General features: G+C 37.8%; 1 protein-coding gene across 3 annotated transcripts; it reads left to right on the top strand.

The window, feature by feature from the left end:
* Positions 1-4,189: 4,189 nt before the first annotated feature.
* PPM1B (protein phosphatase, Mg2+/Mn2+ dependent 1B) lies at positions 4,190-56,349 on the top strand. Of its 3 annotated transcripts, none has more exons than XM_062514109.1 (7): positions 4,190-4,227; positions 21,507-21,651; positions 34,478-35,341; positions 37,182-37,299; positions 43,349-43,460; positions 46,620-46,677; positions 54,365-56,349. In XM_062514109.1, the coding sequence occupies exons 3-7, from the start codon at positions 34,496-34,498 to the stop codon at positions 54,392-54,394; spliced, it is 1,164 nt and encodes a 387-aa protein (XP_062370093.1). In that variant the 5' UTR covers positions 4,190-4,227; positions 21,507-21,651; positions 34,478-34,495; the 3' UTR covers positions 54,395-56,349. The 3 variants fall into 3 exon arrangements, with proteins under 3 accessions (XP_062370093.1, XP_062370092.1, XP_062370094.1); XM_062514108.1 differs by lacking the exon at positions 54,365-56,349 and adding an exon at positions 52,490-53,359; XM_062514110.1 differs by lacking the exon at positions 54,365-56,349 and adding an exon at positions 52,437-52,625.
* The last annotated feature ends 5,651 nt before the right edge of the window (positions 56,350-62,000 follow it).

Genomic DNA, 62,000 nt, shown 5'->3' with positions numbered 1-62,000 from the left:
GCCTTGCATCATCAGTCCAGTAGGGCTGCTTGAAGCTGCCATATAGGTCTACTGCTGTAGCTTAGGAAGTGGGAAATGGCTGCTCTTTTCTAGTCAGCACTGGAAGATAATTAGCTAGCCACTGGTTTTTACAAGCATGGTGTTTTTCAAGTGAATGGAAAGCCTTGGTGAAAGAAGCTGAGCTTGAGGACTCCATGTTTGGACTGTGAGGAGTGATTACTGTAACAGGCCATGCATATCTTTGTGTCCGTAGTTGGCTTTTTTTCCCCTAGTATTGATTCTTCCTGCCTACTGCCTTAATGAAATAGCTCTCTTTTGTTTGGGGTTTGTTTTTTTTAGTTCTTGTCACTTGTCCACTGATCTCTGAATTCAGTGCTGCACTTCCAGTGAAAAATAAGCATTCTTCAGATCTTGGGCCTTTTAGCAACTGAAGTGATTCAATCTGAGTATTATTCTCAGTACATGTGAGGAAAGCAGTGGTGATTTCTTTGGAAAACTGTTGAAATCAAAACTTTTGCTGTTTTGGTTCCTTTCCTATGTATTACATTTTAATTCTGTTCTTCAGTTTATGCTTGATGGTCTTCATGATCTGGCTTACAGCTGTACAGGGTATGAATTGTGACTTCTTTATCACTGTCAGCAGTGTGAATGCAGCATAAATGTTTTATGCATCTTAGAGGAGTTGGGTTTAACCCCAACCTCCAGCATATCAGCTGTGCATAAAATGTTCAGGGAATTTAAAGTCAAAATCTGGACCAGTAATTGCAGCTTCTTAATAAAAAATAAAATAATACTCCTAATAAAAAAAAATAAAAAGCCACCCTAATAGAATGACCTCTGACTAGAGAAGTTCAGAAAAGAGAAATTGAAAGATGATCCCTGATATAAGAATAAGGAGTTTCCAGAAATATTATCAGTACTGCTTTTAACTTAACAGACAACTTTGACTGTTTGGATGTCTTTCAGCCTTAGACAGATGTCTAGTATGGGAAACTTTGTTCAAACTGCTTAAAATTTGCTTAAGCCTTGTACAAATTTGTATTTGTATCATATGATAAAGTCAGATAAATATTTGGAAGAATTTAAGTGTCACTCCAGAAGAAAACTGGTCTGAAAATCTTCATGAGATGGTACAAAATTAGTGAGCTGAGGCAGCTCATCTCTAATTTCTTTAAATGAGATGTTCAGCTCATCTTGGTTTCTTGAGACATTACTGCATGTTGAAACATAAGGGTTGCCAGTGTAGGTTAAGTTAGTCTTCTGGCTCTTGGAAAACCCTTTGCTGGGAGGGAAAGCACAAAGATGTTTTAATGTAGAGAATGATGACAGAAGTGTCTCAGCAGACAGCAGCCCTTCTTGTAATTTTGAAGGAAATTACTCAGGCCCAGGTATTTTTGTTCTGCTATGAAAAATGTTATCTACAACTCTTTTTTTTTTCCCTGTGCACCATTAATTTCTCATTAACATTACTTCAGTGTGTCATTTTATGATGTCGCTACATTGCTATCTCCTGGTGTGGGTTCTCTTCATCTTTGATGGGAAATAACTTTACTAGTTGTTTGAAAGAAAATTCAGTTAATACAACTAGGTGCTTTATTCTGTTTTCACAAGAGTTGACATGAAACAGATCAGTAAAACATCGCTTAAGGATAGTTTAGACTGGGCTGCTGAGGAGTTTAAGATGGCTCTTTAGTGAGTATGGTAATGACACGTCAATAACCACAAACTTCCAGTTAAATCACAAAGAAAGGTGTCATTCGTTCTTTGCTGTTTTCATGGGATTAGCGTGTTAACAGAAAGTGTCATCTTCAATAATCCTACTTCTGTGTCTGCACCCCAGTATAGGAACTTGACCTTTGCTGAATGTAGAGCAAACACGGCTCTGCATTGTTAGCATATGAATTAATTGTTTTTATCAAGGAGGTAATGAAGTAAGATGATAAGGATTTGTTGACCAGAGGAGGTAGCACGTTATTGTAAGTTTTTTGTGCAGCACTGCTTTGGTGTGTTCTCACCAGCTTGTTGGTCCTGCTAAAGGCAGGCATATGTTTGAAACTCATTATCTTCTATTTACAGTTTTATAGAAAAAGAAAAATTGGTAACAGGAGAGAAATCTCAGTGATGGAACTATTTGTAAGGAGCTGATGTTTTGATTCAAGTGAAACAATGAATATTGTTGGTCAGCTTATTCAAAAAGAAAAAAACCTTGTGTTCTGGGTGGCTTTGTTGGTTAAGCTGATGTGCAAGTCATAAAAAGCATAAAAAGTGCTTGCTGCTCTTCCTTTCCTATCACCACCTCCAGTGGAACCTTTGATTGAACTGTGTTTTCAATGCTATTTGAGAAGTTTTATAAAATAGTAATTGTAGGTGATGCCTGAAGTATGTAGATCTTGGGTGGATTAGTTTTTTTCTTTATTCAGAAAGTTTTTCTAGCTTTTGAAACTCCGAACCCGTAAAGGGGTGGAAACAAAAGTGGATGAGTGGTGATCCACTGCTTGCCATCATTATTCCAGAAAAAGGAGCACCCTGTGCAGGCCTCCTTTCTAGGGCTTTTGAGGTGCATGTTGGCATCTTAAGTCTGTGGGTTTACTTCCTGCTGCTTGAGGCTCTCATAAATGAATGGACAGTATCTGCCACATTGATTATGTTTATGCTAGCAGTCACTTGAAGATGGTTGTAGAGTGAAGCTGTAAGTTTGGTAGACTTGGTGTCCCCAGTGTGTGTACTTCATGGGGTTTATTTTAGACTAATTGTGGTCTGGTTCTGCAGGCTGAGTGTGTTCCAAGTTTTCCCAGAGTTTTAATGTAGGTTACTCTTGGAGATGTTCAGAAACTTATGAGATGTGAACCAAAATACAGGAAGTGGGTGACAGATTTACTTGAGAAGTGTTCTCCTGACTCAAACTGAAGTGCCAATACATCTGTACCCACTGGGTCTCCAAAAGGCATATGAGAGCACCCCAGAGGATGCTGAGCTGTGTAGGGGGAGTGGGTTCTACCCTCTGCTGCTTCCTAAGTTTCTCCAGGCCTGCAGAAATTGCTCTCTGACTAAGGATTGCTTGTTCATCTTGACTGGTAACTGACTATCTGTTCCCAAATTCTTGTCCCTAGTTTTGAAATTTTGTGTGAAAATGACTGGTGGTAAAACTACAATAAATTCTGGAAAGTAGTTATTTCATAGTTTTACTTCAGCTAATCAAGAATGAAACTAGCTGTGTGAGCAGCAAGTTACGAAGCCTGACTTCCTGTGGCTGTGTGTCCTGTGGTTGGGTTTTTCTGGGTGTAGGGTATTGTGAGTTCTGTAAGTATGCTCATGTGTTTGGGGCACTATCTGTCCTGTATGGGATGATTGTTTTCCTACCACAGCTGAGCTTCTGCTGCACTTGTATTCGGGGGGGCTAGTTTGGACGTTTCTCCTTGATGTGACTGTTTATCTTCACAAAACTTATATGACCTGATTATTTGTGAAATATTTACCCTTGTGTAAACTTTTGAGCTGTGTTTCAGTGAAACTGTGGGGACACAGACAACATGCATTGTAGCTTGGCTTGCTGAGGTTTTATTTTATTTTCCACCAATGTTACTCTTTTTTTACTGTTTATGCGTGTGGTTGGATGTCTTTTTTAAAAAAAAAAAAAATTACCAGTGGTTAGAATTTCTTCCAAAAGAGTTAAAAGTATATTCCCCTCTGCATTTCTGGGAATGTATCTAGAAGTACTAAATTGTGTTCTTTATGGCAGCTTCTTAAGGGATGCTGAAAGTCTCTTCTGTATAAGATAAATACAATTCTTGAGAGTATTCAACATGCTTCTTAAACCACATCCAAATAAATATCGACAGGTGTAATATTGCCTTTGTATATTGCAGCTGTATATATGGTACCGCTTATTGTAGTTTTGGATCATGGTTCTAGAAGAGAAGTGAATGAGGGCTTTCACATTGCATAAATATCTGGGAGTACAGCTAGACTGGATTTAGAGGGTGGTGGATTAGCAATTGGAGGGGGCAGGGACTTGTGTTTGTGATTGCCCTTGTGACCTTGAAAAACTGCTGAAACTGTCATGTGCTTTGAAACTTTTCAGATGAGAAGTACTGCACTGAAACTATGTGGTACTGCGGGCTGTTTTGAGAGTTCTGTCTTCAGTGTATAAAGCTGAAGAAATTGTTCCTTTTGCTTCTGTTTGAAGTGGGTCTATACTCAAAGCGCTGCCTTCAGAGATCTGTAAAGGTATGAAAGGAGAATATAGTGCAGCTGTTACTCAGGGTTCTTTCTGTGTCCTTTCTTCTCCTGCTCTCTTTACCTAGTAGAGTAATAAAATATGTCTGTACTATTTGTTCTGGTTCCTGACAGGAAAATCTTATCCTGGTCAAAAGGTACTCTGCATACTAGCTTGTGCTCAAGACCTCTCTTCAGATATGGTGCTAGCTGCAGGTGCTGGTTTCTGGTGTCTGACATGAAGCTTGGTTCTCTGTGGAACATTTGATAAAAATTGTTTATAGCTGGCTTTTCACTAAGAGGGTACTTTTTTTTTGAGTGTTCATGTTCAAAGGAAACATCAAGTTACTTTTTTTATCTCAGCTGTTGTAAAACTTGAATCCAGATGTAGCAGAGGTAGTCCATTGACTCCCCCAGGTAATGTTCAATCCCTCATCCTGGAAAGTAAAGCAGCTCCATCTAGCTCAAGAGAGCCCCAGTGCACAGTACAGGCTGTTAAGACTCATAGATGCCTCACCTTGGGTGTTGTCAGTAAGAACTGAAGTGACGCCTCTAAAGAGGTTATTAACAATGTCTAATTACAGGTGGGATTTACCCTCAATGAATGTTATTCAGTAATTGTAGGACTAATGCCTATACATATATCAAATGGGCTCCTCAGATGGGATGTTTATCCATTTGCAACTTGTCATGTTTTCTGTGCCTTTATCACTTTTCCAGGAGACATATTACAGCAAGAGCTTTTTTGTTTCACTTTTCTCCGAGATAATGTCTTTCCTGCTCTTTTCTTTGCTGATTGCTTATGCTGGTAGATGAATTTATTGGACGCATCCGAAGTCTAGGTTGTGTCTGATTATGTTACTCTGAGGAGTAGTTATCTAAACAAGTAGAAGGTTGTGCACAAGACTTCAAATAATAGAGGTTTTATACATAAACAAGATGAAAACAATGCTGTGAAAACAATAGGTAGAGCTGGGAGGAAGAGAGGAGTGTGACACCTGTTCTGTAAATCCTTTGTAAGTGCTCTGCAATTCAAGCTGCTGTTCAAAAGATAACCTCCAGTTCATAAGCATTCAGTAGTTTAAAAAAATGCATTAATAATAGGAATTGTTTGCTTTGTGTGCGGTTTTCCTGCTTAGCCCTCTTTTAGATTCTGTGCATCTCTAGCAGTGTAAAGAAACTGGAAGAAGTTCAATGTGTCTGTCTCTTACAAGTAATTTGTGGGATCAGGGAAAAGACAAGCATACCACTTTTGTGGATGATTACATTGGAAAGAGATGTTGCACAGTGTTTGCTAGAGTCAAATAGCTGTGCAGTCTCCTCTGCAGACAGGCCTTTAGAGCTCATCTGTTTTTCCATAAGTGGTAAAAGTGATAGTTTAACGTTTTCCTGTGTTTTAAAATTGAAACAATAATTAGGCTTGTGTGTGATGTGGAAGGATAGTTAGGACTCTGCTATAGTGCCAGTGGTGTTTTGTGTCTTACTTTTATATCATAGCAAACAATAAACTTATTTTACTTTTGTTTGGCCTTTAATTTGTCTTATGCTGAACCATGTCTGTATTATTATGTCTTCTTACAGTATTTGAATGTGAAAATAATGTAGTTTAAGAGCTGCTGAAGATTGATAGCTGGTTTGTAACATTAAATCAAATTGGATGACATCTCAATTTCTCAACTAGAACATACCAAACACAAGTAATTCCAGGCCAGAGAACTTCTCTAAAATGCTTAGTGAAGTCAGTTATAAAGAACTTTAACTCAAGTTAAAGAAAACAGCTTATTTTGTGATTTTGACTATTGTTACAGTATTATTTTTATTTAAAGGAAAAGAAAGAATGCTGTCAACTTTGCATATCTGACTTTTGGAGGGAAGAAGATAAGGTTACAAACAGTTGGAACACTTTCTCATGATCTTTTAACATGAAGTGAAAGTGCTTCTGTACTTCTGGAGTCAGAGGGGAAGAAATACAATTCCAGTATAGTTCAGGATTCTTGAAATTAGCTTGTGTGTTGCTGTTGCCAGTGGCGGGAAACAGAATTTAACATTTTAAGAAAAATGACACTGTGGAAGGTACTCTGCAATTGTACTTCATTAATTCATATTTGAAAAAAAACCCTTGAAAAATACCATATATTCACAGATGTATTTAACAACCACACTGGTTTCAATCCGAAGTTTCATGTATTTCTTAATCTGTAGAGAGGAAATGTAGGGCTCAGTTACTGCCGGAACTAATATTTTGTTTTACCATTCTGTTTTGTTCAGGCTTAGCAATTTCAGATGTGTTTTATATAAGTAAAAACTTGGGGGTAGCAATGTCATAACTGAAGTAAGTGATTTTTTGAAAAGGTGTCTTAAGGTTTGCCCAGACATGAAACCTGATTATGTTGTCAAGTTTCACAAAGAGCAGGAAAATAATGTGGAAAGCTTGTTAATAGGTCTCTCCCTGTTGTCCCTTCCTCCAAAGGTCTTGTTTGTTTGTTTATTGAAGCACTGATTAAAACAAGCTCTTGCATACAAAGCACATGTGACAGCTTTGATCTGTCATGAGTTGTCAGATTTGTGCTTAAAGCCTTTTTCTAAAGTCAAGTAATGGTCCTAAAACACTACTGGGAACTCCATCATCCTTTTCTCTATTTATTTTCTTTTTAGTGGTCGGCATCTTAAGCTACCACTAGTACAATAAGGGTGAGCCAGGTCTACCTATGAGCAACCTTTCTTCTGCACACTTGATTTAGTCCCAATTTCAGAAGTTGTTTTTTTTCCAGTTCTCTCCTTTGCCTGAGTCAAAGTCTGATGTTGTTACTGCAAGAGAGAAACTGAAATAAGTCAGGAGAGAACATGAAGAGTAGTGTTCTTAGTAAGGAAGAAAACTATAATGCTTTCTGAAGAATTTACTGCATCAATTCACTGATAACTTCAGCTAATCCAGAGAATACTTGAGTAGGTAGAGCACAGTATTCATTGAGGAGTATTCCTTCTTGTCCTCATCATGGTGATCTGTTTTTTGTTCATTTGTCTGTACATAATTTTAAAGATTTTTATCAGCACATAGACTGCACTGCCTTTTATTACCAAATTCTGCTGCCTGCCATTACCTCTGCTTGCCTTTCAGAGGGATGCTGACATGAGTAAAAGCCAGTAAGTAAAAATTGACCGCTTGGGGTCAATTGGAGAGGAGCTTCTTGCTGTTAGTCTTCTTTCTCTGTCCTTATTTTTGTTTGTTTGCTTTCTTTGGGCTCATTTTCTCCTGTTGAATCCACTCTTGAGAAGGACTGGGGGGAATGAGAGAAGATTTAGTCTATAGCGCTTTTTCCTGAACTGTGCAAGTTGTTGGATTTTTTTGCCCTGAATTGTGTAAAAAGACCTGCAGATAGTGGAGGAACTTAGTGCTTTATGGATTTAATGTGTCATGGAATTGGTAGACTTGCATCACAGCTGCTGAAGAAGCAAAGATTATTTTAAGGTCTTTGGATGACTGAAAAGATGTACTTTGAACTGCTTTGTTCAGAGAAGGAAAGTAAGAGTGAGCTGATGTGACCCCAGATTAATTTTTACATTAAGAGGGGAAAACAGCAATAAAGCTAATTAGGTCCAACTGCGAAAGGGAGGGGCCTTCAAAATTCTGTAGACAGGAGAGTTCATGTAGCAAGCATGTAATTCAGTTGAAGCTTTGCTTCTTCTGAGTTGGTTTCTAGTCATTAACTCTTACACTACCGTGGTGAGACTGCTGGGCACTAAGTACATCAGCTCTTTTGTCAGCCAGGCACTGCTGTTACAGTTTTGTAGCTGTTTAAAAATAATGGGTATAGCATCTTCTTGTAAGCTGAGTTACTTACTGTACTTAATGCAGCTTTGGTTTTGTCTCTCGCTATGAGTTTGTTTTTTCCCTCTACCTAAACAGATTTTTGCTGCATGCTGCCCGGTTAGTATCTGGTATTCCTCTCCTTAAAGGTTAAAGGTCCTTAAAATACTTCAGTTTTTCACCACTTTTCAGTGTTGATAAAGTGCAGGAAAGAGTTTTTGCCAGGCATCTGCACACACTCAGGCATTTACTTCTGGAACCCCCACTCATAATCCTGACTTGCATTAAGGAAGAGGGTCTTGTATAGTTACCTAAGCATGTTAGTGCTGTTGTATTTCTGCAGTTTTTTTGCTTCTGACCATGTGCAGAGCCCTCTTCCTTCTCATATTGATACCCGGCTGTCTCTCATCTTGTGGTAAGACTTGGGTAATACGCATATGTTGGGTACATATTGCTGTGATTAATTCTCTTTAGTTTAGCTTCTTGAATCAGCTTGCTGTATGAGGATGTGAGAGCAAGTACTGATGCCAAAGCTCGGGTAGAAACTACCTGTGACATGAGGTGAGCTTACAGCAGTTACCAGTTCAGCTTAGCCTCACTTATTGTAAGACTGCACGCTGAGGTGTTTCAGAGAAGTTCTTGTGTAGTTACTAACAAGTACTGTCGGTTCTTGACACTGGTGGTTTGGATACCTGATGATCTATCTTGTGAAATGAAGTTCTGTGTTTACATGGAATGTTACTGCTGGTGAAAACCACAGAGAAGTCACATAACTGTGACCATCTTAGCAGTGTCACCAGTCATGTTGCAGTCCTAAAGTAAAGAGTCTGGAATTAAATGTTGACATGAAAACATATATTATAACTAAATTAAAAAGGTCCATCCCCTCTTTTGGATTTTCCCCAAATGCATAGCCTGCTACAGATGTTTATATGACTCCCTTCATAGTAGTCATTCCAATTTAATTAAATACCAGCACTCGCTGACAAGAATATCTGTAAGTACATGAGAATGCAACAGAAACCAAAACTTTGCATAGCAAAGGTCATGGTAAGGAGTTTGTCAGAAAGTTTCTGAGCAAGTCAAGCTGTTTTTCTGTGCTTTTCTTCACATTTGCAGATTTCCTTAGAGGTAGGAGGACTGCCTCAGCTCATCCACTGTGGTGTTTGTCATTGCTTAATGTGCAGTTAGTATATCTTCCCCACTGTCTGTTTCAAGCCTAAGTTTTGATGATCTGCAGAGGGACTGAACTATTTTGGGTGAAACTTGAGTAATGTCATCACTAGTAAAGAATAGAGTTTGCAGTTGTTTGTCAGGCACTGGCTGATTCTGTGTCCAGGAGTTTCTGTATTCAGATCTGTGTTCAGATTTGGAGGTCTCTTGCAGTAAGGTTGGGGAGAAATTCAAGCTATCTGAAAGGATGGAAACAAACTGAATTTTAGCAATTCTGTACAGTATTCATAGTGAAACATGTTCGAGTTTTCTTGGTCATTTTATGTTCTTTTCTCCTTCTTTCTCTTCTCTTTCTCAGCAGTCCCTTTCTGTAATAAATTTTAGATACTGTTACAAAGACCAAGTTTTCCCTTTTATAACCTCTGCTGTTTACTGTCTTGTAGCCTGATACTTTGAAAACTAGCCAAAATCTGAATTGTTAGGTGTCTGTGTTTTACATGTTGAGACCTGTTTTTTTTTTTTGGTTGGTTTATTAATGCAGAGTTCTTGTATTTAGGCTTCAAATTAGGCAAATCGTTGAAGCTTAGAGATGGTTCCTGTTCACTGTTTCAGACATCCTTGCTATGTTATATAATAAAGAAGGCTTTCCATATCACTTAATAAAAACATTACATACTGCTTTATTTGGATAGCACTATCAATAAGTAGTTTCTATAAATCTGTAGAAAAACATTTTTGAAAAAGGTGACTATTTCAGTCTGCCTGGCTTGACTGGGGTCAGTTGTACTTGACTGACCCGACTGCCTTGTGTCAAATGATGAGGTCTTCAGCTGAGGACAGAGCAGTGATTTTTTTTTTTTTTAATTTTTTTTTTTTTTTTTTTTTTTTTACTTGAGCAAGACGTTTTGATGTCCTTCAGCATATGGCTATTTTCAGTCTCAATGGGAGAATGACTAGACAAATGAAAACTGGTTGAGGAGTCATTTTAAAGGGTGGCTGGTCAATGGTTCATATTCTGGACAGCAGTTTTAACTAGAGTTCCTCAAGGGTCTGCTGTCTACTAAATAAAATAGTTTTAACATAATCACTTATTCTTGTTGACTGTTTTCAGTATTAAGTACTAGTTACTTAGAGTCTGCCGATTGAGTAGGCTTGGAATAAGCAAGGTACATTCACTGAATAAGCATTTAATCTAAGAAAGGAAAAAATACTCTCTTTCAGTATCAAAAATGAAGTTTTAGAACATTATAATTGTCCATATGTTTTGTCTCTCATTTACCTTTGATATTCTGAACCTTGATGTAAAACAAAGCGATCTGTAAAACATTTGAAGTTACTGGGGAGGGAGGGGTAAGCAGTTTTTCTGAGATTAGTTTCTCAGTTTTTCTGAGTTTAGTTTCTTTTCACGAACCTGGACAAAGAGGGAAGCAAACTATCATCTGAGCTGCTACATGTAGACGATCTCCAGAACAGACAATGCTTGAGGCAGATTCTTGCTGCAGAAACAGTATTCTGGTCTGTGAAGGTGTGGTGGGTTTAACTGTGGTAGCCCTTCTCATGGGTTTGGGGCAAATGCAGCTTTGTTTCTCTCTTGTAAGACAGAGAGCTTAGATGTGTTTCTGCAGCGGCAGGTTAACAGACTTCTTTGTCATGGTTTCTGTGACTTAAAATAAGTTAAAATCTCAGCTTTTAGTCTTTCTTCTCCTTTGCATCCAGGATGTGAATATGTTACAGTGGACAATTGCATTTGTATGCCAGACTTCTCCATTATCTCTGCACTTAAACACCCGTACATACACATTATTGTATTCAGGTTCTCCCTGTCATATGGTTTACATATTCCTGGTTTGGCAGTGGATTTGCTTACATGACATCTGTAAAGGTGGTACATATTGAAAGTGGGAGTTCTTGGTAAATAGTGGCTGTTGAGTGGTTGGTATCTTAGATCACTTCATACTTTGATCTTTAACAAGTGAAAAGCAGTCATTTGATGTTTGGTGGCATTGCTATAGACAAAGAGGAACTTCTTGTCTAGCTTGGCCTCTTCCAGTGGTTCACAGAGTTTTAGTTTCAGTTTAGCTGTTACTATTAAGCATTTGAGTTAGAGATTTTATTGAATATTGTGTTGAACTAGGGGAGAAGTTGGTCAGTTCTTCCATTTTAATACTTTCAGACTCACAGGCTCTTCTGCTTTATTTACTCCAGTATATAAGGAAGAGTCACTAAAGTGAATCTTAATCAGAAAGACCAAGATGTGGAAGAAATTTTATTTTTGTCCTGCCTTTAAGGTAAGACTTTCAAAATTGCCTGTGACCAGATGACACAAAGCATGAATACTGAGACTTGGCAAAATGGTACTGTTTGAGTTCTTGCAGAACTGTTCTATTCCTGCAGAATGCTATCACTATTAACAATGAACTACCTCTGCATATTTCTGTTGAAATGCACTAATGATCGGAGGTATATAAGCTGGCTGTGGCTGTGTTCCTTAACTAAAATAGTCAAGTAGGTTGCTGCTTGTAGCTAGTGTTAATAGCAAGCTTTGGTTAGTATAGTGTTGCTAATTATAAAACTGATGCACTAAGTTGCATGATATGGAATGTCTTACTAAATTGGCAGTGTCTTAGTAACTCTTATTTGGTTACTTTTTGGTCCCTTGCTGAGCTTATTGTAATTCTCTATGCAGAGAGTGAACGCTAGAGTAATATTTCGGTCACTTTCAAAATATCAGGAGATAGTTGGGATTCAGTGGGCAGGTTTTTGCTGCATTTTGGAGGAAATGGTAGATGTATTTCTTTTAATAAAGCCGTAGTTTCATGCACCTGTGCAGTTGTCACCTCTCTGAAAGTTAGAGCACAGTCAAGTAGTAGGAGCCATTAGCATTGTTCAACAGTGATGCCATTGCCTTCAGCTTACATGCACAGTTTAACAAAATGTTAACAGTGTTTGTTGTGTCATTCTTATACCACTCTCAGGGAAAAGTGGAGTAATACATATACATATACATATACATATACATATACATATACATATACATATACATATACATATACATATACATATACATATACATATACATAACTGTGAAGCTGATGAGAGGGCTGGAGTAGCTCTCCTGTGTGGAAGAGTTGAGGTTGTTCAGGCTGGGAAAGAAGGAAGAAAAGCCTCTAGGGAGACCATAGAGCAGCCTTCCAGTACCTAAAGGGTGCCTACAAGAAAACTGGAGTGGGAGTTTTGACAAGGGTGACTTTTTCCAGTAAGAAGTGTCCCTGCTTGTGGCAGGTGGGTTAGAACCAGGTGATCTTTAAGGTCATTTCCAGCCCAAACCACTCTTTGAAGACTGGAGAAGCACATAGCTATCCCTTTACAGACCAGGTATTTGCATAGAAGAGAGAATACAAGGCCATGGTCTCCAGTCATAGAAGGGATGTTGGAGACACTCAGAAGGATGTGGGAGATGTTTTGGGGACTAAGTATCACTTAATATAGGGAGCTGGTTGCCTAGTGCCATCTCTTCAGTTTTGGGGACATGGAAACCTACTGAAACTGGCACTCGTTGTGCTGTGTTCAGCATCTGTTTGGAAGCTCTGATCAGCAATCTTCTATCCACATACCTATTTCTGATGTTTTGTGAGTGGAGGTCTGTTTTTTATGCAGTAGAGTTGACCGAATTATTTGTGTAATCCCCAAGCTAATTGTCTGCTTTTTTTTTAAACTGCTAAATTAATCTGATTCTTTCAGCTGTCATTCTGCAAATGCTCAAATACTTAAGAGTATTCCTTTGTGTGCCTTGATTATTTTATGGATTCCTAGTTTTCATCAATCCAGATAGTTTGTTGCACTAGTATAGAATGCATGCAGGTTAAGCTTTATGGTAGTAAAGTGGTAAGGCTGTTGTATGAGCTTTGAAATATAGAAATAATTTTAAAATGTCTTGACAAGTTGTCTTATAAATGGGATGGCAGAATAGGGTGTTTGTCCCCTTGCTACAATTAATGTGGTTTTCCTAATGTGTCTTTGTGCTAAGACATTTCCATCACTATTCTGTCTAGCAAGGGCATGTCTTACAGCCAGTAGTGTACAGGAGGAGTAGAAACCTTTGGTGGAGCTGGAGATGGTGTCTTAATCTGTATTATCCAGATTTGCCTGCAGCTGATGTCTGAAAATGATGAGTAGTAGAAAGTGAATGTTGAATTATTAACGTGCTAACTTTGCCAGAATCCTTTTGGTCATGTCTATCATTATGGCATTGACTGCCTGTCATGCACTTAAGCACCTTCTCTAATACTGATTTCTTGAAAATTGGTATGGTCTTCTTGTATGCTAGTTTTAACATTCTTACTTACAGAATTGCCCTTTGAATTTTTGCAGGTGTAATTCAACATATATTGTGATACTGATATAGTGGCAAAATTTAAGCAGTTTTTACTCAATAGAGATATCTGAAACTTCAGCATTGAAGTATATATTGCAAATTGAGAGTTTAAACTATTGATTAAAAGTGAGTCCCAGAGACTTACTGTGGACCTGTAGTTGCAATATAAATTGGACAAAGCTTTGAATTTTTAAACTTGCAAGTTGTCAAGTGGCTGCTTCTTGCCAAATACTTCTGTGTAGGTGACAAGTGAAACAGTTCAGATAGCTTCAATGCAGACACCTGAAAAAGATTCCGTGTGTCCAGGCAACAATACTGGAGTCTTCTGCCAGAAAAAAAGGTAATGGAAGTTTGCTTCACTCTGCAGTTCCTAGAGATAGTGATTTTTTTGACTAGGCTTCTTCTTAAAAAGTTTCTCTAGTCTGATGGGAAGTAGAGTATCCTGTAAAAGAGCAGGGAGGAGAGTAGTGTGTTTTCTGAAATAGTCTGGACAAGTCATCTGTGATCTGAAACATGACTTTTAATACCATACTATGAATTGAGTATCATATGACTACAGGTGTATTGATTCTGTTACAGTATTGGGGTACATAATTATGTATCATGTAGGATCAGCTGCTTTTCTTCAGCATTTATTATAACTGCCTTAAAAATGCTTTGAGATAGGCCTAATCTGAAATTAATCAAGTTAAGTTGATTTAGGAAGATGATAAATCTTCATTAGCAATAAGGAAATTACTTTCTAAACGAATGTACCCTCTTAAAAAATTTTAATTGCCTTTACATTTCTGTGTGCTGATTCTGTTAATAGTAATACAGTAAGAAGCCTCTTAACCTGGAAGAGACAAAGGGGCAAATGTTTTAAAACTGTAATTGAGATATAATAATAACTATTTGTTTTAACCACTCCTATTTGGAGCCTTCAGTTCCTGTATTACTTAAATTACTTCTTTTGAAAGATTGTGTGTGTAGGCTGTGAGTTGACATAATAGATGCCTGAATTCTCTCTCTCCAAGCTGCGTACTTTGCAGTAAACATTAAAATGCTTATAGCATTGTAACTCTTAATATTTGGCAGCGTGTACTGCTGGTTTTCTTATGTTACCAATTTAAATGTGCTGGTGATTTTATTGTGGTGTTGAATGACCTTTTTGCGTTTAACTCCTGATGTATATAAATTTAGCAAGTGGTAACATGGCTAAAAAAAGCCACAAATAGATCCAAGTGTCTAAGTAGTGTGGCGGAGAATTTATGCCTTCTGTAACTGTCTGCACATCAACAGTGGCCAAGTTGTTTGTTTTTTTCTTAAACTGCTGTGATGGCTCAGTTTTAGTGCATTTATACTTGAAGACATACCATTAGAAGTTGAAAAGGAGCCTTATTTGAGAGAGAGGAAGTCCTTCCTCTGATCATTGGTATCATATATAAAGAAATAAAGTCCAATTCCTATTATCACTTTTAAATTTTATATGTCTTTATTTCTGGCATTGTCAAACATAGCAGCATTAGCGAATTCTTGCTGTATTTTTTGTAATTGGTCCTAAGTGAAGTACTGTTATTTTGATTCTTTTTGTTTTGTACCCCACTTTCTGGAGTTTAAATTCCTTCTAAAGGTTAGATACACTCGTGGTCACACTTAGGGTTGTGTTATATTTGTAAGGTAGGGGAAAATGTGATTAGTTAGCATGCATATATTATAGTGGTTTAATTCCCCAAAATGTGATAATGTGATGTGCCTTTGAGAATCCTTTCTGGGACATTTGTTCGAAATACAGGATCTGTGCAGAAATACATGTATAAAAAAGGTTTAAGCTTGCTTTTTTGTTTGTTTTTTAAATTATTATTTGTTTTTTTGTTTGTTTGGCATGTGCTTTGTTTGTTTGTTTTTTTTTGTGTGTGTGTCAGGAACAGCAGAAATTTAAGACAGGGTATTGAGGATAAAAAATTCCTAATTGGCTTCAGTCATAATAGCGAGACTTGAGTCAAAAGCTGACCTGTTCTAAATGCAGTGGTAGCCTGTAGGAGCTAGGGTGAAGTTCTCTACCCAGATAAACATTAATTTTTGAGGACTTCGGCTTAAAAATCACTGAATACTGGTCACAGAGGAATTAGTCAAAGTAGCCATCTGCAGATAATCTGTTCTTTCCTCTTCTGAACATTTCATACAAGCCACTCAGAAGGTTATTAATCTTTTGAAAACTATCAGACTTTGACTGTAACCTACAGCTAAAACATCTTAAAATTTTGTAGCTCAATCACCTTTGCTGTCTTAGTAATGAAATTATACAATTATGTCAATTTTCTTAACTCTTTATCCTATGATGAGGTTTGTAACAAGGGAGTTTATCATCTGGAAGTGCAATGAGGTTTGTAACAATGGAGTTTATTATCCAAAAGCATGTACTTGCAACTGAATTAACTGATTTGAGCTATGTTACTTTCTCTGATTTTGCTGACAATTGATTCTGTAGGATTTTTTTATGGTTTTATGCTTAAGATGCCTTCTTTGAACAGCTTAACTAGAAAAGGCTTAGCCTTTTCTAGTGCATAATAAACAGAGAGGTTTTTATTTCCAAGATTTTGTCTGAACTTGAATAATACTATAGTTCACTAATGCCTCTCTCTTCTAGACAAAGGAGTGACAGACTCTGGGTGCTCAGGAATAGTGCTATAGTAGGTAGGGTGGATGAGACTGTCAGGTGAGGTGTGGTTTAGGGATATGCTGTTTTGTCCCACAGGACTTCAGAAAAGGTGTGCGCTCTGATGTTATTAGGTGACAGGTATGGTGGATTCTTTCTCAGAATAATCTCATTGGACCAGTGCTCAGGCTGGTTTTATGGACATTTACAAAATCTAAGCAGTCTACCAATAGTGGTTGTATTTTTTTAGAACATCAGTTTGAAGGCCAGATGTTAGGAAAGACAACAGATGGACAGATGTTTTCAAACTGGTGCATTAGATGTTGCTACCCAGGTATTCTAGCTAGTTATGTGATATTAGATTTGCCTCACGGGGAGACAGCATAAGAATGTGGTCACTTGGTAGGCACTGCAGTAATAGTAAATATGATCTTAGGTTGCCCATGCGTATCACTTCAGCATGTCTGAGCTGGAATTTTGAGTACCCATCAGGGAGATGAATGATTGTAGACTCTGCCCTTTGCATCAAGGAAAAACACAAACCCATACAGAATACAAACATAGCTTTCTCAATCTGTAACTCCTGGATTGCTGTGGAAGGTGTAATGTGTATCTATAACTTGACTGGCACTGCAGCTATTATTATGTAAGGGAAGATAAAATCTGGTTAGAAACTTCTGCAAACTTTTCTCTAGAAAGTTCTAGCAGCCCCAATAAACATGTTTGTTCAGAGTCCTCTGTTTACAGTGCTTTGTTTTTTCAGTTGAGGGTTTTGGTGGGGTGTTTTTGGTTTTTTTTCTTTTTTGAAGAAAACTAAGATATACACAGAGTACATTTTAACTCTTGAAAGTAATTCCTTCTCCTTAGTTCATCTAAAGATCAAATAATTGAGAATGAAAGACTTTTGTACTTGAGTGTTTTTACTGAAGCCTGCTAGATGTCTGTACTCTTCAGCCTCCTCTCTTCCTAAAGCTGGTTGTTTGCAAAGCTGCCCAGCATGTATGATGGAGAGGTGATTCCATATTTCTCTGCTTGAGCTGTGCTGAGCATAACTCTGATCTATTACAGAAGAACACAGAAGTAAGTGCTTGCCAGTGATCTTCCAGTAGGCAAATGCAGCTTGCATTCTGAATTCCAGTAAGGCTGACTTTTGCTCTTCATCTTCTGCTTGTATAATTCAACAAAGTTTGATTTCCTCATCAGCCAGATGAGCAGTCTGTGCTTCAGGCATTCATTTGTGCCAGCGTAGCTGTCTGTATGTCTGCTCAGCCACAGAGCATGGAACAGGAATGGGCTGCTGAGAGCAAATATCATTTAAGCTGCCATTGCTGCCAAGACATCCACACAGCTATAATGTGAGTTTACTGATCTAAAGCTTACCTGCAAGTGAGTCACAGAGAACTTAGGAATTACAAAAGTGCAAATGTATGTTTAAGACAGGTCTGCAGGAAGAAAGTTTAGAATATCTTTTGTAAGATGCATCAAAAAGCAGCTTTCTGGTGCTGTAACTTATGTCCATCATTTTTGAGGTGATATTTAAAAGTATGGACTTAATTATAATGCCTAGACCATGGTATTAGTAGGCTTTTAGGTGAGTGGGAAATACTGGTGTAACAGTGTACTTCTGTTGGAAATTCATAATTTAATAGTTTAAATTACTAATTGGCTGTCGAACTTTTAACTGCAGACCTCGGCTTGCTGTACTCAGCTTTGACTGGAACCCCAAGCAAATTTATTTCAAGCCATTTAGCTTTCCAGGAAGTTCTGTGTTCTACTTTTAAAACACAGTGGAAGGGTATTTCTGTAGATTTTTCAAAACTGTAATATTATATAAAGTGCTTCAGAAAGTATAAAGCACCTAAATTGCTTCATACGGTTCTTAGTTTTGAACTTTAGTTAGTTCTCCTTACTTTAACTGATCAATATGAATGTTTTTGTGCAGCTTCCATGTTTGAAAAGGGGGGGAAAAGAATTCACCAAAAACTCCCACACCTGCAGGCTCATAAATCAGAACTTTGTTCAGTCTTGGTTGATTCACAATAGAATCAAAAATCAAGACTTTTTTCAGTATTGGCTCTGTACAGAATGAAGAACCACTTAGCAAATGTAGAGAGAATTCATTATCTTTTATTACAATGGGTGATCAGCTCTCTCTTTAGGGTGGAAATTGTGCATTGTATCAAGTTAGCAAGCAGAAAATAACTTCTGGATTAGTTTTGGCTTTTTCATATAGGTACAGTAAGGAAGAGCTATTGCATGAACTTGCAGCACTAGTGTATTCCCCTGTGCTCTTTATTTCCCCAAAATTCAGGTATCCCAATGAATGGGCCTTTCAGGAAAGGGATGTTATTTATTACCTTAGGTTTACTGTGTGTTGGAGACATGCCCTTGGGTAGGCTGTAGTTTACTAAACAACCTGTGGCATACACTGCTGCTCTTTTCTTTCTCCCTTCTGTCTCTTCTGCAGAATCTTTGAGTGTGTGTGACCCAGCTTACACTTCTGGGGAGACAATATTGGCAGTGGTGGTATTGTGCTGTCATAGGGTGGATCAGGGCTCTTTCTGTTGATATTCAGTAAGTGAGTTGGTTTGTTTGTTTGCTTGTTTTAAAATCAGCTGTGATTTGGTTATCCATGAAAGGTCAGAGTCCCGGTCTAACTGGTTGTGAGGCAGAATAAACACATTGTTTTTCTGGTGCTTCTCTCGCCAGAGTTTGGAAACTTGCAAAGGACTGGATGTTGTAGTGGTTACATTCTGTAAAATAACATGATAGTGTTGTTCAAATTTCTCTGGACTGCATCTTTTTTTTAATGTGCTTATTTTGGAATATTGCATTTAGTTCTTCAGCAGTGAATTGCTTATGATGGCTTTGTCTGTTTGGTCTTACTTTCTGTAAACATGGTCAAGTTCAAATACTTTATTAGCCCAGGAATATTTAAGTTTTTCTCAATTAAAAACTATCCTGCTGTAGGGTGCTGGTGTCTTAGTAGCAAAAAAATTTCCTGCACTATCTTAGTCCTACTAAAATATTACACCCGTAGTATGAAGACTTAAGTAGCCCAAATTAAACGCTTAATATATCTTGTAATTTTGTTAAGCCTTTAATAGGAAGCATTCAGCTTTATTCTTGTGATGTAATTTATGATGAGCAATCTGGACAAGATTTACATTTGTGTATTGTGAGCATTTTTGGTACTCAAATTGTTAGGAGCTAAATATAATGGTTCATTATCCCAAAGCTGTATCATGAATCTAAATGTCTTTTCATACTGAGAGGAAACAATCCATGCAGCTTATTTGGAGAGGTATGGGTCACTACTGTGCAGATTAAGTTGAAGTAATGTCCCTTTGTTGTGCCATATTCAGGGTTGGACGCTATATCTGAAGGTGCTTTTGGGGTTTGGGACACTGAATACTGTATTCCTCACTTCTGAGAAGTGAGATGGTGTACATAGATTTTGTGTAAATGCAATCATATTCTGAGGTAAAATGCTCTTAGCCCAAAATATCTATTTTTGAATCTGCTCTGCTACAAGCAACTTTCTGGCTAAAAGAAGTCCTGGTCTAAGAAATACTCTCACATCCTCTGTAGAGTCTGGGAGGGCTCAAGCATAATGCCCATCTACCAGGGCTGCTTCTGTGAGTTTGCCACTTTTAAAGGCCACTGACCACAGAAGCACAGAAGCTCCTGACCACTTCGTGGAGCAAGCACCTTGTAACCCTCCTGGCTGGGGAATGTTCTGAAGGTGGGAGACACTGCATGGAGGGACCTATGTCCTGGCCACGTGTTTTGTGTCTGTGCCCTAAAACCCTGTGTGCTAAAGAAGAGCTCTGTTACACAACTTGGTGAATTTGCCCTGGGTGTGTTTCATTTTACTCCCTGAAGTTCCTTGATGTGGAAACAACGTTTTTCTGAAACTTTTTTACCTTCTGGGCAGGGCTTTTGCCTTGTAGTTCAATATAATGATTTAAGATACTTTTTCTGAGTTTATTAATGATTTAGTGCATGCTGCTTAAGGTGTAATTACACAATACTTGGAGCAAATATTAATTGGCAGCAGCTCATGATTCTGCTTTTCTGTTGTTAGCACTTGTTTGATCTGGCATTTCCTAAGCTGGTTTGGAGACCTCAAATGACAGGAAAGAATTGACTTTTTCTGGATTAGTTTGGTTCCTTGAACAATCCATCCTATTGTGGTGCATAAGAAGAGAGAATGCTGGGGCAAACCCAGGGCAGAGCTACGGGCATAGAACTTGCTGAACTCCTGCAATTCTTCAAAAGGTGGTGAAGTAGTCCTTTTGAGCAATTTTGTGCTTATGACACTTTTTAGCAGTTGAAAAGCACCACTTAGTGTTTGGAAGAGGCAAGCCATAATGAAATGTTGTCGTAGCTCCATTCTTCCATCAGTGGGCTTAAAGTCAAGGTCTGCAGTAGGTCTCTCTTATCACTCAGTTCATCCAGAGTGCTGTTACCAGTTTAAAATTTTAACTGTCACAGTAAAACTTCTTTTTCCCTCCTGTCCCAGACAAAGCTGGCTGTTATCCAGAATTTTTCCTATGACAGTTCCTTCTACCAGTGTATTCTTTTGACAGTTTCTGTAAGATGGAGTGGTTTATAAGATGAAATATGTAGTCCCTGATCCATGAAGGATTTCAGGTGTTTGCATCCTGTTCAAAACAATGGGTAGATGCTCCACATACATGGAGCATCCATACATGTTGTTGATCCACATACCTGAATTGTTGGTTATTCACTACTTTTACATTTGAAGGTGAATTTCTTGTTGATTTTTACAGAAACTATTTTTGAAGAAATGTAGTTATTCCCATTTCAGAGGATCTGAAGTACTTTTGTCTTAAACTCTTGTGCATTTTTACATCTAAGGAAGCAGAATAAAGAGCTCACAAATTGCACATGCTGCACATGGTGGGTTTAAGTCTTGTCAAACACTCAAGGAGTGTACTCTGTCATCTGAGGAGGTGAACAAAATTAAGATGGTACAGTGATGCTAGAAGGCATGCAAAAGCTATTCCTTCTGTTATTGAATTTACGGACTTTAATGGCAGTTAATAGGCTGATGACTTTTTAAGTACTTGTCAGTTGGTGGGGGAAATAGAGAAAAATATTAATCTTGAATATAGTGTTTGGAGAGTTTACTGAAAGATCTTTGCACATCCAGGCACAGCTTTAGTTCAAACACTTCTATTTAGGAAAACGTTGTATTCATGAAAAAATTAATGTACAAATCTGTTGTACACCATCTGGAGTAGCTAACTACTTCCTTTGCTTCTTTCTAGGAAATACCGAAATAAAGCAGATGTTGTGTCCTGTACTATTATCTCAAGGTTTTGCAAGTCATTCTGTTACGTGCTTCTTGGCAGCAGGAATGTAAACTAATTCTTTCAGCACTGAACTAGAACCTTGACAAGGTTAAAATTACAGGTAAGAACAAATTCTGCCACTTGGAAGTTTATGGCTATATGTAATTCCTTTTACTTTGACTGTCTTTTTAATTTCCAGTTTGTAATTGACCATGGATTTAATGGAAATTTCTGAACAGATTGGGTGAAATGATGATTTATGTTCTTTAAATGTATTTTAATTTTGCCTACTCTTATTTTTTAATAGGGATGAAATACGATTTCAAGTGCAGGTTCTTTCTGTTACAATATAAAGCCCTGTTAATAAATGGGGGACGGGGAAATGTAATTTTTCACCTCCTGAAATGTCTGCTGACCAGATTTTGGAGCAGTTATGTTCTCACACTGAAGATTGTATGGTGTCAGTAAAAGTCACAAAGTATTTTACCCACTGTGTTTTGAGATCAGTTTACTGTCTGCATGTGCCTTTTTTCCCTACAAGGCTTGTATTTCCTTAAATGCACTAACAACAGCAGTGCTACTTAAATTACCTGTTTTAATCAGTTACAGAAAATCTCTGAATTTACCTTACAAGGTTCCCTGTAGCTTCAGCTTTTGAATCACCTTTTCAAGGGTAAAGGTTGTTGTCTTTTTCCAGGTCAATGAAAATGTTTTGGCTGTTGGTTTTCTGTCATTAACTTTATCTGAGGATGACAGAGATCTCTTATCACTCTGCCACCTTCTTCTGAACTTGTGTATAGGGAACTAAAAGTCAATGTTCTTTGAATCCTTTTTAAAAAAAAGATAAATACAATGCTGTGAGACCATAGTAATGGGAAAAATCCCCACAAACACCTGTCATAGAGATTTCACATTTTGGATTGTATGTTTCTGAAAGGTTTAGTTCTGTTTTCAAACTGGGACTATGTGTTTTAAAGATTGTCTTTGAAATGGGTTTATTGCATGTGTCTTCAGAATTATGATCAAGTCTAGGTTTTTCAGTCTTGATTTCACATTTTGGCGTCTTTGACAGGGAGAGTTGCTTGCCTCTTTTCAGTAGTGGCAGACAGCAGTCTGGACTGTTGGTCTGAAGCTGTCCTATGTGTCTTACTCTGAAGTTCAGTAATGCTTAGGTTGTAAATCAGTGACAGGTTTGTGCCAAGGAGGTGGTGTTGATTTTTCTGCTAAAATGAAAGAAGGGTTCAAATGTGGTTTGTTTTGAGGGTTTTTTTTTTTGTTGTTAGTGTTGTGTTAATTGAATGTTCGCACTTATTTTGCAGTGATATAACATGTTGGAAAAAGGCACAGCCTTTCTCTTATACTGTGCAAGTCATACTTGAGTGGACCTTTAGCACTCATCCAGCCCAACCCTTATGTCTGGCTTCCTCAGATTTTTGTGTGAATCAATAAATTACCCCTCATTTATGTAAATAAAGGTGTATTGGTTTACTGTGGTTTTGCAGACCTGCTGCAGAACACTTATTCTGATGTTTCAGACCTGTTTAGGAATAATTCACAGATGATATGAATAGGTGATTCATTGCTGCCCTATTCTCAGAAAAGATGTCTGAAGCTTTTTGTAAACAGACTTTGCAAAAGGTAAGAAAAGTTGTCTTAAATGCCTAAATTTAGAGCAAGGGAGAACTCACTCCCAGTGACATAGTGTGTCATGCTAATGAGTAAAATTCTTCAGTTTTAATATCAGTGGTGTAGTGGATAAATTCTGGTTCTTCAGAATCGGAGGCGCTGCCTCTGTAGTAAAAATATGGCTGCTGTTTGTTAAATTGATGATTGAAAAGGAGCAATCTAAATTTTATTCAAATTACATAGTCTTTTATTGAATTTAGAGAACCAAAACAGCAGCTCTGCATAGAAATAATAAAAAACTTGATTTGTGAATGATCACTTTTTATGCTGAGTTAATGCTTTGTAGTATTCAAGTGGCACCTGTGCATCTGTTTTGAACAGCCCAGTAAAGAAGTGAGAACGTGCTTATTGGCTACAGGAAATATGAGCAGATATGGACAAGGAATTTCAGCAAATATCATAACTCTTGTCATAGTATGGTCAGGAGGGATAGGCAGCAGTACAGTGCTGCCTGTACCACTTCCACGTTGTATAATAAAACCACACTGAGGTGCAGGGTTTGAGTTAAGGACGAAATGTGATTTTAAGGTTCATAAGCCTGGACAGGTAATATTTGAATTAACCAGGTAGGCCTATTTTACTGAAGTGCCAGTACACCAAATTTCTATCCCGAGGAAATGGTACAAGACCATGAATGCTGACTTAGGCTGAGCTATCTTTACTTATAAAGACTTAAGCTTTCATCCTGTTCCTGGGTAGGTGCTGGCAGCAGTAGTTTGCTTTGCACTGTCTGAGCCCAACCTTGTTGTATGTGGTGAACCAACCTGGGTATTTGCCTGCATTATGTATTACTTTTTGTATAGCTACTCTGTAACTCAGATAAACTGTTTGCAGGTAACAAACAGGATTGAATTTCCCAGTCTTTGTGGTGTTTGGAGGAAATCTTGGTTAAGAAAAGCTGAATATGCCACCTGAAAACTTAAGATGAGTGACATTAAGACATTGACAAGAGTAGTCTCTTACTGAGAATGACACTGCATACTTCAAGTCCCTAGCAGTGGTGCTAATCTGAGCTAAGGGCTGCTGATAAAGAGAAATCAAGCTAGCTGACACAGAATTCTAAGAAAAGCAGTGCATGTTTTTTTGAGTTTTCATTTGGCCACAGAGCAATGTGAAATTGACTTGTGCAACTTGAAAAAGAAGGAAGCTGCATGATAAAGGCTCTGTGACTAAAAAATACACCAACCTAGGCACTGATGACCTTGTCCTAAGTGTAATAATTAGAAAGCTAGATTGAGTCCACTTTCAAGGTTTTTGTGAAGTTCATCTTGAATATCTGAGGTATGATCTTTAACTTTGTACCTATTAAGCTGCATTCCAGAAAAATAAGAAGCCTCAGCATAAAAGTAGGCAATTTGTCCGTGGGAGACAGATGGTTGCCACGTAAAATGAGCTGGAAGATGTGTAGTTAAGTAGCATCATCCATATTTTTAGTAAAGTGCAAGATAGCAGACCATAAAATTAATCTCTGAAAGGACCACAAGCATGTTTGTCTCACGTTAGCAACATAGCTAGAAAGGTTATATAGCCCTTAAACTAGCTCCTGGTGCTCCTTTCTGTTTCTTTGTCTTTTCTGTTGAAGGTTACAGCCCCCTTGGATCTACTATCTAAGCTGCTGGCTTCCAAACCCACTGCAGTCAAAGTCACAAAGTTTCAAAATACTAAAGCTAACTTTGCACTTCTTCAGTGAAACAGTTCAAAGAGTAAGGACAAAAGCATCTCAGCCAGCAGTTCTAAAAGAAAAGCAATTGCTGGCACAATGTAGTGGTGAGTAGCTGAGGCAGGGCAGAAGTGTTAATGTTTTCAGGTAGTGCTACTGACACTGAAAATAGATGTGAATCTTCAGCATTAAATTATGCCTGTGATTGTTTTGTACCACCAGACCAGTTTGAAATAGCTGAAGTTCATTCTGAAGTCTTCATCTCCTTTAACTTGCTGGTTTAAAATTAGTATGGTGGGGCAAAGTTGTGTTTTGTTTATCTTTTGTTATCGGTTCTTTCCCCCAACTTTTCTGCAACTGTAACACTAGAGGTGCTGAAATGAATTTTAAAATTACAGCTGTAGCTCCTAGGCATGTATGCTACCTGGTAATGAGGATGACTTGCAAAAATTTTTGAATACCTGGTTTAGAAGCCTGTTTGGCTTCTTTAACAAGATCCTGGCAGGAGAAGTTTTTGGTAGGAGTCTCTATATAGGTGATTTATGTTGATACTTAATTTCTTTCTGTCAGAATCCTTGGTCAGCTGACATCCTTCTGAAGACAACATCCAGGGCTACAGATTACTTAAAAGCAAACCCAAATCCTCCCAAAACCGAGGAATGGTAATAACAGTTCTTCTATGTAATTCATTTTTAAGCGAAAATAAAATACTCAGATCTTCCTCTTATGTTGCAATAATTTGACTATGCCAGGATTTGTGGCTACATAGTTAGAGTAGCTGTTACAGCCAAGCTCAAATAACTGTTGGCCTAATGTAAATTCATGTAGTGCAGGTATTTTTAAGGTCAGTAAGATAGAAGCAAGACCAAGTTTTCTGGGATCAAAAATCAAAACTCTCTGCAGTGTGTGTAGGCAGATGTACTGCATGAAGTCTGTATGTGCCCATAACACACTAGAGAGAGACTGCAAGAACACACACTAGAGAGGCTGCAAGATGGAAACAGCGGAGCTTTCTACCAAGACTACACTTTGAATTTATTTTGTTTTTAAACCAGTGAAGTTATTTCTTCCTGCACTTTCCATAAGTTTTGAAATTGTTTGTCATTTACATCTTTAATATCTAATGCAGAATTTTTTCTTTTGAAATGTCATTCTTTTTTTATAGCTGGAACACATGTGCTTTGTAACAGGAAACTCTGGCACTGTTTCTTTTCCACAGCACTGACTTATTAGAAATGACTAGCCTGTTGAGTGAATCTTTCTGAGGAAGAGACATTTTGCAGTACACTTTTATGACTTCAGCCCAAAAGATTTATGTTGGACCATTTTCATATTATGAAAAGATACATTATTGCCTTTGGGACTTTTGGCCATCAGGGTGGTATTAGTTTAGTTCTGATGTTTTTTATGTAACTGATACACAATGTGAAAATTATTTTATAGTATCTACAAAAACTTTGATTATGGCTTTTAGACCTTTATCATCTAATTATGTGTTGGTGCTGTCATGGTTTAACCCTAGCCAGCAACTAAGCACTGCACAGCTGCTTGCTCACTCCACCTCCTCCTTCCCCAGTAGGATAGGAAAGAGAATCATAAAAACCAGAAAGTTTATGGGTTGAGACATGGGCTTCTTAATGTGACAGAGAAAGAAGAAAAATAATGGAAATATGCAAAACAAGTGATCCACAATGTAATTTGCTTACCACTTGCCAACCCATGTGAGCAGTAGCCCGTTGTCTGCTTTCTCCCCAGTTTATACATTGAGCATGATGTCATATGTTTTGGAGTATCTCTGGCCAGTTTGGGCCAGGTGTCATGGCTGTGTATCCTCCCAACTACTTGTGCCCCTCTGGCCTTCTCCATTGGCAGAATATGAGAAGCAAGAAAGTCCTTGACTTAGTATAAACACTGCATAGCACACTGATATTTTTAGTTGTTGCTATCAACTTCATTCTCATACTGTATACAAGCCACAACTCCATACCAGAGAAGAAAACTAATTAACTCTATCCCACTTGAAAGCGGGGCTATATCCACTCCTCATTCTATAACATTTGCATCCTTCCAGGTCTCACACTTTCCAATACACCCAAGTAATCACTGACACCTTTCCTGTATTTTGATGTATACACAGAGATACCATTCCCATAGTATATGGGCCGTCCCTTCAAAATGTTTGTTGAGTTTTAGTCCCTGACTTTGTGCTTCATCTGTTGTAGTAGTCCTTCAGGGCAGAAGAGAATGTTTGTAGTGTTAGATTGTTTTATGCTGAAGCCAGGCACTAGTTCCATCACTGCTGTGCTTGTTTGGTTCTATCATCAAAATTCCCTTCTTCATTAATCTGCATAACTCTATTACAATGCCCTTGATATGGCATTTAACAACCATGGAAGTGATGACCTACAATATTTTATAGCAAACAACATAATACAGTTCAAATAATTCACTGTACTTACCCAGAATCAAATCCCCTTGAGGTATATATTGGACTTCCCCATCCTTCTGCATTACCCACCGAGTGTACCCTGGTCCTTGAGCAAATGCAGTCCTGTGGATGATCACTTGATCTCCTGTACGGTTCCTTTGACCTTATTTTATTTTATGGCAAAACCAGTTTTCAGAAGGATTTGAACTACATTTCCCTCTTTCAAAAACTTTTGTTATTGTATTGCCTCGCACAACATTGTCATCGATGTATTAAGTGTTCTAGAGCTTTACCTTGTTTCAGTACTGTTTAGATCAGTCCATGGCTAATAGTAGGTCTGTCTTTCCACCTCCGGACTAATTGATTCCAGGTGTACTGGATGGGCCTACATTCTATTGCCAATGGCTTGAGAAAACTGCACTAGCAGTATCAATTATGGCATACTGTTTGGCTGCCTCTTACTCCAGTTTGTATTGAAGTTCCAGCAGGTCTGGCACGGCTGGACTTGGAGGTGGCATGGCTTTGTTCAGGCTATGACAGTCTACTCTTAGTCTGCACTGGCCATACAGGTCTGCTAGAGAGTGAGTGCAGATCAACTTACAGATGGTGTCAGGGTGTCTTGGTTGGTGTGATACCACTGCCAGTGCACCACTGTGATGGTGTCTGCTGTTCTTTGACCAACACCAGAAATGTTGTCCTGGAGATGGGGCAAGGTAGATGGCTGTTTAATTTCTGCTGTCTCCAAGGCAGCTGTACCCAAAGCTCAGCAGGACCATTTTGAGTCCTTGAAGTACACCCTTGTGAGACAGTCTAGGCAAAGGATGCACTGGAGTCTCAGGGCCAGTGACAATGGAATGCTTTTGCCACTCGTTCCCAGTCAGGCTCTCTTTGGTTTCCAACAGAGTTAGCTGTTGGGATTGCCCTGCCGCTCCGGAAACACAGATGGTGCCTGCCCCTGTGCAGCAGTGTTTGCTAGAGCCTTTAACTCCTGTGGAGTCTGCTGTGCAAGGTGCTCTGATCCACACAGTCCGCTAAACCCAGCTGTTTCTCCACCTGGCTGGAGGCAGGGTCCCTCTAGTCCTGGCTGTAGTATTCACTATTTATTCACTTCTTGTAAATGTGAATCAGAGTCCCTTGAAGATCAGGAGAAAGAGTAGCCCCTCTGTCTGGGAACTGACTGCTAGAGACTGGAGCAGCAATGCCCTGCAATAACGCTCTCTTGTGATTTTCTTTGCTGTTTTTTATACTCATGGCTCTAGGATCAAGATAGATTTTTCCATCCCACTTCCTCATGTCCTCTCTGTGGTCACACAAGTGACCTGTGCTGTGTATGCTTACTTCTAATAGTTGGGATACTGTTCCATACAGGTGGGGAATAGGATGCATCTGCCTTCCATGTCCACAGCCAAAATACTGGCCTGCAGGGAAGAAGAGGCATTTTGTTTGTATTATTGGAATTGGCCAATTTGTCTGCCATTTGTCCCTCTCCATCTTTCCAGGCCATTACTGCCAATGAGTTGGTATATGACAATGGTGCATCCCATACAAACTTCCCCCATGTAGGTTGTGTACACTTGGCTTCATCTGGGTCTTTGGATAACTGCTTGTTGTCCACATTGTCATAAATCTCCAGCATGGCTAATTGCCTCAGATACTGGATGCCTCTGTCCATGACAGTCCACTTGCCTGGGTGGTGTAACATCTTCCTTGAAGGAATACTTTTCCTTAATACCTGATAAGAGTCACTTCCAGAGATGGAGGGCTTGTGCCCCTTTTCCACTTGCATCGTTAATGCTAATTTCTGTAGAATGGGATGCCAGCTGTTTGACATCTCTACCCTCCAGGTTACTGGGCCTGTTACTGTAGCGCTGGAGCAGCCAGGCAATGCCCTTGCCTGGATAATGGCTGAGATCTTTTTGCATATGTCACAGCTAACTAAAAGATAGGGATCAGATGGTTAACTATGCCTTTTATATGTTCTGCGTCTTCCCCTACCCCTTCTCATGATAGCCCTGCTGCTTCGTCCCTCACTAAATGAGCTCACCTCCACACATCTCTCTCCTTATGTATAGCAGGGGCTGATACAGGCATGGGTTGGTGCTTTGGTTCAATCACAATGCCTGTCACTGGGGCTGGAGTAGCCCCTGTGCTCATCATTTTGCCATCACATCCAGAGGCCTTTCTTTTCCTTCGAGGCTACAGTACTGAATATGGCTCAGTAGGCCTGGACCAGGCCACAGCACATTGCTGTGGGTTTTGTCTCTCTGGAATTGCCAGGGTTGCAGCATAGCTTTTCCAAATACTTAACCAGTCTTTCCAGATTTTGCACTTGTTCAGGGCTGTAGTTCCATAGCACTGGAGGTGCCCACTGTCCTAGGCTCTTGCCTATACTATCCCCCACACCCTGCCTCTTACCACCATTCAGCCTCAGGGCAGAGGCTTGGGTGGCATCCTGAAACAGTTGTTGATCCTTAAACAAGACCTTAAACACATTCAGAAGACACAGGAATAGGAATGCTGGTTTGAACATCCCAGGGATATTCCCAAATGCTGTTTTAATTTGACTAGAGAAGGGCAAGATGAAGGGTGGTACCAGTCTCTCCCCCATGGATTGGGTCTCTGAGAAGAGGTAAAAGTTGTAATTATTAGTAGCTTCCTATAGATGGCTCCCAAAGTATGGAGATGTGGGCAGTGCTGAGTACAAATACCAGTTTAGATTCACAAGCGGCAATTCTGTCACATTATGAGACAGTGTTACAGAGTACAACAGTATAAACTTAGCCCAGTTCCCATGGGTGATAAACAGCACAGGGAGCAATATATACAAGTAAAGTATTATATAATGCAGCTTTACTAATAAGGACACTAACTGTGAGAGCAAATACATCGCCACTGGGATCAGTGACTAATATAATGAGTACTTGTAACAAATGTATTCCAATATGTTCTAGTCAGATTTGTCATTAATCTCAACCTCTTGCACCCTGTGTTGGGCACCAAAATTTACTGTCGTGGTTTAACCCTTATCCAGCAGCTGTGTGCCACACAGCTGCTCACTCATCACCCTGACTCAGTCAGAAGAATAAAAGTGAGAAAACTTGTGGGTTATGATAAAGGCAGTTTAATGGGACAGAAAAGGAAGAAAATTATAATAATAAAAGATTTAAAAATAAGTGAGGCATAATGCAGTTGTTCATCACTTGCTGACCAATGCCCAGCCTGTTCCCAAGCAGTAGCCCTGGCCATCTTTCCTCCCAGTTTATATATTAAGCATGATGTCATATAGTATGGAATATCCCTTTGGCTAGTTTGGGCCAGCTGTCCTGGCTGCGTCCCTTACAACTTCTTGTGCCCCTTCAGCCTGGCAGGATATGGGAGCTGTCAAGTCCTTGATTTAGTATAACTAACAGTACTTAGCAACAGCTAAAAATCTCAGTGTGTTATCAACATTATTCTCATACTGTATCCAAACCACAGCTTTGAACCAGCTACTAGGAAGACAATTAACTCTATTCCAGCTCAAGTCAGGACAGCTCTGGCCTTTATGACAGTCATTGAGTAAATATTTCTGCCTGTTAAATAAAACTCTAAATGGAAAGGAGCATGCTTTTTTTTTTTTTTACTTGAAGTAGCTGCCTATTTCCCCTTTATGATATAGTACAAAATAATGAATAGCTATACTCAGCAAGAACTATTTGACAATTTTTAATTAGATCTTTGGAGAAAATTGGCAGTTGGGGTTTTTGTCTTTTATACAAACACAAGCTTATGCACAGCTGATTCTAAGGCTCTTTCCTATATGGATGATCTAATACCAAATTCTCTTCACTGTGTAGCTGAGGCAGAAAGGATATTTATCACAAATTTTTCTTGCATGTCAGAGGACATGCCTTTTGCCTTCATTCCTCTATACCTCAAAAGGCTAAATGTCTTGGTTTCCTGAGCCTGAATTGTTGCCTGTATTTAAGATAAGGACCTTACATAGGATTTAACTCTGTTAGAAAGTGTTAGAGAAAAATACAGGTTGGGACTTCAGACAAGTAAGCCTTGGGTTAGATTTTTGCTCTGGGATATCAGCTTTTTTTAGAACCTTGTTGCCCTAAACTCTCCTGGAAGTGACTTGGCTGTTGATGTAAGACTAGAGATGAGCAGTGTGTACTAGATAGGTAGTTGGAGCCTCTGCTCTGCTAGTGTATTGCTCAGATTTTGCTTCTTCATTGCCAGAGTGGCAAAGGCCAGTAATTTCTTCCTATAATTTCTCCTCTGTAAAGGCATTCCAAAAGCCTTTGAGCCTTGGTGATTATTGGTCCTGCCAGGCAATAGATTGTTAAAAACTTTTGATTATTATTGTGGCTTTTTTCTCTCAACCTTTTCCAGGGTTGGAAAGAAAACAAGGAGAAGAGAATCCTAGGGTTTCATTTTTGATCTGAGCAATATATGGTGTTTTAAAGAATGGTCTGTGGTGCATGGACAAGAACTAAGGCCTTCTCTGTTTCCAAGAAAATTTTGGGAAGTACAGTAGGCATGGTCTTCCTGGTCTTGAAAGTTTCAACTAATAATTTTGTGTGGGGCAAGCATTTTCACCACAAGGAAATTAGTCTGTGTGGAAGAGAAAAGGCCAAGCTGTCTTCCAACACTGTCTTGGGAGGGATAGAGAAGGTAGAGCTGTATTCTTCCAAGAGATGTGTGATGAAAGCCTAAGAAGCAAAGGAGACAAGTTGATTCCCTTACTTAGTGATAGCAGGTCAGTCTCTGCCTCTTTTATTTTCAAAATTAAATTGGATATTTAGAATATAAAAAACATAATCTTGAATAGTGTGGTTTTCTTTTTTTCCAGTTTGTTATGAGTTGTAAAAAAGTGAAGCTACTTACAAAGCAAGTAAAACTAGAGGTGTGACACATGCCTTTGGTGGTTGTTTTGGTTTTTAAGTGTATTTTATTTTATGGATATAAAACACAACACAATACTGAGCCCACAGGCCTTTGAAATTACATAGGTTTTGATCTTTTTCCTCACTCAGTCACATGATTGCTTCCACATTTTTGATTTTAAAAATGTGAGGACATACTTAACACAATTAAAGGGATTTCATAGAAGGTAAGGAGTATTGGAGGTTATCTGTCATTTTGGTAGCATTTCGGTCTTGTATGACAGTTTTACTGGTAAGAATGTTTTCTGTGCTTTTACAATAATTTTATATTGTGTGCAATTTGTAAATAAGTGATTGTGAGATATTAGAATCCTTTCACAGGTCTACTTTACTGATGTTAGTTGCTCAATTAAACTATGTGAAACTTGTTCAGCTCTTAACTGAGAGCATTGGTTGCCAAGAACTGTTTTGTGGTGGTATGTTGCACTGCCTTGCTTACCCTCTGACAGGAGCTAAATTTTGTATGTTTTCTAAGCAAAATCCTATGTTTTGAGAGAAGGGGTTGTGAAGAGTTTTGACTACTTTATGTCAGTGATGGATAGACTTTGTGTGTCCTTTTCACCAATTCAGTGTTTCAAAAAGCTGCTGAGCAAGCTGTTGGGATCCTCAGCATTGCTTGGAGATCATTGTAGCAGAGAGGTAGTGTCAAGTTTGATTTATCTGTGTGTAGTCCTCTGTATACTTCATATGTGTTTAGATGAGGGAAATGGCAGAAGTAAGGATTGATTCATCTCTTCCTGGCCTGACAACAAATTCTTAAACTGGGAGTAGATTATCATGACTCTGTAGATTTAGTGGGTACTCGTGTGTCAGAGACTAGTGACTGCTAAGGATCAGTCATGGCAGAATTCTTGCCAATTCTTTTTGGACAAAATTTGCAGTAATTTTCACATCTAAGGATTTCACAGGGTGATGACTTTTAGCATGGTCTGAAGTTGTGATATCTGAGTTTGAGACCTGTGGATTAAAGAATGTAATTTTCTGGTGACATAGTAAAGGGCAAGGTAGTTTTTCAGGTCTGTGTTGGACACCTGAGTCTAGTATAGGATAGGAAATCAGAAGTCTTCTGAAGCTTCAGCGTAGATTATTCGTGTTTTATCTGTGAGCTTGCTCTCTGTATACTGAAGAACTTCGATTTTCTGTGGATTATTTACTTCCCTTAGCTCATATCTCTTGTAATTGAATAAATTTTAACATCCAAGTCTTTGAATTTAAAATCCCATGTAAGCACATGAAAGTCTTTGAGGGATGGCTGAGAGTTGAGGTTGTTCAGCCTGGAGAAGCCTGGTGAGATCTTAGATAGGCCTTTAAGTACCTAATGATAGAATATAAGAAGGCTGGAGAGGGACTATTGGCCAAGTGTAGTGATAGGACAAGGGTATTGGCTTCAAACTTTAAGAGGGTAGGTTTGGATTAGAGATGAGTAAGAAATTCTTTGATGTGAGGGTGGGCCATTGGAAAATGTTGCCCAGGGAAGCTGCGCATGCCCCATCCCTGGAAGTGTTCAAGGCCAGATTAGATGGAGCTTTGTGGTCTGGTCTAGCGGAAGATTTCCCTGCCATGGAGAGGGGGGTTGGAAGAAGATGATTTTTAAAGTTTTTTCCAGTCCAAAACATCCTATGATTCTATAGTAAATATTGCAATGTTATTTTATGAAGAACTAAATATAATTTGTTAAAAGATTGCTGTGAGAGGTTTTCTTGTATTTAAGTGCCTTGGTTCCTTCAGCAGATGGTCTGTTTCCCTATCGTCACTTTTGCTATGCCTTACAAGAATAAAGAAGTAGCATGGTACATACAAAGCCTGCAAGACCAGTCCATTTTCTTATTTATGAACATAAATTGTTTTTCTTAATGCCACAATAAAACTGGAAAGAAAGTAGGAGTGATACAGTTGTTGGTTTTCCATCATAAATTAGTCTCTGCAGAGGATGACAAAAATCAGCAGGGCTGCAAAGGTATGTGAACTATTCTGCCTTCATATGGAGATTGTTTAATTTTTCCGAAGTACCCCTTCAAAAAATCACCCCAACAAAAAAACACTAAAAATGCAAACAGAGGTTTGTAAATGCACACGTAATTCGTATCATATTTTAATTATTTTTTCCTCCAATATAGTTGTTAACTTTGCATGTGTGCATGCTTTGTCACTTGTTTTACAAAGAAGAAACACCAGAAGCAGACAACAAAGCTTGTATGGAATGGTGGTCTTATTTATAAGACTTCTTTTCTCTGTTTTCCAGATTCAATATTGCATAAACATGGGTGCATTTTTGGATAAACCAAAAACTGAAAAACATAATGCTCATGGTGCAGGGAATGGCTTGCGTTATGGCCTCAGCAGTATGCAGGGATGGAGAGTGGAAATGGAAGATGCTCACACAGCTGTTGTAGGTATTCCCCATGGCTTAGAGGACTGGTCCTTTTTTGCTGTCTATGATGGTCACGCAGGATCTCGTGTTGCAAATTACTGCTCCACGCACTTACTAGAACACATCACTAACAATGAAGACTTTAGGGCGACAGAAAAACCTGGATCTGCTCTTGAACCTTCAGTGGAAAATGTCAAGAGTGGAATCAGAACTGGCTTTTTGAAAATTGATGAGTATATGCGCAATTTTGCAGACCTCAGAAATGGCATGGACAGAAGTGGCTCAACAGCAGTGGGAGTTATGATTTCACCTGAGCATGTATACTTTATCAACTGTGGTGATTCACGTGCTGTTCTCTATAGGAATGGACAAGTCTGTTTTTCAACACAGGATCACAAACCTTGCAACCCGAGGGAGAAAGAGCGAATCCAGAATGCAGGAGGCAGTGTAATGATTCAGCGTGTTAATGGTTCATTGGCAGTTTCTCGAGCTCTGGGGGACTATGACTACAAATGTGTTGATGGTAAAGGCCCTACAGAACAACTTGTTTCTCCAGAGCCTGAGGTGTGTGAAATTTTAAGGGCAGAAGAAGATGAGTTTATCATCCTGGCTTGTGATGGAATCTGGGATGTAATGAGCAATGAAGAGCTCTGTGAATTTGTAAAGTCTAGACTTGAAGTATCAGATGACCTGGAAACAGTGTGCAATTGGGTAGTGGACACTTGTTTACATAAGGTATGTAACTGTTTTCTCCAAACAGCTGTTCTAAAATTACTTTCTGGTTAGATGGGTACAGTGTTAACAGCTGTTCCTGGCCTACTGTTCCCCTTCTCCAACTTCTTATCCTCAAATTTCTGTACCCATTTGACTGTATATCCTTGCTGAAGAATATACACCTCGCCCTATATGCTTGGAAAAGTGATAGTAATTGCAAAAGTAAGGGCTGTTATTTTCCCCCAAGTAATGCTTGCGTATAGTTCCAGCTCTAAACTTTGATTCTAAATACAAAATTTGTAAAGTTAAACTATTTTGAGGGAGGTACTTCGTGGGTTTTTTTGTTCTTTGAAGTTGGGTAGTGTTTGTCTCCTTGATTGGTTAGTTGGGTAGTATTTGTCTCCTCCAAGGTGTTGTCTGTCACCTGTGTACTCAGCTCATTGCAGCCTAGATGGAACAGCACCACCTTTGCATCTGAGCATGCTTCCACTCCTCAAATTTAGTTTGGAGCAACTAGTGGCTTGTCTACATAGGTTGAAAAGGGTATCTATTTCCAACATTCCCTGAAAAGTGCAACTCCTGCTAGTACAAACAGAGTTCCTTTGGTAAGGCCACAAACTAAACATGCAATTTTGAGGAAAATACTAAAATTCAGAGCTGTAACTCTAAAGGGTAAGTTGTACGTTCTTTCCAGAAGCAGGGTGTATTCCAACATATGCTATACAGTGTATGATTGGTTTAAATGCCGTTTAAATTGCTTTGCTGACCAAGGAACTCAACCAGCATTATTAAAGGATGGTCACTCTGGGATACTTCCAGTAAAACTGAGCATTGACCACGTGTTTATTTTCCAAAGTCAGATCCTGGATCTTTGTAACAATATTAGAATGCTGTATTACATCTTCAGGCTGTGGATTGTATCACATAATACTAAGTGATAGGTGGCCTCATATGCTTGGTAGAAAAAGGAATGTACGCTAACTCCTAAGCAGTATTTCTGAAAGAATTAATTCTAATGTCAAATTCTTAATTGCTTCAGGAGAAGGATTTGTTGTGAGATGATTAGAACTGTCCAATGGCTTGGGTTTGCACAGCAACAGTATGCAGTGACTAATGGCACTTAATATTCTCTACAAAAAAAAATATGAAGTCAAGATTTGATTTTGAAACCAGTAGTTTAAATTGATTCTGCTGGATCCCCTTGTAAGAGACTTAGAATTGTGTTTTTAAATTTGCTTTAAATTTTTAAATTTTTGAAAATTAAATATGAGCAGGAAAATGGTATCCAAGTATACTAGTAAAGAACTGGCATTAAAATTAGTATCTAAAAAAGCCATTGAGTGATATTTCTGAGCACACGATAGACTGTAAGGTCAGAGTGTCCGTATGAAATGTTTATATTTTATGCTTGTTTCATGGAGCTGTGTGACACAGGTGCATTCTGATAAACAGACTTGTAGTGCATGTAATGGCTTACATGAATGCCGTGCAACTAAAACAAATTAGCTGCTTGAGCTAAGCTATTCTAATAATATAGAGGAGTATCCTGCATTTCATTTAGCAGCAGGAGTTGTTTTTCCATTTGGCTTAAGGTAACACACGACTGCCTAATTGATACTATTTTTAAGTGGTTGACATGTGAATAAGTCTATTAATTATTCAGACTTCAAAACTAAGAAAATACAGTCAAAATCAGTCAAATTAATTCTAGTGAATGGTGTAGTTGGGACACTGAGAGGGTTTCTTTTTCTTCCGGATGTATTTGTAGTACTCTATTTGGAAAAAGTACAAATGTGATTAGAGTAGAAAGATGAAGAATAAGACTAAAGATACTAACTTCTCTTTCTTTTTTGTCACATAGGGGAGTCGTGATAACATGAGTATTGTATTAGTTTGTTTTTCAAATGCTCCTAAGGTCTCAGAGGAGGCAGTGAAAAAAGATGCAGAGTTGGATAAGTACTTGGAATCACGGGTTGAAGGTAAGAAATCCACTTAGTTCACTAGGTAGTTAACAAATCACAGTTTGATTGTGATGGTGAGCACAATAGTGTCATAACTATCTTGAAAAAAAAAAGTCATGGAAGACATTATGCCGTTTCATGTTGGGTTAAATTCAGGTCTGGTTGTAACTCTGAATTTTGTATGTCAGGAAGAATGTTTTAGGCCATGTTTATCCTGGTATTCTGCAAACATCTTCTTAATGTGAACTTTTAAGTTTTTACTGCTATCTTCATAGGTTAAAATGCAACTGCTGACCCTGCAGAGTGTTGTATCAGCTCAGTTAATTGTGATCTTGCTAATGTTCTGCTTATGAAATATTAAAAGGGATGTTTCTACTATTTCTTCTTTTTTTCTGTGCAAGTTTTTGACAGAAAGAAAAAGGTGTACTGGGTTTTAATGTCCCAGTAATCTAGATAGTTCATGAGGCCACCCTAAATTTTAATGTATATGTAGAACAATCTTCAGGTACAAGTTCTCTCTGAACACACAGCTGTTGTGTGCAGTCTCTTTTCCTCTTATTTAAATGAAATCTAAATTGGATGGTTGTATATTTGTAATCTGTGTTGATTAGAGAGCACCAGTGGTCACTTCAAATGCTAGCTGTTGGCCTGTTTCTTGGAATTTGGCTTATATCCCAGACTTCCTAGATGACACTAGTTAGGATGAATACCTGTTATCTTCTGTGTCAGAGTAGAGTGCATGAGCTGTTAATAGGCTCTGGGAGAGAGCCAGGAGCAGTTGCCTTCACTGGCAGCAGTCAGGTGTGCACAGTGGTTAAGGTTAGTATTCCCAGCTTCTTGGTGGCTGGTCTGTTAGCAAATAGGTGAAAAATACATGGAACTGCAGTGGATTTTATTGCTTTTATTAGTGAATGTTAAGGTTAATAGAAAAGCTGTCAAATAACTTCTGGTCCGAGTGTCTGGGTTAACTAATCTATTAACTGATTATTTTTAGCTCTGTTGCCACATTTAACTAAATAATACATACACCAAAAAAAAATAGATGAGAGTTTGTAGTACAAACTGATGTGGAGTCATTCCAAATATAACTCTAAATGATTGTTTAGCTTAAGTGCTTCAGAGAAATGGATTGCTCCAAAGCTTGAAATTCTGTTGCTTCAGCTCTTGAGTTTTTTTTCACCTGCTTGAGTTCCCTGTGTCATTCTGTGCTTTGCTAATTGGACAGAGTTAAAGGCCTTTAAAAGCCACGTATTTAGCAAGAAATGACAGTGTATTTGAGAAATTTGAGCAAGGAGTGGAGAAAAGTAAGTGAAACAGACTTCAGAAGAACTTGAAATAGCTATTTGATTTTTCACAGATTTTTGCTTTTGTAAATTCTATGAAATGTAATTTTGACACAGTCTCCTTAATTAAAAGGAAAAAAAACGTTGTGGGACTGCAGTTTACCTTACACATGTGCATTGAATGTTATTAGTTCAGAAAGGATAAAAGCCTTAGCAAAATGTTTCAAACCACTAAGCAACATAAGGAAAATTTAGTAATATGTTGGAATTTTTAAAAACAGTATCTGATTTAAAGGTTTAAGTAGTGAGCAGGAATACTTTTGTCTTTAAGAAAAAACATGGGGGCAAGAGTATCATCTCAAGTGTTGGAGTTGGTAAGTTTTGTAAGGTGGAGTTTTTTTGGTTAAGACAACTGCCTTAATCTATTTTGTATTCATCTTTTAACTAAGTGTAGAAAACAGTGCATAAAAGAGTTGTGCCTGAAAGGTTTAAACTGTCTTCGACTCTAAAAACATAAAGCCTGGTAGATATGTTGTGACACTGATAATACGGATTTGTTTCAAATACCTTTCTAGATGCTGATTATTCTTTTCAAAAAGAAAATAATGGTGTTTGAACACAAATTAACAAGAACAACATTTAAAAAAAATTGTTAATGAGTTAACAGCTCACAAGTTGCATGCAGTTGGCTGATAGCCAATAACAGTTATATTTATACATGTAGTAAAAACATTCTGAAAAAAAAATAAGGTGGCCTTGGAACTACCAAGCTAAAAAGATAGATTTTGTAAAAAATGTCAACTATGAGTTCTCTTGGATACCCTCCTCTTTCACTAAGTGGCTAATATAAATCAGGGCAACATTAGAACTTAGTATAAAATCCTTTGGAACTTCCTGAAGCAATTTTAGTTTGATCACTGGTGTTTGTTCTTAATGGATACACACTGTTCTCAGTTTTTGCTCTCTTGTGGACCTTAAATTTCAAGCTGACTGTACAAACCCATCAAACCTTTTAGGCAACAGGGTTTTTTCACTACTATACTTGGGCATTTTAAGCTCTGACTCAGGGAGAAAAGCAGTGTTTAAGGCATGCTTTGGTTAGATTTTTTTTTTTTTAAGTAAAAAAAAAAAACAATTGAAAAGCAGTTTAATAATTGTACATGTAATGTTTGTACTGTCTTTGTACATTTGTAAGGGGAATGCTGAGATTTTCTATGTTTGTATAATGACTTGAGTTAGTAGTTCCCTTAAGATCTTTCCAGAGTTCTTAAAAGAGAATTGTCGTCTTAATACCAAGAGATATTTTTTTTATTTTAACAGATTGATTAAAAAGCAAACTCAGCAAGTCATTGTTTACAGAGATTTCCAGTGGAAGAACTATATACCAATGCTTCGTTGCTAATTTGGGTTTTGAGGTTGACACAATGTGGATGACTGCATTCCAAAGCTGCCATTTGTAGAGTATACTGACATACTTAATGAGGTTAAGCTTGTGCCTGAGTCATTTATGACTCTGAGCACAGCCCTGCTTCTGGTTTGAGTCATTTAACTGGTCCATCTCCAAAGCACAATCACAGAGTAACATACTGGTTTGGATTGGAAGGGAGCTTAAAGATCATTTAGTGCCAATGCCATGGATGGGGCACCTTCCACAGGTGTTTTGGGCAGTAATGAGGTAGGTTATGCTAGGTCACTTTTCTTCCTGCCCCCTGCAAATACTACTTTCTGCTTTCTGTTTTTCAGAGATAAAAAGTTTCATCCCACTAAGAGAAAACTAGGCACAGAAGTCAATTCAGTTCTTTGATGTGCTTTAGTTCATTTGAAAGGGTGTATCAGAATTGCAGTTAATAACAGACCAACCACAGAACTCTGCAAAATCCAAAAAAAAACACTAACCCCACAAATCATAAGTAGGGACACATGATCTTTGTAGGCTTAAACAGTCTTACTGGTAAATACTCAGTTAATCCCCTGAGTTGGATGATGCATTTTACATAGGTGGAATATATAGCATATATAAAACTGATCTGTCATAATCTGATAGCTGAGCATGAAAGGAGATGCTGGAACATGGAGAACTTGCAATGCTGTCTGGTTGGCGACCTGCAATTATATAAAATTGAAGTGGAATGTTACCTGAATTTTCAGAATGCCTATCTGGGAGTGAAGTGTTAGACTTTTAGTGAAAAACATTTTAGAGGTCAGGTAGTAGACTTTGTGGAAGACTTTCATGAATATACATGTATAATAATATAAGGAAATAGTCTTTAAGTGTCTGAATTATATTAGCAATGCACAGGTAACTGTAGAGTTGTTCTTAACATCACCGAGATTAAGGTGAAAACTTGGTAAATGCCCATAATTCTGTTTCTGAAGACATTTGGTTTCTTTCTGTGGTGGGCTTTGTCAGGCACATCCACAGTATCTGCTAACTGGTGTATAATGACAACAGCTCTTGCTTGCTCATTTGCTTTATTCTCCATTTTCTATTGGAAGTTTTGTTGGGGTTTTTGTTTGTTGGTTGGTTTTGGTTCTTTTTTTTAAGAGAGAGGACAGGATCTGGATAAAATTACTCACTCTACTACCAGGAAAAGAAAAAGATAATTATTAGAATTCTTGATGTGCCACCTTCTAGAACTGGAGAGAAGATGCTCATGGTTCAGTTCAGCACTCCCCGAGAAGTTATTATGCAGCATAAACTTATATGTTCCTAGTACCAAACATACAGTAATCTTTGTCTGTGATTGCTTTCATTCCTTTTTAAGAAGGTATAAAACCCTTATGCTTGCAATAAATATTTAGAAATTGCTTGCTTTTGTAGATTTTCTTATTATTAGTCCTTGCTATTTGTCTACTTTTCCTATATACAGAACCAAATGTGCTTTTGGTACAAAAAGTATATATTCATAAAAAATATTTCCTGTCAAATGTATCTCAGCAAAATTATACTATAGCAGTACAATTACTTCTAACTATGTTGAACTGTATAAAATGATGCAATTTATAAGAGGAGTTGTGGCTAATTTTTGTGAATACGTGCAGAAGAAGGGATCCAAATTGTAAGATTCAGGCATATTTGCCCAGCTATAATTTCCTTTGCTAGCCATGATTCATCCTTAATGGATGGATGGATGATAATACACACATCAAGTTTCATGGAATAGTCTTTAATTTTAATCACTTCTAGTAGTAGTGCACATATCTTACTCTTTGCAAAGATTGTATAGCGCTGACTTAAAATTGGAACCTAGAAGCCTTATTTGTTACAGTTAATATAATTATTCTACAAGTGATTGCTTTGAGGGGCTACAGATCTGCCTCATGCAAAGTGGGTGAGTACCTTGCCAATACTGATGTTAGTCCTAAGAGAAGCCTGAATATTGCTTGCTTCCTAGATAAGTGATAGACATCAAGAAAGGTTTAAATACTAGGAAGCTTGGGGATGAAGGGTTTGAGGTAGGTAGGTAAGTGGTGTGCTTTTCTACTAACTTAAGAAACTCAAACTGCAGGCTCCATGTCAGTAATCCAGAATATAATAGATTGTAAGAAAGTTAAATTATTTGTTTCTTATCTTTGCATAGTAGCCAAGATACAGAATGACTGATTTTTTTTTATGATAATACTCGAGAGGATTCATTCTTATTTCTTCTTGAAGATATTTTTATCTAGAATAGTGTCTACAGGAAATAGTTTTTCTGTAAATTAACTACATTAAGGAACAGAGAGCTATCTTCTCTTAAAAATAGACTAGAAAGAGCATACAGCTCCAAACCTTTTTATGCCATGGTAGTGGTTGAATGAGTAGAGGCTGATGACTGGAAGCTGGTAGCATTGCATCTGTGTGAATGTGTGCACAGATATTACACATTCATCTTGACAGCAACCCTGATGAAAGAGAATATGTGAAGATTTACTTCAATTCAGGTAGTTTTTTTCCGAGCTAGAAGAATTTACTAGCACTGGACTTGACTTATGTTTATGTCAGCTTTGGAAATTGAATATTGGTGGATCCCAGAAACCTGGGGTTTTTCAGCTTTGTGCTCTCAGGCACTGACCCCCTGGAGAACACTGCTTTTGACCTAAGGAGGTTTAATAAACAGCCAAGGCCGAACATGAGAAAATCCGTTTCCTTTGTGTTTTTGTTAATCCTAGCTCTAAGTAAAAACAAAAAAAAAAAAACTGATAAAAAACAACTAATTAAGTGGTGCAAAACTCCCGCACCACTGCAACAGAATATAATTTTAAATTATAATTAAAATAAATATTTTAAACTTTTCGTCATCAGTTCCGTATTCTTTTTTGGCCACTTGAGTGCTAATATTATCTATCCATTATATATCCTCTTGATTGCATGGTGGTCAGAGCATTTAGGCACTGGAGGTTCTGTGGATACGAGTCGTTATGACAAAGCGTGACAGAATCCTGGGGAAGCATTGGCTTTATGGCATGTAAGGTGTTGCACTGCAAGGGGAAGCTAACTGAAACAGACTCCCAGCTGCTGTCTTTTTCAGAGAGAACAGTTTGGTATCTCCAGAGTATTTCATTCAGTTCACAGTCTGCTTCTGAATTTCTCTTAGAGAGTAAGGCTTGGCATGTACTGCAAAGACAGACTATGAATTTAAGCTCTGTTCCGCCATGCAAAGATTGTTAACCTAAATGTAAAGAGTGTTTTCCTGTTTACATGTTTTTCATAATGCCTCTGTTAAAAAGTAAGAATAACTTATATTTCAGTGTCTTAGCTAATGGGTGGTATTAATTCAGGGTTTCTTGTGTTTTTAAATTAGAAATTATGGAAAAATCGGGTGAAGAAGGAATGCCTGATCTTGCTCATGTTATTCGTATTTTAACTGCGGAGAATATCCCTAATTTACCACCAGGAGGTGGTTTAGCTGGCAAGTGAGTACAGCACATTAATTTCTTGAACTGTTAAATTCACTGACACTATTTAATTTAAATGTTTTGAAGTTTTCTTATTGTTATAGCTATATTCAAATCTAGTTTTTTATATTTGAAGCTAGTCTACCTTACCTTTTGCAGTATGTAAACATTTGTGTCACTGCTCCCATTCCAGAATGGTAAAGAGGAAACACACAATCATATTCTGGTATATAACATACTAATTTATTATTTCCATATGGCCATTTAAAAAAATAAAAATGTATGTATTATTTGTTTTTAATCCTTACATTTGTTAAGAGCTATCAAACCATGTGAATATCAAAATACCAGGAGATAAGTTTTCCTTATGTCATGTTTTCCCAACCATTTAATGTCCCTTATAAGTTTGGAACAGTACTTACTTGCTCAGCAAACATTCTCTTAAGAAAATTGTTTTTATTTGTTTAGTCAGAAACCGAATGGTAGATAACCGAGAATACTGAACTGGATTATGCATCTTGAAACTTAACAGGAGTAAACCCTCAGAAATTACATGGGTTTTCTGCAGAGCCCAATGGTGATGTTCTAGCAACCTCTAACTTAAGGGTTTTAATGAAGAGAATTCAGGACTGCATAAACAATTGTTAATCTGGAATTCCCCAGACAGCAGGACCTATTATTGTTCCCTGACATGCATCATGTTGTTTCTGGAATATTTGTTTTTTACAAAATATGAAGTCCTGTCCTCTTTGAGCGTTTGTGTGAGTGTGTTCACCTGTTTTCATTGCATGTACTTGTTAATGAGCACTGTTTGCCATGATTTTATCTTTCTAGCCTCAGAAGCATCTGTACATTCTGGCCTTTTTTATCCACTTGTGTGCATTCCAGGCATTCAGAGAAATTTTGGTGTGCCTCTTCTTCTTGGTGCCTCCCAACTGCTGTGTTTTGCTCATTAATAACTACATTATGTACTGTTGCACTAGTCTGGACCCTTGACATACAAGTTCAGTTTTAATTTGTTGTGATCCAGGTTCCAATTTTTATGGACTTGGTTCAGAATTTGCATTTTGGTGCCTTTCTCTTCATCTTGACTTTTAAAGTCCCCTTACTTCAAGGGTATACCTGCAGATTCTTTCAAGAGAATATTTTAAAGTATTAAGTAACTTGTTCTTGGCCTCCAAACTTGGGACAAAGACAGACAGTGATGTATGTAAGTTCATTTTATTTGCAGGAAGTTAATGGAAGTCTTGGAAAAAAGTACTACTGCACAACCCAAATCCACATAATGTGTAACTTAAAATCTTTGTCCTAACAAGAGAATATTCATTTTATTGAAGTCATCGTCCTGGGATGTTACCCAGTCATGAAAAATTACACTTTGTCCTTGTGTTTGAACTCCAAGACTGGCTCAAACAGGTTGCAAAAAGATCTTGTCTGTGGCTGTCATCCACTGTTTTAGCACCAGTTAAAGTTGCTCCCAGTTTTTAGTATGTCTGAGCTGGAGAAATGCAATACAGTGTTACTGTGACTAGAGTATGTTTGCAAACCTTAGGAACTCCTTAAATAGCTCCATTTATATTGGCATTGTATAATTCCTTCCTTCAAGCTTCTCACTTATGTAGAAGACCCTGCTGCCCACTCTGAGACAGGAGATGTGCAGATGTCAACTCTGCTGTGGTCAGCTGATAGTGCTGTTTTATTCCTTAAAATCTTACTCTCCAAAGACTGTTTTCTGGCTTGACTCCAATGCCCTTGTGATTTCAAACGCTGCCTCAAGAATGGAGGTTTGTTGCTGAAGTAAACAAAAGTCCTGAGCTCCTCTGGCTCTTAGGCCTTATTAATTCCACTTAACATCTTGCTCCTGAGTTTTCCCATCAAAGAAAAATACGGAGAAATACACTGGTGAAAGAAAGAAAAGTGAATTTATAAGATTGGACAATTCCCAAGAAGGATTTGACTTTCATGTCTATTTAATCCCACTGCAGTGGCTACCTCCTGCTTCTGTGGCAGTCTTGCTTGGACTGTCCAGGCATTTTCTGTTACATTGGAGGTGCCTTTGCTTTATGTAGTACAGGCATTTAGTTGGAAATGTGCCATTCCTCTGTCACTAAATGGAGAGAACCCTTTTCTCTATCATCGGCAAAAAGGTTCAGTTTCTTTCTGCTAGGAAGATCTTCCATCAGTTCCAGTGGATCCATCCTACCTTAGACATGGAACCTTTCCAGATTTCTTAAATATGTTCAGAAGGAACCTCATCAAACCTGTAGCAGAAAATCCTGTAGAAATGAGATGCATGTGTATTAGACATTTGCTGCTGATATGACATCTGATGCCTTTGTGCTATTTAGAAGAGTCAACAATTGGTGCCTCTCATTCTGTAAGACACAATTTTTAGAGATCTTGGTCACTTCCAGACTTAAGAGTATTAGTCCATGTGGTAGTTCTTTTGTTGAAGTTGTGAATAACTTTGATCATATTTATTATAGCTGTCTGAATGTTTTCCAGTTTTAACTTTGATTTGAAGATGCGAGTACATAACTTTTTGAGCATCAGAAGTCTGTTTATATGATGGGTTTTATTTTTTGTGAAGTTCTTTGTGCTTGTTTTGACTGCCTGTGAGAATGTGGCCTTAAATGGCACTGCTACAAAAAAAAAAGTCTAGCTAGTGGCTTCTGTGTTTTAATTTCTACAGAGTGAATAGACAATAGAAAACATATCCCAGGGGTTGTATACCCTGCACACCACACTTCAAAATTTTGTAGGCAAGATGTAACCTGTGTATATGTAATAAAGATGGGGAAAAACTGAACTGTCCTCAAGTTCCACATCCAGAAATAAGGCAAGAAAACCAGCAAACTTGAAGAATTTTTTGTAACAAGCGAAATATAGGTTTAAACGTTACTCTTGGCAAAATGCAGCTCTATAAAGAGGTAGACCATGGAGAGGGTAAGGTAAGAAAATGGTTTTGTTTTGCTCAGACTTTACAAATCTTGACCAGTTGCTAAATCCCCAAATGCTTATTGGAAGTGAGTAAAGACACAGAGTTTCATCTTTTTTAAAGGCAGATTAAAAGAAAAATAACTTTAACAGTTCAAAATGCCTACTCTGATCAAACTTTTTCAGTGTTTCGAAATCCTTTGGTTTGCTTAATTTTTTTTAAAACTTCTCTTTTTTTAGGCGTAATATTATTGAAAATGTGTATACTAGGCTGAATCCACACAGAGACAATGAGGGGGTAAGTTCCCATTTTGATTGCTACACCTCTTTGTTAATGTGAATATCAAAGTTGTCATGCATTAAGCAAAAGTGTTCATCACTAGGAATAAAGTATTAGAAATACAGGTACAAATTGTAACATACTGGTAGTTTTTTTACCTTGCTTAGGATGGATTTGATGTAGTTCTTCCTCTAAAATGCAGAAAACTGGCACCCAATTCAGAAAGACTTTTTAAACATCTAAATGACTACCACTTTCTCAGTCAAACCTGTGAGGCAACAGTGCAGGGTTTTTCTAAACTATGGATTATAATTGTAGAAAATTAGTTGTCAGCAAATCTGTTACTTAACTGTTATGTCTGCTGTCCAGAAATGTAGTACAAGAGGGGACAAACACACTTCCTGTTGTCTTCTGTAAGAAGGCCTTGGTACACTGAATATAAAAGATTGCAGGACTAATACTGGCTATGTTCATAGCATTTACACGGTTTTTTTGTGTCCCATCTCTACTGGTCTCAGGAGAACTAATTTTAGATTACTTCAGTTATGATTTCTAGAATGTCTTACATTCTTCTTCCCATTTCTGGTGAAGTTGAATTTTAAATAGTATGTTGAAATATGGTTTATTGTGACACTAAACCTAATTATTAGGTAGCTCTTAATATTGGTGTAATAACTGGTGTTTCTGTCAATTGTGGTTAAATTTGTTTAAAAACTGGAAAACTGAAGAATTGATAAAAAACATCAGTGGTTGTACATGTTGTCATTTCCTGTACAGTTTGTGAACTGTTTTGTGAAAGCACCATTCCTATTCTAGTAAATCCTTTGTAGTATTTTTTTCTTCTGAGATGGCTATGAGGCCCTCAGTCAGGTAGTTATTACAGTGTTGCACTTGAAATACCTTGAAATTATCAGTTGTGCACCTTGAGATAGTAAATACGCAGTCTCACCACAATTGATTCTGTCTTTCCCATTGTCCTCTTCTCTTAACTGCCTATATTTGATTTATTGTCTTCAGTTAGAAACCTTGTGTGGGTGGAAGGGGGCCCTGTTCTGTTAGAGTACAAATGGAGAAGAAATCTCTTCTTAATTTTTTAGTATTTGTTCCTTTGTCTAGTTTTTTTAATTTGACTTTCAAGAAATTCTGCAACAATAACCCAAACCAAGATACACAAAATTTTCCTCTTTTTAGCTTCTTTAGTCCTTCAGGAAACTGTGCCTCTATCAGCCTGCTACTATTTTTGTATTTAGCCAGAACTTCCCCTGCTTTTTTTTGGGGAAAAGTTACTGGTGTATGTGGCTTATTTAAAAATTAAATAAAAATTTAAACAGCATAGGTTTTACAAATTAATTTATATTTTGAGGAAAAAAAAACCTGAAAGTTTGTCTAATAGTTACATTTTAGAAATGTTAACATGCCATAGTTGCATTTATGATGCACCTGTTCTAAGTCTAGCTTTACTTCTCAGTAGTCCTGCAAGTTTCCTGAAAGTCCTAATATGTAGTAAGCATCTGTTTGTCTGTTGGTTCCTTTCGGGAAATGTTTATGCATCGTCCATTTTAATTTAATAAAATTAGGTAGCTAACCTAAATATGCATTTTGCTCATAAAAGAATATACCATTAATAGCTTTCACCTTTCTTGCCATTCAAATCCCTGAGTAGCTGGTTTGGCTTTTAATTTGGTTTCTCTAAAAAGGGATGGGGACAGTGGACTGTAGTCTGCTTCCTAAATTTTTCTTATGTTGCTGTAGAAGTATAAATCACAAATATGTGTTTTAAATAGAGTGGTTTAAATTCCAATTTGATCTTGTGATAGCATGTAATCTGCCAGTCAGCACCCTTGTTCTTTTTAACCCTAAGTGATATTGGCCCAGAGCAGTTAGAGAGGATGAGCTCCCCTTGGTGAGGATACAATTCCTGTTTGCATCATCCCAGCAAGTTATCGTAATGTCCTTGAAGTGGATGAATCTAGTGGGCCTCATCTCTGAGACGATGAAAACATGACTTCCTTGCTGGTCTTACTCAGTTCCAGGTGTACGTGGTGATCTTGTAGCCTTCTGAACTGGATACTGTAGTGTCCAGAGATGTAAAAGGAAGGAAGCTGTTCAGTTATTCAGCATCAGAATTCTCAGAATGTCTACACACAGTGTTGCTACACATCTCACATTTAAGCAGGAAGCAAAGGTAGGAAGGAAACATACAGTATACCCCAATGATTACATTGCCAAGTGAAATTGAAATCTGGCCAATGATGCTCCTGTTTCAACTAGCATGAGGCAAGAGCAGATGTTCATATGACAAATTAGGTGCTAGAGACATGGATGCTGAGTCTGCAAGAGCACAAAGGTACACTTGACTTGCACCTGAGCATCCTTCCTTGTGTGTAGTTAACAGTGCACACGTCTGCTGAGAGTGGGTATTGTGCAGAGTACTTCCATTACTGACTGGAAACTCTGCCTATGGCAGTCATCTTCCATCTTACGGTTGTATATAAGGCCAGAACAATTTTTATCATGGCAAAATAATAATGCAGTTAGTTGCCAAAATATTCATGCAAATGACTAAAAAAGCCCCTCCAAACCACACAAACAACAACTCAAACAATCAGATCTCTAATTTTTGCAATTGAGACTGCGGCTTCCTTCTAAAGACTATACATTTTAGCATCTAACAAATTTAAAGTAGTTACCGTGAAGTCCCGTGAACTGGATCATAATAGCATTAAAACCTTGGTTATATCTCTTTCTAAGTTAGCTTTGTTTTACTGAGCACTGCAAACATTTCAGGTAGTATTGCACTTAGATTTTTTTTTTTTTTTTTTTTGAGAGGTCATGCAGAGCAAGAGTCTGAGAAATAAAAGAAACCTTACTATAGCAGTATTCAGAGATCACTAGTCTCTCTTGAGGCTGTAACAGTCCTAAGTTTTTTCTGCTAGGAATCTTAGCAGATTACAAGTATTTTATAAATCCAGGACTGGAGAGAGTCCTGCACTGTGGTTGAAGTGAAAAACTTTACCATTTTTTTTGAGCAGAGACTTCTGCTGTAAATGTAATGGCTTGTGCTCTTACAAATATGAGTGAAAGCACTGAAATTGGTTATGTATTGGGGCCTGATGCTTCCAGATGTTTAAAGGGAATTTAGAAGAATGTATATTCATAGCTAAATAATTGTTAGCACTGTGATTTACAGTATCACTGAGGAGTTGTTCTACTTCCTGTGTTCAAGTGCTGTTCTTTCTATGTCTCTGCTTCTCTGACAATTTTAATTTTTTGACATGTTCCTAAGACTAGGAGACTACTATCCAGTTAGATAACTTCACTGTCTGTGTATGTCCTTAAACAAAGGAACAGTGGTAAAATTACAGTGGCTATGTTAATAGTTCCAGTGGCACTTTCTTAAAGCTGCCTTTGAGCATCTTACTTGAAATCAATCATGCATGTCTTGTTCTTACTAATAATACACCCTTGGCAGTTGGCTGAACCAAATCATATGCCATTAAGGGCTGTTACAGATAAAAAATGTAAATGGACACGACTCTTATACCGTTCTCACAGCATCATAAATCCATAGCTTAAACATCATAAATCCAAGTCTTAAATACATAGCAGGCCTTTTCATACACGTAATTTAGTAGTACAAAACTTGTGTAAAGATTGTGGATACTCATGTTGAGTATAACTAGCACAAATTCATTATTGGTTTTATGATCAGTATCACTTCAGTTCAATTGGGAAGTGAAGGAAGACATACTACCTTGCACAATAACGCAAGTTTTCAGGGGCCTGTTCTAGCTAAACATCATTAGAGAGAAATCTCTGTCTATAATAGTTTATAATATATAAAAGAGGCAGTTTCTGTGCTACTGTCTGTGGGGTTTCTTGTCTCTTAGCACTGAGGGACACAAGGGAAGCAGGAAATAGCCTGCTGTAAAATAGGGTGCAATGCCATGCAGGATGTGAGTTTGAATATCAAACACTAACAGCATTGCTAATTCAACTCCTACCAGCATTTGAATTGCTTTAGAAGCCTCAGGGCTGCTATTATATTGCTTATTGCTTTTACTCTTCAGTGTTGCATGGAGCAAAATTATTCACTTCAGTCTGCCAAAGGGATTTTTAAAGATCTCGGTATTGTGAAATGTGGAAATTTTAGGGTGTATGTGTGCTAATGTCAACCTCAGAGCAAAACTGATGGAAAAGACAAAATATGGAATTTATACGTTCTCTGAATTTTAAAAAACTGGAAGTCTTCATCTTTGTTGCCATGTTTAATATGAGCTAGGCATATACATAACTCAGGTTTTTTTCTTTGTCAAACCAAGAAACAGGATACATCTGTAGCCTCTTCTTGGTGCCCTGGGTTTTCATGAACATTGTGCTTATATGGTATTAAAGGTATTTCATACATTAAAACTACCTCCTTTATCTTGCTACTCCTCACTGTGCTCTTGAAGAGAAGAGAGTATTGAAGTCTTGAATATTCTCTTGAATATTTTCATATATTGATATGAAAATGCTAGTACATGGAAGTCAAAACATCTGTTTGCTAATACCAGCAAGCCACTGTGAAAGTATATCTCCTATTTCCTGAACAAATTAAACTTAGAGGGATGCCATTAAATGGAGTAATACTTATTTTTGTGGTAAAATTCTCCCCATTTTAACTTGGACTGTGCTAATCAGTCTTGGGGCTTTTATTCCTCCAACGTTACATAGAGCATGCTGGTCCCAAGGTATTTTCTCAGTACTGCTATTAAGCTTGTAACTTGTAGTTAGGAAGATTTTGGACTACATGACAATAAAATGAGATCAGCATGAAAACAAGGCAATCTGGATTATGCTTCTAATGTCTTGAAAATCTGCCAGCTTCTAGAGATACAGTTTCATTTGTCTAGATTGATAAATTGCTAGATATTAGTAAAATGTGCTGTTCCCTTAAAGCAACAGTACTGCTTTAGCACTTAAAAGTGAAAATACGTAGTGTCAGTGTCAAAGCACTGTAGCAAATATGCAAGTCTGTCACCAAAAAACACAATATTTTTTTCAACTGTAGACTTGCAACCAAGCAGGTCATTTGCTGAGGAGACTTCCATTCCTTAACCAGCACTCAATACTCTGATTTTGTGCTGTAGGTTCTTAGGTTTGACATTAAGTAACTGTTCTACTTGGTAATTGTTCTAGGTAATAAACAATCTGCTCAAAGGTGTGGCTTATGTTGTTCAAATATCAGCATTCCCCATGCTCATGGGTAGCTGCTTGCTTCTTTTCTGGCAGCATCATGCATGCAAAAATCAGAGTGCTCACTAAAACACTGAACATTTATTTTGATGTAATGCTTCAACTAAACTGCTATCGGTCTCGGAGTTTTTCATAGAACTGTGCTGCTACTGGCTGTGCAGAAATTCACAATTAAATGTATTGACCAGGTGCCTAAAGAAGCTTAAATTTTCAAAATTTTTCACTGATAAATGACTAAAGTTGCGGGGGGTATCATCTCTATTTATCAAAGACATTTGAAATAAAGATGGACTTAATTGGGAGGAGGTACTTCGGCTCAAAATGAATTGAAATTATTAAAAATGCTGGTTTCATAGTTATGATTTCTTAAATTGTTGTTTAAAAGGATGAACATGAAATACATTGTTCTAAGTTGTGAGTTGCTAATGAGATGCTTTACATTCAAATAGAAAAAAAGATTGGGATTTTGTTTTTTTTGTTTTGTTTGCTTTTTTTCTTCTTTTTTTTTCTTCTTTTTTTTTTTTTTTTAATGTGGTTAGAAGGTGTTTTAGTTCAATACTGATCTTTTTGGGGTGTTGAATCTCAACCGAAGGAGCCCGGCGCGGCCGAGGGAGGCGGAACGCAGGGGAGGTTGGTGGAGGCGCTGAGGCAGATGCGGATTAATCACAGGGGCAACTACCGCCACCTGCTGGAGGAGATGCTGGCCGGGTACCGCCTGGCGCAGCTCCAGGGCCCGGGCCCGCCCGAGCGCTCCGCGGCCAGCGAGCCCGAGCCCGAACCCGAACCCGAACCCGAACCGCAGCCGGCCCCGGCCCGCGCCGGCCCCGCACCGCCACCGGCACCGCGCCCGCCCGCGGGCAGCGACCAGAGCGGCCAGCAGCACGCCTGACTCCGCGGAGAGAGAGAGAGAGAGAGAGAGAGAGAGAGAGAGCGCTGCGCTCCACCGCCGCTGCACTGCGCTCAGAGCGCAGCCCCGGCCTTGGCTGGCCTGGAAGACTGCTTGGCGTTACTGTAGTTACTTGTACAGATCGTTTGTACAGAGCTCTTACTTCCTTAGAAGTTCAGCTGCCGTGGGGTGTTCTTGTAATTGCATCCCGAGTTGGGTAGCAAGATTTAACTTCCCGTTTGAGATTTTGATTTTCTTTTTTCGAATTCTGTGTCACCAACAACAGGAGTACGCAGAAAGGCATTTTAAAGCTTTTTCTTTTGAGGACATTATTAAATAATGGTTTTGATGGTGTATGTTTGATTATTGTAAAGTAATTTACATCTTAGTTGTATCTTCTGTGCAATTTAATTGAATTATACAAATTCTTCAGGGTTTTTTTTTTTCCCAGCATGTTTGTGTTTTGGTTTGTGTATAGTTTCTATTACACTAAATTACAAAAGCTGTTGCATTTTAGGTTGCCACTTATGAAATGTTTGATTTTTTTTTTCCAGTTTAGATTGTGTCCAGCGTTCATCATAAATACTGATTTTATAGGCAATGGTATTATTGCTTCTCAGGTTATAACATAGCCTATATCCAGAAATGAAAATGTGCTTAAATTTAGTACCTGAGTGTCAAGTTACGGTAATTTGTGATCAAATGAAAATAAAGACTACACTGTGGAATAATATCTGTATGCCTATTGACTCTTTTAAGTGAGTAATAAACTCTGTTTGAAGTGTTACCATTCTGACATGACTTGGGACTTTTCAGAGCTTCTGGTGTGAACTCATGGTGTTCATTACTTTCTACAAAGCTTTGAGTAATTTTGGGTTTGGAGCATTCATCATAATCCTGTATTTGGGCAACATTTCTCAGGTTCAAGCTAAACATCAGCCATATAAAAGAATAAACTATTCTTCTGAAGTTTGTCTTCTGCCAAATCTCTTCCTTGTCTCTTGGGGTACAACACCTACACACACATCCGTTTGGGTAGGTCGGTGATGATACTGGGACTTTGCAGTAGTGGTAGCTCATATGCTGATAAGTGAAATCTGGAAGTCAAGTGTCAGTTGTCAGTCCATAACATAACACTTCCACAAAAATATAAGTGTTCAAAATAGGTATGAATTTCACTGCCGTAATGAAAATGACCCTTTTGGGAATTTCTTTTGGACCAGGAATACCTGAGAAGTTGAGTTCTGTAGTGTTTTGTAGAGGTTTTGTTTTGTTTTGTCGTCCACAGATGTGGTATGTATTGATAGTTGTGATTTAGTGAAATTGTAGGTAAACCTTTCTTTTAAAGCATTCTGCTATAAAAGCTTTACTGTATCCATGTTTTATAAAAGTTAATTCCTTCATAATGTTGACAGACAGGAAATATTTGTGTGAGAAAGTGGGCAGGTATGGAAAACAGGGAAAATGTTTTCTTTCTTACGCTAGTATTCTCCTTAATTATGCCACTGAAATCCAAAGTGCAACAAAATGTTTTCATTTGTATTGGTGAGTAGTAATGTTTTTCCTCTTCTTTTCCTGTAGGGTTCTGGAGATCTAGAAGATCCGTGGTAGCCTTACAAATCTGCTAAAATGCTTTTGATTCTGAAAGGGGGAAAAAACTTTTAAATCTGATTTCTTCAATACAAGGGAAAATTTCTGGTGGATTTCCAACATTTTGTGAAATGGGCAGAAAGATATTAGAATTTTCCATCATTTGTTCATTTTTGTGTTTTCTGATATTGCCACTCTTAGCATTGCCTGTACTACAGTATTTTTACCAGCCTCAGGCATACTCTTACATCTGTAATGAACTTTGGCCCTAAAAAAGAAGGAAGGAAGGAATATTCTCTCAGCAGATCGGTGTATGTACCTGAGGTGCACGGGATTGTAGGTGTACTCTGAAGATACACTGTGGCTAAATGAAACATGCAACACACAAGCATGAGAGAGAGTACAAGTAATTGTTTGAGATGTTTCTTATTTCACTTTACCGAGTTGGAAGGCTTTGCAGCTCTGTGGCTTGGAAGTAATTTCAATTGGGCAATATGCTATCAGATGTGTATTTTTTTTTTTTTAATTTTCCAGTTTTACCTGTATTACCAGACCGTTAGGTTTCCCTGCGGTGTCCAAATTGTTGCCTACTGCTTGCTTGAAGATAAATGTATTTGGCAATAATATATGAAGATTCCAGGCATCTAAAACCAGTAAGAATTTTACGCATGTGTACAACACACCCTTCAACTCTTGCTAGAGAAAATCTTTTAAAAAAACCAAACTGGTGAATTTATAGTTAGTAGTGACTTGCTTTGACATCTCTCACAGCTGCAGGTTTTTTTAAAAATGCTGAAAATTTGCCTTTATTATAATGTAAATTGTGATTATTTTTTCGTTCTATATGTGGTTTTCTATAGTTTTTTGATTTTTTTCAGCTTAAGATACAGACAGAAGTCTTGTGTAATATGGGTATAATTTTTAATTGTTTGCATTATTTTCAAAGTTCAAATTATCACTTTGAGATTACTATAAATACACTTAAAATTATCTATTTTAAATTAAGAAAATATTAGAGATATTTTCATGGGTTCAATGACCTTTCATTTTATAAGCAATGGGCATGGTACAGAGTGGCTGTCATGTAAGGTACTTGAAGATTCTTAGTTTAATTCTATTTTTGCAATAACCTTGACTTTTTTTCTGACTTCTTTGAGTTGTGCATGTAATGAGTCCAGTAAATGCTGAAAATGGGGAAGAGTAAAATATTTATCTAAAATAAAAGCTATTGGGGAGGGGAAACAATGAATGTATCCATCTGTACATGATTTACATGCTGTGGATGCCTTGTAAACATTTTCCTATTTGTTTAAACTGTGTTTCAGCGAGGATGTAATTGCCCTTGTGTGTAGTTTTAAGCTAATGACAGTCATCAACTGGTTTTGTGTGAAATTAAATTCATGGTATTTTTCTGTAACTTTATTCCCATGGTGAGTCTGTAAAAACCACACGCTCTTTCATACTGATGCCGAAGGCCAGCTTTTCCAGTCGTTTTGATTCACTGTGTATCTGATTTTTTTTCTTTTTTTTCTCCTCTTTTTTTTTTTTTTTGATCTAGAGAGGATTATTGCCACAGTATATTTTATTTATTCATTAGATTTTAGCCTTGTAAGTTAAAGTGTTTTAAATGATGATGTTAACAGGTATTTGTCCCTTTACTGGTTTTTTTGGGGTTGTTAAAAGATAGGGAATGAAGAATGCAAAATGGTTTATTGTTCAGACTGTCCGCTCTGGTCCAACCCTGTACTGATAGTACCTTCCCAGTATGATATTGTGATGTTTCATACAATACAGTGAACATAACCAACTTGTTATCTTCAATAAAGGATTGCTAAAACAGTGTGACATGCTTTCTATTTTCTTGGGAAGGACTTACTAAGAGAATGCAAGTGTTCCATATAAAAAGATAAACCAGTAAGATTTATAAGGTCTCTTGGTTTAGGGATTTCTGTTTGTTCTGCAGCAGATGTGCCCCTTTGTCGCATAAAAGCACAAGTCTCAAAGTGGGCTTCTCTGTGGCAGTAAGGAAAGGACAAACAACACTTAGTGCTCCTAGGACAAGTTTAGCTGGAGTCTTAGTCCAGCTATGGGAGAGCATTCATTTAAAGACTAAAAATTCAGATTGAACTTGACATTTTGGTCAACTCATTTCTTGAAGTTTCTTAAAGATCTGATCTTAAACCTGTGACATTTCACTGTTGCACAGTTTTGAATAGAAATTTCTCTGATGTTAATGCTTTCATGTTAGAACTTTTACAGATTTAACTTTTACAGATCTTTTTTTCCAACTTACTAATGTAGTCTTTTTAGGTGAGTAGAAAAGGAGAACAGAATTCTCCATCATATTGATACTGCAGGGTAATAACCTGCCTGAATTAGTTAGTGTTGCTGTAGCATGGACATCTTTACAAACAACCTGAAGATTTTTGAGTTTACAAATCTGTAACTTCCTTGAACTTTCATGTTGGATTTGCTTGTACAGCATAACCCCTGTATGCTTTCTTCATGAGCTACAGTTTTAATGCTTTGTTCCACTGGTGAGACTTCTGGTACTCCATGGGCTCCAGACCCATGAACACTTCTTTTTGTGTAGATTTTTTACATTAGGTGGATAATCTCCCTCAAGTACAAGGATTTACGCTTCCTTGTATCGAAGTGAAACATACATACAGAATTTTCAAAGAGAAGGATAATAGCTTGCACAGCTACATCGAAATGTAAATCACAACAGCTTTTTTCCCTCTTAAGTTATCACTAATTGCCATTCATGCATCCACTTGATTATGAATTCTGGTCATGTTTTTAGTTTAATCAAAATACTGTGTAGATTTTAGCAGCCCAGAAAGAACTTTGCTTGTTGACTTTGTATTCTTAGTGTGAGAAATATGAATGAATGATGAAATTTGTTTATGTATTTGCCATAACTTGTCAGCATTTTAAAAAATTACATTGTCTTAATTTTGTTGCCACCTGGTAACTAGCACAAAGATACTTATATAGAACACCTAGAGTGGGAAGTACCTCTTCCACCTGGGGTCTTTCTGTTGTGTCAAATTTGGCTTGATTTCATTTTTATGATTTCTCCTGTAACAGAGGCAAAGTGGTCCATGTCAGTTCTCAAATCCGATCTCTGAGCAAAATAAAGATCCGCTTTAACTGCTCCTCATTAACAAGTTAAATGGAATAGGGGGTAGTGAAGTAGATGCAAATATAAGTGATGTCACTCTGACCTCAGAAGTCTCATATTAGGGGTTAACTATTACGACAGTCTCCTCTTAATAGGCTGGATCTTGGTGTGGTCGTTCAAGCCTGCATGCAAACCTTTGCAAGACTTGACCAAAATATCCATATTTTTCATGGCCCTAAATGTGAACCTGATGCTGCTGTTGCTATTTGAGTGGCTTTTAAAAAAAACCAAACCAAAACACAAAAGCAACAACAAAAAAATCCAAAACCACCAAACAAACAAACAAACTGTTAAGTTGTTGATTCTTTTAGCACATCAGAGACTGGCTCTTAGTGGCTAGGTAGTTTCTTGCTATCATGTGTAAAGTGGAATTCAGTCAGCCGCTTCATCTCTGAGCTTTTGTATATACTGTCAGCCATAATCACTGGTTTAAATCTTAAAAGGCAAAATTAGCCCCAGAAAGCCAGTCATTTTTTTCTTTGTCACTTTCAGTAGGAATCAAAAGCAATAGGAACTCGAGGTTAGTTACAGCATTGAACCAAACTGTATCAGGTAATTCTTACCTCTGGAAGATGAAGCTAAAAGTAATACTGCCTATCATTAGGTATAGGCCTATAATGGCAAAAAATATGCCTCAATGCTAAGCAGTTTTTAATTCGCAACTAATTTCAGTTTGTTGGCTTGAGGATTGTCTGAAGGCTTGTTGCTTCTGGCTGTTTATGCTTCTGTTTTTAGCTCTAAACTGAAAATTGGAGGGAGTTGCTCTGGTGCAGGTAAGAAACTCCATGGGATACTGCCAGAGATGAAGACAATTTGACAAAACCACAAGAAAGAACTATTAGAATGTATGCATTCTAGTCCAGGTAAGTATGCAATTTATGCAGCTGGGGCTCCACCTCTCACATCTTTGTAACCTGTTTTCTCTGTGTGCCAATATGATCTTGTCCTGCCTGTGTTTGTGCTGTTGCTGTACAGACCTGATGTAGCTCTACTTGGTTCGTGCTGTCTCATGTTTGTACCTAACTGTTTCTCTGCTGACCAAAACACAAGCAACTTTTGTATTTTAGCATGACTGCCTCCTGTTTGTGTTCACCTCAGTGTTGGGGCTCATCTCACTTTTCCATCATTCAGTCTGTCACTTCACCTGTGCTGCTGTGCTTAGCTCTTTGTATGTCTGAACAGTCGTGTTCTCCTAAAGACTTTACATTTCCTTCTTCAAAAATCTTAAAAATTCTCCTTTGCTATGATGTCTTTATTTAAAGACTGACTGGGATTACTGAGCTCTTCCTTCTGATTCCTGTCCTTGGCTTTCCTTATTTATGTGCAGCTTGACTGGGAATTTTCAGAGAAAGTCCTTGCTGTGCTGATTAGTGATTGCTAGAGATTAGTAGTGGCTGAATTAACATCAACTAATGATTGCATCAGCACCTGCTTTTAAACCTAACACACTGATAAGGGTTCTGGTCATGGGGATGGGCTGATAGGAGAAAAAAATGGACATTTTCCATCTGGTGGGTAATCTTTCTCTGAAAGCAGTTATCCTTCCCAATAAAGGACAAAGAACACTGTAGTAGGAATGAATGCACATTTTAAAGACTTGTGGCAACTAATTCAAACAGTCTTGTTGGATATAATTTTTTCTGTTATGTGAAGTCTGCTTCAGAAATAATTTTGACCCTGGTTTTCTGCTTTCTCAGACTTCTGGAATCTAAGGTGAGTTGTGGGGAAGTTGAGTCTATGGTGCAATAGTGTTTAGTGTTGTAAGGATCCTGCCCTTGACCTTTAAAAAGCTGGAATCAAATTCATGGGACCCCTGAGGTAATTTGGAAGATCGTCTGATCTTTAAATATAGAAATACTGATTTTTTTCTGGTCTTTTTCATGTGGATTTTGGAATATGTTTGGTAGATATGGGATATTTTTGCACAAATATTGTTCTGAGAACTTACATGCAAAGTTCTGTCAGAAAATGACCAAATGTATTCCACCTTTATCATTTTGAAAGAGCTGCAAAGCTTAAGTGAAAGAAACTGGACAGAAGTTCATGGAAAGAAAATTCTCTCGTGGGATAAAACACTACTCTTGGAACTTAGTGTCCTTATAAAGAGAACCAAAAAATACTTGTATGTGTTATATTCCTTGCAAGACTGTTTATTTTCTCAAAAAAATCCCTGAATTATCTTTTTAAAAAACATGCAAAAAGAGAAACTCTGGTGAAAATGCACCATTCTATACTGATCTGTTTTAGCTACTTCTTTGGGGAGTGAACACGTTGATTAGTAAATATCCTGCATTTAGAAGTTAGTTGGAAACTTTAAAGTAAATGCATTTTAACTTTGAAGTAAAATGCATATTTTAATTGCATTAATGAAGAGAATAATATTTCCTATTATTTTTGCAAGGAAGCTTCTTAGTGCCATTCCCATCAAATTAATTCTGTAAATACTGTATTTTGTTTGGTAGGTTACTCAGATGCAAAATGGTGGATACCTTCCTAATCTTCAAATAATTTACATGTTTTAATTTGTTGTTATTAGGGGAAACTGGATGATGTAAAGGGTTTTTTTAAAATCCTTTATTCAATGGTCATCTAATTTTAATGGTTTAATTTTAAGGATTTTGGTCTCGGTATGTAAAGCAGACATGCTTTCCTAGTATGTTTTAAATAATAATAATATTTCAACTCAGAGCAGAAAATAAACCAAAATACTTTTTCCACCTTTAATAAATCTGCATTTACTTTGGAAGGAGAAAGTTTCTGGAAATACTCTGCTAACACAAACAGTGTCATGGTGTTTGGGAGTGTGCTTTACAAGACCTTCTCAGTCTCTGCTCTTAGTACTTTTTACATTATGCTGGCTGTAAAAGTTTTAAATGGTGAAATACATTTTGCATTCATCATTCCCACTTGTCCTTACCTTAAAAATATGTAGGAAGTTCAATGCTGCTACTTCAGAGATTAGATATTGCATTTAATTTCACACTATTTCTTAAAAAAAACCCAGAGGTCCAAGCACGGGAGTAATTGCAGCAACTTCTTTACATGCTCTTTCCGTATTTCAAGTGCTGTTTCTGTGAACTGGGGAAAAAAAAAAAATCCCAACAAAACCCAACAAAGTTGTATCTTCGAGATGAAATTTCTCATATGATCTTAGTAGCCCCTATGCTTTGAACTGCCTTGAATAAAAGATTTTGTATTAAATGAAGGGAAAGGAGAAAAATATGTACCAAACGAGTATTGTGTTATCACTGACTTGAAGATGTTGTACAGCTGTCTTCCAGTTCAGCCTGAAGCATTCAAATGTTTGAAAGATCTGTCTTTGAAATGCAAGCAGGGCATCCACTCAGAATAAAACCAATTTGCCCTGCTCCCCTGTGCTTGGTGCAAGAGACTTCTTGATAGTATAGCAGAGCTAGCAGCAGGAGAGATGTGAGAGACTGCCCCATGTATATGGAATGAAGAGCAGAAACATGCCTTAATTATCCTTAGAAGGGGAAATGGGTGTGTGTGATACTTAATCACTTCTCTATTTGAGTGGAGAGAATGGAGCGGGGCATTTAAATGCACTTTGTCAATGCTTGCAGGATGTGGGATTGTTTTTCTCTGGTTCACTTACATAAACAAACGTGGTGCCAGAACTGTTTTGTGCAGATACACAATGTGAGATCTGGCACTGAAGAGTGCACAGAGTCCGTGGATTCATGAAGTTCAAAATGGAACGGCTGGTATTTGCTGCAGGTGATGCTTTCTTCATTTTGCACCAAGCTGTGCTTTCACCCACATGACTGGATCCTTGAATGCCAGACATTTCCAAAACAAAACTTGTCTTAGGCAGTGTTTAAGAGGGTAGTACTTACAGTTTTAGCAGTTCTTTTAATTTAGAGGAAGTAAAGAATGTCTTCAGTTTCAGTTGTACATTCAGGTGAATATGAAGTTAAGGTGAAGTTCTGCTACCTGTGTCCACACTGAATCTGGAAGATTATGGAAAATATCTGGAAAATACTTCTTGTAGTTGTGGAATGTTTTTTAGATAGAGCAGTCTAATCTGTGCTGGTCAGAGAGCCATTTCCCTGAGTACAGACCTTTGCATGTGCCAGCAGTTGCTGCACAGCATGCTAGGTCCTGAATTGAAGAATAGGATTTTTGTTGGTTTGGGGTTTCTTTACAGAATGTGTGCTTTCCGTTCTTTGGTTTCACTTCCAGTGCTCACACTGATTTTTAGACACATTACTGCTGCATTGTTAACAGTCTGTTGTGGAATCCATGAACTGTTGATCAGAAGCAACCCTTGTAAGAGCCTTGGGTTGCAATTCAGTACTGGAGAGTGAAGCTTTCTGTACAGACTGGAGATTTTTTATATGAACTGAGCTCTTCCAGCAGGAAATTATTTCACAGGAACACAGCCTTAGTAGGTTTCATCATGGAACACCTGCCACTAAT

Source organism: Cinclus cinclus, unplaced genomic scaffold (assembly GCF_963662255.1).
Source record: "Cinclus cinclus unplaced genomic scaffold, bCinCin1.1 SCAFFOLD_254, whole genome shotgun sequence".
NCBI lineage: Eukaryota > Metazoa > Chordata > Aves > Passeriformes > Cinclidae > Cinclus > Cinclus cinclus.
This window is presented reverse-complemented; position numbering and strand designations above follow the sequence as displayed.

Bases quoted from the DNA above. Each gene is read 5' to 3' on its own strand.
- PPM1B (XM_062514108.1), top strand. From the start codon at position 34,496: ATGGGTGCATTTTTGGATAAACCAAAAACTGAAAAACATAATGCTCAT. The intron at 37,300-43,348 runs GTAAGAAATCCA...TTTTTAAATTAG, and splicing joins CTTGGAATCACGGGTTGAAG to AAATTATGGAAAAATCGGGT. The intron at 43,461-46,619 runs GTGAGTACAGCA...CTCTTTTTTTAG, and splicing joins GGAGGTGGTTTAGCTGGCAA to GCGTAATATTATTGAAAATG.